General features: G+C 47.9%; 5 protein-coding genes and 1 long non-coding RNA gene across 8 annotated transcripts; 2 read left to right on the top strand and 4 right to left on the bottom strand.

Moving 5' to 3' along the window:
• Nucleotides 1-35,408: 35,408 nt before the first annotated feature.
• Nucleotides 35,409-38,268, bottom strand: LOC120650243. 2 transcript variants are annotated; one of them, XR_005665541.1, is made up of 4 exons: nt 36,832-38,014; nt 36,520-36,633; nt 36,139-36,437; nt 35,409-35,803 (listed from the first exon to the last, which is right to left on the bottom strand). It is a non-coding gene; the product is annotated as an uncharacterized LOC120650243 (long non-coding RNA). The 2 variants fall into 2 exon arrangements; XR_005665540.1 differs by lacking the exon at nt 35,409-35,803 and having other exon boundaries at nt 35,844-36,437; nt 36,832-38,268.
• Nucleotides 38,269-39,201: 933 nt separating this feature from the next.
• Nucleotides 39,202-42,325, top strand: LOC120650242 (putative E3 ubiquitin-protein ligase SINA-like 6). The gene is made up of 3 exons (XM_039927282.1): nt 39,202-39,332; nt 40,520-40,624; nt 41,413-42,325. The coding sequence occupies exons 2-3, from the start codon at nt 40,523-40,525 to the stop codon at nt 42,187-42,189; spliced, it is 879 nt and encodes a 292-aa protein (XP_039783216.1). The 5' UTR covers nt 39,202-39,332; nt 40,520-40,522; the 3' UTR covers nt 42,190-42,325.
• Nucleotides 42,326-46,230: 3,905 nt separating this feature from the next.
• Nucleotides 46,231-47,262, top strand: LOC120650241. The gene has a single exon (XM_039927281.1). The coding sequence runs from the start codon at nt 46,371-46,373 to the stop codon at nt 47,019-47,021; it is 651 nt and encodes a 216-aa protein (XP_039783215.1). The 5' UTR covers nt 46,231-46,370; the 3' UTR covers nt 47,022-47,262.
• Nucleotides 47,263-49,931: 2,669 nt separating this feature from the next.
• Nucleotides 49,932-54,808, bottom strand: LOC120650239 (nuclear transcription factor Y subunit A-10-like). 2 transcript variants are annotated; one of them, XM_039927279.1, is made up of 6 exons: nt 54,583-54,808; nt 53,711-54,097; nt 51,906-52,024; nt 51,688-51,756; nt 50,958-51,101; nt 49,932-50,828 (listed from the first exon to the last, which is right to left on the bottom strand). In XM_039927279.1, the coding sequence occupies exons 2-6, from the start codon at nt 53,973-53,975 to the stop codon at nt 50,385-50,387; spliced, it is 1,041 nt and encodes a 346-aa protein (XP_039783213.1). In that variant the 5' UTR covers nt 53,976-54,097; nt 54,583-54,808; the 3' UTR covers nt 49,932-50,384. The 2 variants fall into 2 exon arrangements, with proteins under 2 accessions (XP_039783213.1, XP_039783214.1); XM_039927280.1 differs by lacking the exon at nt 54,583-54,808 and adding an exon at nt 54,427-54,576.
• A 5,094-nt stretch (nt 54,809-59,902) lies between these two features.
• On the bottom strand, nt 59,903-64,319 carry LOC120650238. Its single transcript, XM_039927278.1, has 3 exons — nt 63,836-64,319; nt 60,602-60,709; nt 59,903-60,514 (listed from the first exon to the last, which is right to left on the bottom strand). The coding sequence occupies exons 1-3, from the start codon at nt 64,145-64,147 to the stop codon at nt 60,206-60,208; spliced, it is 729 nt and encodes a 242-aa protein (XP_039783212.1). The 5' UTR covers nt 64,148-64,319; the 3' UTR covers nt 59,903-60,205.
• A 1,943-nt stretch (nt 64,320-66,262) lies between these two features.
• Nucleotides 66,263-69,128, bottom strand: LOC120650237 (glycosyltransferase BC10-like). Its single transcript, XM_039927277.1, has 2 exons — nt 67,255-69,128; nt 66,263-66,607 (listed from the first exon to the last, which is right to left on the bottom strand). Exon 1 carries the CDS (start codon nt 68,402-68,404, stop codon nt 67,310-67,312), a length of 1,095 nt encoding a protein of 364 aa, XP_039783211.1. The 5' UTR covers nt 68,405-69,128; the 3' UTR covers nt 66,263-66,607; nt 67,255-67,309.
• Nucleotides 69,129-69,793: the final 665 nt, after the last annotated feature.

Raw genomic sequence — 69,793 nt, 5'->3', positions numbered from 1 at the left:
GCCGACGAACTAGCCAAAATAGCCTCGGGGCGGACCACCGTCCCCCCGAATATTTTCGCCCACGACGTCACCAAGCCCTCCGCCGAATTCAAGGACCGGTTGGAGCCGGGCCCCTCGTCCACCGGGTCCCCCGACGGGAACCCCCCGGCGGACGGGGTCGAGCCCATGGACATTGACTTCGGGACCACCTCCGCGGACGAGGCCGAAGCAATGGAAGTCGACGAGGCCCCCACTTCGCGAGACTGGCGCATCCAGTACCTTGACTGGATGATTCGAGGGATCTTACCCTCGAACCGTGCTCAGGCGCGGCGCCTCGCCAGGAGGGCCAAGTCCTTCGTCCTAATCGACAATGAGCTACACAAGCGTGGCCCCTCGGGTGTCCTGCAACGATGCATCCCCATCCTCGAGGGCAAGGAGCTGATCCGCGACATCCATGCTGGCGTCTGCGGCCACCACGCCGCGCCACGCACCCTCGTGGGTAACGCATTTCGGCAAGGCTTTTACTGGCCCACCGCGGTCGCCGACGCCACTGACGTCGTGCGGACTTGCTAGGGTTGCCAGTTCTACGCTCGAAAAACACACCTCCCGGCTCATGCCCTGGAGACGATCCCCATCACATGGCCGTTTACCGTGTGGGGACTGGACCTCGTCGGTCCGCTGAAGAAGGCGCCCGGGGGCTTCACCCACCTGCTGGTGGCGGTCGACAAATTCTCCAAGTGGATCGAGGCTCGACCCATCGGCAAGATTAAATCCGAGCAAGCAGCTCTATTCTTCAACGACATCGTCTTCAGATTCGGGGTCCCGAACTCGATCATCACCGACAACAGCACCCAGTTCACAGGCAAGAAGTTCTTGGCGTTCTGCGACAGCTTCCACATACGTGTGGACTGGTCGGCTATGGCACACCCACAGACGAACGGGCAAGTGGAGCGTGCCAATGGCATGATCCTCCAAGGACTAAAGCCGAGGATCTTCAACAAGCTGAACAAATTCGGCCGGAGGTGGCTCACAGAGCTGCCCTCGGTCATCTGGAGCCTGAGGACGACCCCGAGCAGAGCCACGGGCTTTTCTCCGTTCTTCCTGGTCTACGGTGACGAGGCTATCCTCCCCACTGACTTGGAGTACGGATCGCCGAGGCTTAAGGCATATCAAGAACAACGAAACCAGCGAGCTCGCGAAGACTCGCTGGACCAAGTGGACGAGGCTCGAGACACGGCGCTCCTCCACTCTGTGCGCTACCAGCAGTCCTTGCGAAGGTATCAAGCGCAGAGGGTCCGGCGCCGAGACCTCAACGAAGGGGACTTGGTGCTAAGGCTTCGACAAAACAACAGGGGCCGCCACAAGCTCTCACCTTCATGGGAAGGACCGTACATAATCGCCGAGGTGCTCAAGCCCGGCACGTACAAGCTGGCCAATGAAAAAGGTGAAGTCCTCACCAACGCTTGGAATATACAACAGCTACGTCGTTTCTATCCCTAGAATTTCAAGTTTTTTGTGCATTTGCTCGTACTTGTATCTTCAATTTCCCGAAATAATAAAGTACGCTTTACTGGCTTATTTTTGGGAACCGTCCGGGCCCTCGAAGGCTAGGATGCGCGTTAACACTGAGGTACGCCCGGCTTTACCCTCAGCAAAGCCGAGCCTCCCTCGGGGGCTACTACGGGGGGAACCCCCGAACGTCCCCAAAAAGTCGCCAATGTTTTTCGAAATATTTCCGTCTCGACCCTAAGCTTTTCTCGTATCCTTGAAAAAAACGGACGCGAGGCGTAAGCAACTACGATACGGGGCTGGCCGAGTCGTGGGGCCGCCTACGCCTCCGGGATACGGCACCCCCCTCACCACCCTACGCCTACGCTGCTTACGAACGCGAACTTCCTCGCAGATGTTTATCTAAGTCGCATACGAAGAACACGGAAATAAAGTAAAGAAATATAGGCTCGAACTCACAAGGCCTCGACGGGCCACACATTCAAATTACGAAAAGAAAATCTCTTGTATTCATAGAATGCGATTACAAAGCGCGACTATGACATAAACACTAATCTAGTTACAATGGGCTTCGAGGCCCAGTTTTCCTACAGGCTATTATCCCCCCCCCTTGCAGGCCCTCAGGGGCGTCGAATTCGGCGATGGGAGGGATGTCTGCTTCGAGCTTCTCGGCGAGGACGGTGGCGAACTCCTCCGCGGCTGCATCGGCTTCGTCCATGATGACCGACGCGGCGTCTGCATCCGCATCATCGGGAACGACGTACCCCGACGACACCCTCTGGAGATCCATGAGGTAGTGTGTCGAGGCCACGGCGAGGGCCCGCAGGACACCGAGACGGAAGGTGCTCTTGGCGTGTTCGGCAACCCGGCCGCCTAGCGCACGCAGGCGACTGATCACCGAACTGCCCGAGACAGCACCCTCCCCCTCGAGCTCTTGACACACGCTCACGGCGGTCTGCTCCAACTCAGCAAACTCCATCTGTGCCGCCGTAAGCGCGGTGTGGACCGCTTCCTTCGCCGCGGTCTCGTCCGCCACCCTTTGCCTCAGCTTTGAGCAAAGAAAACCAATGTCAGTTACGAAAGAAAACAAATCGACGAAAAACCAAAGGTACTCACCCGCCATGTTCTTCTGCGCTTCCTCCCTCTGGGTACGGGCGGCCTCTTCGAGCGAGGACAAGGAGGCTTCCTTTTCTCTAAGGGCGGCCCCCATGCTCTGGAGGGCCACCTCCTTCCCCTCGAGGGCCTCGCCCTTTTCCCGGAGGGTCCCGGTGAGCGCAACCACGGCCACCTCTTTATGGAGGAGCTCGGCTCTCTGCTGCTCGAGCGTGGTGCTGAGGCGCTGCAGCTCAGCGCTCTGCACCTCCGCCTCGCGAGCTCTCTCCTCGAGCGCCGTCCGAAGGCGCTGCAGCTCGGCAGCTTGTGCCTCGGCCTCCCGGGCCCTCTGCTCCGCTGCCGTCCTCTGGACGTCTCGCTCGCCAGCAACCCACGCCAGCTCCTCCTCCAGCACCTGCTGACGCGCTCCCAGATCGGCCATTTTTGTATTGGCGTCGATGTTTTTGAGCACCAGCTCGGCGTTGTGTTGCCCGAGCTGGCTCATCTGGGAGTACAGCCGGTTCATCTCGACGCTCTTTTGGCGCGAGATTTCCCTCAGCTGCTGCAAAGGGGGAGGGCGTGGGTGAGGACGCGTAAAGGCTAAAACCGAATCCGAGCAATTTCCGGGGGGAAATATTTACCTGGCTGACCTGGTAATCCGTGTTCTGATGGAGCTGATAAGCGCGGTCGAGGGCCTACAAGATTTCGCGCCCGACGCCCATCTGCTTGTTCCAGGCCTCCTCTTCCTCTTGCTCCTTGCGGAGGAACTCCGAGAGGACCCCGGACGGAACGATCGCCCCGAGATGGCCCCCCTCGGACGTCCCCGCCTCGAGCGTGCCCGCGCCGGCCGACGCGAACTCGGCAATGTGCGCGGCGGCACTTGCCGTAGCAGCGGGGTCGATGTCCATCGAGTCCCCGTACTCCTCGCTGCTGTCTGGCAGCTCCACCACCGCCGTCGCGCCCTCCTGCGCCGTTGGCACGGGTACTACCGCAACGATACCCTCATCCCGGGCCTCGGCGGTCTCCAAGATGGGAGCTCCTCCCACCCCTGGCGCCTCTTGCGCCGTCTCTTCCTCCGCGACACCCTCGCCCTCAGCCCTCGGGGGCTCATGGACGAGGGTATCCTCCTCTGCGCCGCCGGCAGGGCACTCCTGCTCGCCGCCGCCAGCTTCTCCTTTCGTATCCGGTCGGGCGGCGCGGGCTGCGTCGCCCTGACCGGCCTCAATGACGATGGCCGCCTGGGCGGCGCCACCGGCACCGCCCCGGCCGGTCTCCTCGGCATCGTCGGCCTGAGCAGCCGCTTCGGCGCCACTCTGGCCGGCGTCGCCTTCCTCTTGTGCCCGAGCCTGCTGCGCCGCCCAGGCCCCTCGGGCCAGGGCCTCCCGCAGCCTCGCGGCCGTCGCCTCGAGATCCACAGCAGGCTGGGACTGCGGTGCCGTGTGCGGCGTGCTGCGCGTCCCGGTCTTGAGAGCCTTGGCCGGGGCGAGCTGCACCGCATCTTTGGGAACGGCCCCGGGGCTGAAAATCAAGAGACGCGAGTTGAGCAGGATCGAGAAATCCACCAGATACGTAACAAAAACGAAATCCAAAATACTTACCCAGATCGAGCACTCATGCTCCGCTTCCTCGTGGCGCTCCTTCGAGCCCGGGGCATCGAGCTGTCCCTCGAAGACTGCCCCGAAGGCGCCCCCCTCATATCGGCCCGGCGGCTCGAGGCTGCCAGCATGGACGACTCCTCTCCCGCCGCAGCCTCGGCACCACGGATCAACACCTGGGGCGCGGGCGTCTCCTCGGCGGCTGCCGATGGGGATGACTCCCGCGCCGCAGCCTCGAGGGAGGGATTCGCCGATGGCCCCCCTGCGGCCCTCGGCTCCTCTGGCGCCACGGTCGCTCCCTCTTCTTCGTCCCACAGGTAGAACGGTGGGGGGCTCGCGCGTGCACCTTCCCCGTCGCTCCTCAGAGCGTGGTCCTCGGCATCCGAGGCCTCCTCCTCGTCCTCCTCCGAGGACTCAGGTGTGGCGGGCTGTGGCTTCCCCTCCGCGCGAGCGAGCTTGCATGCCTTGTCGTGCCTCGCCTTCCTTTTCCTTTTCGTCTCGGCCTTTGTCTCCGCCGCGTCCTTCCGCCTCTTCATCTTCTCCGCGTGGAGGCGATTGATCAGGCGTTGTTCTGGGACGGGAGGCCTCGAGGTGCCACACCTCAACCCCTGTAAAACACGCCCGAAGAGGGGGTCAGGAAAAGGGGACTATACGATGCATGACGAATTCGAAACTAAAACTTACTAGAGAAATGTACCCCGGCTCGGGGCGCATCTTGATCCTCCAAAGATCCTCGGGATTTTGGGGGAAATCCGCCACCGCATACTTCGCCCTCCGGGCGGCGTTGGTGTGGGAGAGAAGCTTGCTCGACGTCCTCGAGCCTTCAACCTTGCTCCCGGGGGCGAGCTCGAAAATCGGCAGGGCCCTTTCCACGAGAGGGATAACCCTCTGCCGATGGAAGTTCGCTATGACAGCCACTGTCGTCAGCCCCTTCTTCGCCAGACGCACCAGCGCGTCGGTGAGGCCCTCGAGTCTGTCCTGCTGCGCTGGGGGCGACACCCCCCAATCCCACTTCGGCGGTCGCTCACGAAGAACCCTGCCGGTGAACGTCGGGAGCGCGCCATTGAAGTTCCGAAGGTAGAACCACCCTCGACTCCGCCCAGCGTTGTTCGTCGTCATCTTGCTGTGGATGTAGAGGTTCCTTCGGGAGTGGCGCACGTGGAATGTCAGGCCGCCGGCGCGTGCGAACCGCCTCGGTTGGCCCCGCCCGCTCTCAACGAAGAGCTCGCCGCGGAACAGATGGATCCAAAGATCCCAATGCACCTCAATCCCCAGGTACCCCTCGCAGACGGCGACGAAGACCGCCGCCTGCGAGATGGCATTGGGGCTGAAATTGTGCAGCTCCGCTCCGTAATGATCGCACAATGCCCGCATAAACCTGCTGACAGGGACGCCGAAGCCTCGCTCGTGGAGGTGTACGAAGCTCACGACGTATCCTTGCGGGGGCTTCGGCTCGGTCTCGTCCGGGTGCGGGGAGATCCACGCCGGCGCCCCTGAGTTGGTGATCCGTGGCAGCAGTCGGTCGGCAACCAACTGCTCCAGGACCACCACGGTGGCGGAGGATTTCCCCCATGGCAAAGGCTCCTGGATGTCCGACATGTCTTCGGTCCGAGGGGGAATGCGGGAGCAAAGGCTTTGAAATGGCTATGGTGCGCTTTCTCTCCCTCTCCTTCCTCTTCCTCCTTTCGCTCTTGGCTACGGTCTCAGAAAGCAGGGGAGGCGGAGAAGGCGAAGCGGGATGAAGGCAAATTGTCAGGTAAGCCCAAACAACTCATTTCTTTTCATTTTATTTCACCACGATGGGCGCGGCCGCAACCGCGGCCCAAATCTACCGCATTGAATGCGGTAGATTTTGCTATCACCGACGGATGGGCCCCACGACCGCGGAGTCTCCCACGCGCGCACGCGACAATAAATGCGGCACGGTAACCGGCGGGCACGGCGCGACTGTTGCACTATCCCATCCGTCAGCCGCTGCTCACGCCGCTTCGCTTACCCGAGGCGGACGCCTGAAAAGGCGCGCCCACGCCGTGCCGCCCAAATCGGGCCACGTCGCCCGCTACCGGCGGAAGACCCGCGTGCGCGTGGCTCGCGGGTCTGCGACATTTTCAGACCACGACGGAATATTCCTTCATAAGGGTCTCTCTACCCTCGAAGGAATCGCATTTCGAGGCCTTACTGATCATGGGGTCGAAGCCTGGCCCTTCAGGGGGTTCGACAGGCGCCCTAGATCACCAGAGTCAGGGACTGCGGGGATGTGCCATACAAGCTACCCTCGAGCGCGGAGTTCGAGACATCCTACGCAGTGTTCAAGGCCAGTCGAGGGTGCCTAGAAGGGGGATCCCATCGAGGGAGAGCATCGAGCCCTCGAACCCTACCGAATGGGTTCGAGCCCCGCCTAGCGAACCCTCGCGAGCGCTTTATGAGACGTGTCTATGGACCACGAGCCGACCCCTATCGAATGGGGCACGGACGTCCGCTTGAACAACCCGCTAATAGCTCACTGAAGCAGCCATAGCTCGCGGCCCGGGCATGGGTAGCATGGTGCGCTTCACCCCTCCTCCCTGCGGAAGGGCGACGAGGGTCGTAGTCGAAGTCGAAGGTTTCCCCTGAATGCCTTCACACGGGCCTAGGCTCGGGGGCTCCTCGCACACCACGGTTCAAAACCACACCCTCGAAAAAATCGACAACCGTCACTTATGAAGCTCCATGCGTAAACCGAACCCACCGCTATTATTAGCGTACGTTCCCCTAACGGCTAAAGCTGAACGCCAGATCACTGTACCAGCACCGAGAGTGCCGAGGCCGGCTGAAAAAGTGCCGAGGCCGGCTGAAAAAGACGCTGGACGGCTATCCCAGTAAAGCTACCCAGCGAGACAACGTTTATAGCCCTTGGACGAGCACAAACTCTCCTCCAAGACCTCGGGGGCTACACCCGCGGGTGCGCTGACGCGCCCCCGCGAAGGTGACTTCACACATTCGAGGGTCGTAACTCTATGTACACCCCTATACCCTCGGTAATCCTCCCCGCAGAGGGGAAAGGGGACTTTATTGCTCAAATGCAAGTAAAGATTACAAAGGGTCACCGGCGCGAAGCCATCGAAAGATACAAACACGTTGCCACCTACGTGGCAATTTTCCCTGTCTTGGGGAGGAGCGAGCGACGAAGAAAGGCACCGAGCCCCTAGCTGACGCAGCAGCGAGGCTGCTAGGGATGCGAGAAGCGGCCCCCAGACCTCACGGGTCCAGCGGGACGCTCTCCTCGCAGGACTTCTTCTGGCGTCTCCTCCGCCGAAGACCATGCGGGGGGTCGAGCTGGCGGACAGCGCCCTCCGCACCGTCTCACCGAGAGCAACCTTGTCGCCAGGGGGGACGATGCGAAAAACAGCCGCCGGACCTGGCGCCAACGCCCCGGTCAGGCGTCTCCATCCCCCTTCAGGCTAAGGGACATCGCGGAAGCATGACCCCACGGGCCCAATGCTCTTCTGCTGATCCCACTGAACCTGAGGGATGGAGCGCACGCCCACTCCGGTCTTCCCCAACCGCTCGCAAGCATCCTTCTAGCGCCAAAAGCCTAAAAAAGCCAGGCCACCACATCTGGGGGCCGGTCACAAAAGGGCAGAGAAAACATTACAAAATTAGGGTGATACTGGAAGAAAGAGTCGGGAGGCTGGAGAAGAAGGGAAACCCCACGACCCCTATTTATAGCTGCGCCGGGCACAAAGCTTCAAGCTTATCAAAGAGCGGAGGCTTGTATTGCCCGTGACGAAGCGGCGCTCCACGAGCAAAGGATGTCCTCGGTCCCCGCGCCGAGACACGACCAAATGAAATAAAGCGGAGCTGAGCCCCTGAATGCTAAGCGGTGCAGCATCGGCTCTGGCCGGATGCCCTCGAACGGCGCGCCGTAAAGCAACCAGGAACGCCGGGGCCAAGGCCCTACGTACGGGCCAGCGGGCGCTACCATCGCCCTGGCCCCCCTCAGCGCGCGGACACGTCTTGTCCTTCAAACAAACAAACAAAGAGGTGCGCGCCTCGAAGCACTCCCCCCTCGGGCATACTACCCCGACTGGCATGTTGTCACATCTGCTGGGCTGGCGCTTTGGCGCGCCTGGCGGGTGCGCGACATTGACTGATCACGTCGAAAGGGAAATCACCCTTTGGCCGAATCCATTGACTCGACCAAAGCCTCGGGGGCTACTGTCGGGTGCCACAATTAGGGACACCCTAATCGGGGTACTAAGACCGTTTTTAAAAAACACAAACGCCTGTTAAATCAACTAGGCCCACGGCCTCCTTCCAATCCGGAAGAAAGGAAAAGACTCAATAAAGCCCAGCACGCGGCCCATTCACATCCCCCTCGAACCCGCGGAACGATCTCCGCCTCGCTCGAGGGTCCCTCCCGGGCCCGCTGGACAATCTCCACCTCGCTCGAGGGTAGCGAACCTACCCTCGAGCGGGTGATTCATTCTACGCCTCGCTCGAGGGCCCCCCCGGGGACCCTCGACCGCGCAACACACTTCCGCCTCGCTCGAGGGTAGCGGATCTACCCTCGAGCGGGTAACTCATCTCCGCCTCGCTCGAGGCCGTCTCTCGGCACAAGGGACAAACGGCCCCGCCGCCCAACCGCCCGCCATACGAAGGCATTAAAGGCCAGCCACTCCGCCACGGCTCAAAGGACGGGCGGCGTCAGACCGCCATTCCCACAGTAGATGTGACCGGGGTCCCATCCGCTGACCCTGGTCATCACTCCACCATCCCGGACGCTGTAGCAGCACCTTGGTGCCGGTGCAGATCCCAACAAAACCATTACCCACCTTAGTTAGACCTGACTAGCCAACACGGACTCCATCAAGGGGCCATTGACCTATCACTGAGCTTTAGCCGGGGCATAAGTCACCACGACCTTATCCCTTCTCCTTGATCACCCGTTGCTCTCAGCTCTCCTGATGCCTATCTGACTAACTAGTGGGGTTATGCTAAGCCGTTGTCACACACAATGGTCGAGTGGTTTGCACAATAGTTGAGTTAGGCAAGATGACACATCAACTCAATCCTTAGTTGTGACAGAATGGATATCTCCCAACCTTCTTGCTCTCCCACAATGGTATGAGCCTCCAACGTATGACAATCCACCCAGGGAATGCCATTCATCCATCCCATCTTAACATCCTTTTCTTTAGTTTCCAAAAATTTCACATTTTCCTTTCCCACACACTCACTCGTTTTCCTTTTATAAAACAAGTTGTACCATGTTCGTTGTGTTGTAATTGGAGCGGAAGGTCCTAAGCATTTTAGCAGCGATTAGCATCTAAATAGAATAAATCATATTTAGACAATAATCTAGGTGGTCAAGGAACGGTTATAACAAATCAAGGGGTGGCTATCCAACCATGTTTTCAGTAGTAAAAGCATATGCAACTTGTAAAATAGGCCAATGGGTTGTGTTTATAAAACTGGGTCGAAATATGCAATCGAAGGATGAGATTGAACTTGCCTTCTTCAAAGCCTTCCGGGAGTTCCTGCTCGCGGTACGGTTCCTCAGGCTCCGGCTCGCGGTACTACTCGGCGAACTCCTCGACGGGTTCTCTCTCGTTCACACCGGTATCTACGGCGCACACAAACAAACACACAATAAATAAAAGAAATAAAGGTTTTATCGTCGAGCTCGAATCAGAGAAAATTAAGATATGGAGATAGGGATAATATTTTTTGGATGATTTTCTAATGGCACAGCTGAAAATATATTAGAAATGATGTGGTAAAGTTTTGGAGCGATTGGAGGATTTTTTGCGCATGAAATGATAGGTTGAAGAGGGGTTTAGGGGTTCAGGGGCCTACTTGTAAATACTTTTGGAAAGGAAGGGACTTGATTATAATATTTGGAAATATCAGGGTTACTCTCGGAAAGGGTAAGGATCTATTCATAATTATTTCTATATGGTAGAGGGACTAATTCCTAATTAGAGAGAACATGGGGGGTTCATTTAGAAAAATAACATAAAGGGGAAGGGCTCTTTAAAGAATAGAAGGAATGGGAGGGGGCTCTTGGCAAAATTGCCACACATCTTCTTCCTCTCGACAGGAAGCAGAGGAGGGGGCCATGGGGCGCTGGCGGCCATGGGCCCGCGGCCCTGGGGGCATGGCGGCGGCCGGGGAGGAGGTGAAAAGGGGGAGGGGCGCAAGGGGAATCCATCCCCCACCTCGATTTGGGCCGGGGGCGCGGCGAGGCGGCGGCGCCACGGAGGCTAGCGGCGGCGGGTGGGGAAGCTTGGGGCGGCGGCGTTGCAGGGCCAGGGAGGGGGGCGCGGTGGTGGCCGAGGTTGTGGAGCTCGAGGGCGCGGGGAAGGGCCTATTTATAGGCGGGGTAAGGCGGTGGAGGAGGGGGCGCGGTGGCTGGCGAGCTCCGCCGCTAATAATGGCGGTGGGGCAGCTCCGGCCACTTGCCTGTGTCCTGGAGCGCGGTGTTGTGGTGTGGAGGTGGCCGGTGAAGTGACAAGGCGCGCAGAGGTGGGCGGTGGTGCGCAGCACAAGTGGGAGGAGGCGGCCAGTGGCGAGTTGACGCGCAGCGGCTGTGCGAGCTCCACTTTCGGCGAGCGCGAGCACCGAGGCGGGCATAGGAACACAGCCGCGCAAGGGTGCTGTGCCAGACGACGGGCGGCACAGCGAGCATCCGGGGCTCGTGGGGCGCGTGTGTAACACCCCAGGTGTTTAATTAGTTAAACCAGGATCGTTAGCACCAAATCATGTACTCTTAACCAAGAAACGTCGCCATAAATAAATGTGTGTATGTGTGTATGTACTTGTACTTTGGGTGGGATACATCTGGTAGGGTAGTAGTGTAATTTTTCATACTCACCATGAAATGCAAAATAAAATGCATCAATATCTTTTATAGGTGATGTTAGAATTTTGGCATGAAGAATTAAATTCCAATTGAATAAGGTCACATGAAATGTTGAATAAATTCAAATTTTACCAAACGTGATTTGAAAATAATTTTTGATCCATGGCTCAAACGAAATTTTGCCCAAAACCAAATTTGTAGCATTTTCAATGTGAAACAACTTTCATGTTCAAATATTTTCGAGTTTCCATACAACAGTTGAAGAAAATTTGAATTCAAACTCGAATCGACTAATAACGTACTCTCGTCGGGATTTCAAATTAACTTTTGATTTGAGTCTCAAACGATTTGGTGCCTGAAACGAAAAGTGTAGAATTCGAAATCCTCTACAAGTTTCATATTCAAAGTTTCTCATGTTTCAAAAGGAATCTTTGAGAAAAATTCGAATTTTGAATCAATTTAATCTCTCTCTACTCTCTCTCTTTTCCTCTCTCTCCCTCCCCTGTCTGCGCCGGACGCCGAGGCCGATGGCCACGTGCCGCGCCCTCGCCGCGCCCCAGCCCTCTCCGTGCCCCTGGTGCCCTCCTGAAGCATCTCAACTCCGCCACGTGTCGCCGATCCCCCGCGCGCACGCCGAGGATGGCCGCCGAGGCGCCACGGCGACGCCGTGACGACCCGACCGACCATGCCTCGCACCGTCTCGCGTCCTTGACCGCCTAGACCATTCCCGCAAGCTCAGAGCCGTCCTTGACCTTCTCTTCGTCGCTCCCGAGCTTGAGAACCCAGCTCCGCGCCCCCCCCTTTGCCTGGAATGGTCGTCGCCACCGCCATTAGCGCCGCCGCCCCCTAGCTTGCCGCGGAGCCCCCTCCTCCACCCTTCCTCGCGCCAAACGGACCCCGTAGCAAGCTCCCTTGACCTCCGCTGGTGCTCCCCGACCCGCTCGCCGACGCCCAAGCTCGTCGGACCGCCGCCGCCGCTGCTTACCGCCGCCGCCGGAGCCCCTGTCCCGCGGGGAACCCCGAGCCGGCCTCCCCAACCCCGTCCAAGACCATCTACAGGTCCCTCTCGACGTCCTCTTGCACCTCCCCCTGCTCCCCCTCGCCGCCGGCGACCGCAGGCGCCGGATTGCGCCGCCCGCCGCCTCCTCTGTTTCCCAAACCGGCCAGGGACCCAAGTTGAAAAGAAAATAGAAGTCCAGGGGTATTTGCGCAAAAAGAGATTCTTTTTCCTTTTCTTTTCCAAAGCAGTGAACTTTTAAAATCGAGATAAATTCGTAGAAAAATCGGAAAAATGCAAACTCAATTGATCTGAGTTCCCTGTTATGAGATCTACAACTTTCATTACATACACATGTTTATTTTCTGTCTAGATTTTAATCTAGGAAAAAGATTAGATTATTTGGACTATAATTATTCTAGGAGTTCTACTCAGTATCTGTGTGTGAGTTTTGTCTGGTAGGTAATACATGGCATGCTCAGTTTTGTGTAAAAATTTGAGCACCAGTTAACACTTGTAACTAGATGAAACCCTAGTTTGGCTAGATCTAGTAGAGTAGTTTACTTTTTATTTCTGGATGTTCTGTTGTAGATATGTGTATGAACCTTTTTCTGTGTGCTTACAATACTAGATGAACACCATTGTCCAAGTTTCATTAATTTTAGTTTTGTGTAGCTAGCTTTGTGATTTAATCTTTAAAAATGGTGCTAAATTGTTATAAATAGTTGTTATAACTGGAAAAATCTGAAAATTTTAATTTGTGCAAATTCATCTTGATCCTAGCATGTTATCGTTAGTGTTGTTAAAGGAAACAACTTATGGGTGTTTTGGTCTATGATGAAAACTCCACCTTGACTTTCTGAACTAACTAATATTGTTTTCTACTCTATAAACGGTTGCCCAATAAAACAGAGAGTATGGTGTTGCACCACTTAACCTGAGTTGTTGGATTACAACTCTATAATGTCTTAATCTTAACTTGTTATCATCATCCACTCATGCATGTGCATTTCATATAGACACGACTACTCTCGCCGACGGTACGTACGAGCTGGTTCCTGAAGCGGAAGAAGGTTCCGGAGAAGCTCAAGTGAACTTCGCCGACGCCGTTGAGAATCCGATCCCGACTCCAGCAGCCTCTAACTAACACTGACCTAGTGTTATTCTCAGGCAAGCCCCGGAGCATGTCCCTCTATTTTAAATTATACAACTTATTATTGTTCCTATCTACTTATGCATTTAAGTTACAGGAGTTGACTGGAACCTTAGTTGCATGATCCTAGGTACCGATGATTGAACACTAGTATGTGTAGGTCGTTAGTTAGCTATGCTAATGGTTCGGTAGAAGTCGAGTGATTTCCTGTCACTCGCGAGAAATTATAGGAGTTGGTTGTTTACTACTTGCTACAACTATAAGGTCTACGGGCGGGGTCGTGATACTCGGAATGCCCCGTCTGTTTAGTAAAAGTGATAAGGCCGCAGTGTGTGGTAGTGGTGGTTAAGCATTTGAACGTACTAATCACATGCCGAGAATATGGTAATCGGTAAGCTTAAGTACTGGATTGAACCGCAGCCGGAATATACTCCCCACCATCTTGAACTCGTTCACATCTAGCTAATGGCGAGTACAGAGTCGTCGTACTGTTGTACTTGAGGGCGGTGGGCCTGTTCCGTGAAGCGGGAATTGAAGGGAACTGTTGCATGGGTGACTCTATTCCCATGCGTGTGTTTAGGTCTGCCTGGCCAGGTTAACAAATTCGATTCGAATCATCCGCTTCTCACGGTTTGGGACTGCTTAACCCTTCTGCTACATAGAGTAAGAAGTGAAAGATAATGATGATGAATATGGTTGGTTGGATGATAAAAGATAATTATTTTCCACCATGTATGAAATTGGATAGATGCTCACCTAGAATGGTTAATTGAACTAGAATTTGGAAGCTAAAATCTAAAATTAAGGATCTACTCTTTACTGCTTTTGGCAAAATAAACCCCTCAAGCCAAAAGCCTTGCATGTCTAGATAAAGGGCTAAGTATACCCTTAGTCGGGTAAGCCTTGCTGAGTATTAGTATACTCAGCCTTGCTTGTGGCTTTGTTTTTTAGGTGGTACATTTGAGGATGGATGACGTCATGTACGGGCTTCATCATGACGTCTTGTTTCGTCGCTAGACTATCGTTCGTTTTCCGTCACTCTTGAACTCTGTTATACTTTTATAAATTCAAACTCGGTTTGTAATAATAACTCAATTTCATACTCTGTGTTGTAAAATTTGTGGTATGTTGCACGCTCTGAACTGCTTTGTCGATCCTGTTTCAAGTGGTTTAATCGGGATTTTACCCGACAGGACTGCCGGATTACTCCGTTTTAAGTGCGTATTAACCCTAGTTGCCGTTTCGGTGATGGTTAGCGCACTTAAGCCGGATTAATTTAGGCGGGACTGCCACAGCGTGGGCAAGGAACATGGAGCGCGTGTGCAGGGAAGCAGGGGCGCGCGTGAACGGGAGTAGGGAGAAGGAGAGAGAAGAAAGGATAAGGAAAGGAGAAAAAGAAAAGAGGAAAAAGAAAAAGGGAAAAAGGAGAAGAAAAAAAGAGAGGGAGGAAAAGAGAGAGAGCGGCGGTCGGCGGGATTCGTGGCGATGGTCGACCACGCGCGGCGGTTGGGCGACACGCAGCGCAACACGCGGGGCGAGGAAAAGAAAGAGAAGGGACGGCGAATGATTTTGGTGTCGGACGGCGAAACGCCGGGAAGAATTTTGGGAGATTAGGAGCTCGGACGGAAAAAGATTCTGAAACGATTCGAGCTCAGTGACGAAAAAGATTTTGAAACACATTTTCTGCGAGTGATTTACTTGGGTGAATTTTCGGGATGTTACAAAACCTACCCCACTTAAAATGAATCTCGTCCTCGAGGTTTGACTGGTCCCTAAAGAGACAGGGAAACTCTTTTTTCAGAGCATCTTCGCGTTTCCATGTAGCTTCTTCTACTCTATGTCTGCTCCATTGCACTCTGCAAATCCGTACTTCTGAGTTCCTTGTTCTTTTTGTGACAGTGTCCAGAATTTTGACCGGTACTTCCTGGTATCGCAGGTCTGGCTGCAAATCTATTGTCTCTACTGGCACGTGTTCTGCCTCGGGTACCCTTAAACATTTTCTTAGTTGTGAGACATGGAACACTAGGTGTATGTCTGACATTCCTTCAGGTAATTGAAGTCGGTAGGCCACTTTTCCGACTTTCTTCAGTACTTGATACGGTCCAATGTACCGAGGGGCTAATTTTCCATGTACCTGAAACCTTCGGGTCTCTCGAATAGGTAAAACCTTAAGATAGACGAAGTCTCCCGGATTGAAACTTATCTCTCTTCTCTTCTTGTCCGCGTAGCTCTTCTGTCTAGACTGGGCTGCTTTCAGCTTCTCGCGGATTTCTGCTACTCTTTCTTCTGCTTCTTTTATGAAGACTGGTCCAACTAATGAACGCTCTCCAACTTCTGACCACATCAGAGGAGTTCTACACTTTATCCCATAGAGAGCCTCAAATGGCGACATGCCTAGACTTGGCTGATAACTGTTGTTGTATGAGAACTCTGCATAGGATAAGCTTTGTTCCCAGTCTTTACCATAGGTAAGGACACATGCCCTTAACATATCCTCCATAATTTGGTTTATCCTTTCAGTTTGTCCATCAGTGATAAGGACACGCCGACGCTGTCCAAGAATTTAGCCCAAATCTTTCACGGTACAAGATAATTATAGAACAGCCTCTCTTAATTCACTCTTTTTGTTTACACTAAAGATAAGTAGCTGTTCAATACTGAGATGAATATATCGCCCGATAGATCACACACCAGGCAGCCGCAACGATGGATTTCCCTATCTGATCTCAATTATGTAATAATTTTCAATGTAGAGCCTCTGATTGGTTTATCACGTACTGAATAGGCAATACTCGATGGGAGCCACGAGACAAAACAGTAACCACAAATAAAATACTCAATAGCCAAGTAATTTCTCTCGCTAATACTTGTAGCACGCAATATATGAGTATTCCAATTCCGACAATTTAACGGGAAAACAACACGGAATAAACAGATCCGTTGGCCAATCAGATAATAGCAGTAGCAATGATAAAGGGAATTGGCTTACAGAGCGGATGCAAACCAAACCCTAGATAGATCTTCCACCAGCGGCCACGACGAACCACGATCAGAAGATGGGGATCCACTGAAGAATCTGGAGCAGCGCACCCAGGAAACAATCCTGATCACGCTCCCAATCACGATCCAGAAGAATCGGCAAGGTAGATGAGATCGGACGGCGTCTCGCTGTTCGTAGGAGAAACTCTAGACAAGAGACACAAATAAAATCTAATCTAATCTTACAAGGAGCAACAGCCCCTGATATATATGCACGCAGGCATGGACTCTACTTTGGACTGGGCCACAAGGCCACAGCCTGGTTCGGCAAAACTTGTGCACGCAGGCACATAACCTGACTCCCTAGACGCGTTACTAAAAATACCAGATCAACGCCACGTACGGGTCTAGGAAACTAATATGGAAATAATATAATACTCCGGCAAGAATACAAGTCAATAATATAAATCGGTAGCATTACCAAATATTTATTAAGTAGCACCACCAGGTCCTTCACGTCAAGCCCTCTTAACCTGGTGTCTCTGCATGTTTGATCTCGACTTGCGTGGAACCAATCTGTAGAAATTTCTTCTCTTGCTTGCATAGATTAATTTCTTTGAAGATTAACATGTGCGGCTGGACACTACTTACAGCAGCTAGAAATTTCTCCTCCTCGTCATGCTTGACATGAAAGCATAATTCACCATAATTAACAAAGGATTTGTTGGACTATTACTGTCCAAAATAATTGAGTCCTTCCCATTATTAACAATGACATTGGCTGCAATATTTTGAAGAGCCATGAGCTCATCATCCTCTCCCCCTTGAAACAAAGCCGTCCTCGGCTTTGGCATATATTGAACAACTCCAATCATGTACTCCCTCATAGGAACAATATTAGAATCTGGATTCATATAATCAATTTTAGAAACAACACATGTTGTTGGAACATCCTTAATGACATCATCTTTATTCACCAGAGCATCACTGATGCTAGTAGTTATTATTGGAGCCGGAACGGTCACATTATTTGAAATATCATCAAAAGTTCTAGCAGATGCAACCATGGAGTTCAGACCCTTGCTTGAGCTCTCGCATGCAATAATTTCAAAACTTAATGCCACATCATTCCCTTCCCCTTGAATCAAAGTCGTCCTCGACTTTGAGGTAGTGTATACACCAAATTTCTTCCTTGTTGCACCAGCAAAAACATGGGCCTTAATATCACTTTCCTTCATTGGCTTTAGAATATGATGCACATCTTTATGAATGAATGAATAAGTATTGGAACGACCTCCATGAGTAGCATCAAGATCAAACTGCCATGGTCTCCCAAGCAATAAATGGCATGCACTCATTGGTGCCACATCACAGTCCACAGAGTCAACATAATTTTCCACTGAAAATTTTACTCGTGCCTTGTGAGTAATTTTCAGTGTACCACTTTGGTTCATCCACTGCACATAACGCGGTTTTGGAAGCCTCCGCGTAGATAAGGACAATGCGTGCACTAAATCTGAACTAACAACATTTGTAAAGCTACCACCATCGATAATGAGCTTGCATACCTTATCTTGAATTTTGCATTCAGACTGAAATATATTAGAACGCTGCCCCTTCACCATAATTGCAGCACCATCAATATGTGCTTCCTGTGCCATCATAGAGAGCCCATCGGAGACATCATTAGTATCATCAATTTTTAGTTTCAGATTTAGTATCACAAGGAGAAGCACTAGAATCCAGCCCAGATGCTATGGAATAATCATCACTCTCATGTATAACTGGTGCTTGAACAACAGGCACATCAACCTGCTGGAACAACTGAGAATCTTCTTTTTGTATTGCTTTTGAGCTAACAAGTGACATGGTAGCAAAAGCTTTTTGGGTAGCAGCTGCAGCAATCTTTTTAATGGCATCAGAAGAATAAACAAATCGTTGTCGGAGCAAAAACTTCATATCTTCCCATGTCCGACAAGGGTCATCCACATCAAGCCACCAATGCAAAACATCTTTAACAAATGTCTCTTCGGCATAATACATCTTGACAACTGAGCTAAATCCACGGCCCGCAAAGAAATTCTCCATGGCATCTTGCCAAGCAAAGTATTCACTAGGACTTGTTGCGAGAGACAGTTGTGGCATAAATTTCATCTCATCGAGCAAATAAAGTTGATCCATCAAAGATCAATAGCAATAATGTCAAAAGTACCGTGAACAACCTGTCTCCTTATCAGTTGGTATCAGAGACAGGTTGCTCACGGTACTCTGCTAATTTTTGGTGATGGATTACTCTTTTGACGTATACCTTGAGTTTGTACCGATGTTGTGTGCAACAACATCTTCATCAGAATACTATGAGTGGGAGGATGCTATAATAAATTGTTATTCTATTGGTGAATTGCCGTTAAACCAGCTGGCTAATTTGGCAAAACGAAGCTTCTCTATTTCTGTGTCATTATGGTTCCGAAGAATGCAGCTGGAACATGGTGATGACTATTGCACTTCTTGGTATGCAATGAAGGAGGCGTTGCGCCGACGCTTTGCTCCTCCTTTTGAGCCAGAGAAGAATATATTATCAAGTAGTGGGAGTTCTGATTTGGTTGCTTCTGAATTTTCTTCTGCTACACCATTTGAGAAGAATAATTCTACTAACCAGCCAGCTATCATGGGATTGCCTAGTGATATTCCTACAGCCACATCCATTGTTGGAGAAGATGTCCCACAGAATACTAGTATTTCAGATATTTCTTCTCCACTTGAGCAGCAGGCTGGAGTGCCTGAGCAAATCTCTATTGATGAGAGGGTGGATCTTTCTTTAGCATCAGGGCTGCATGCTACTGATTCTTCTTGTGATACTCAGCCTGACATTAAAATTGATGATAATGATGTTGCATCAAATGGGTTATCTATGATGGCACGGGAAGTTAACAGTGATGGTACTACTATTGATGTGAGAGGGCAGCGATCTAATATATTTCACTCGGAATGCAAAGTTCATGATAAGGTATGCAAGCTAATTATTGATGGTGGTAGCTTCACTAATGTTATTAGCTCAGATTTAGTACATGCCTTGTCCTTATCTACATGGAGGCTTCCTAGTCCTTGTTACATGCAATGGATGAATCAAAGTGGCACACTCAAAATTACTCATAAGGTGCGAGTAAAATTTTCTATTGGAAGTTATAGGGATACAGTAGACTGTGATGTTGCGCCGATGAGTGCGTGTCATTTATTGTTGGGTAGACCATGGCAGTTTGATCTTGATGCTACTCATGCTGGTCGTTCCAATAATTATTCATTTGTGCACAAGGGAGTTCATCATGTGCTCAAACCGATGCCGGTTAGTGCTATTAAGGCTGACATTTTTCCTTCTGTGAAAGTAAAGAAAAAGGTTGCTGCAATTACCTCAAAGCCGAGGACGGCTTTGCTTCAAGAGGGAGAGAATGATGTGAATATTCCTACTTTTGCTGCTGCTAGTGAGTCCGTGATTCGTTGCAAGGAGCCAATTAAATCATCAATCCAATTTGGTTCTATCTCTAATAATATTTTTGAGAACAATGTGGTGATGACAAGAGGCACTCTTGCTGCAAAGATCCCCGACATCAATGCTCAACTGAATGAGCCATCAGAACATGATCAAACCATCAAAGGGAATTCTTCTGTTATTATTCATTGTTTGGGTGAATCATGTGATGCTAGTAAATCTCCTATACAGTTTGGCTCTCTTTCCAATTTTGTGGGACACCATAGCAAGAAAGATGAAAAATATAATATGTACAGAGATGAAGAAGCCAGTTGAGCTTATGCCAAAGCCGAGGACGGCTTTGTTTCAAGGGGGAGAGGATGATGAGCCCATGGCTCGTCAAATTAGTTCTGTTGGAAATTCTTCTTCAATTTCAAATATGGAAATTGGCCTTAAATTTGGAGCTATTTTATTTGATGAGAAATATGGCAAAAATATGGAGAAATTTACTAGCGCTGGTCTATCATCAAATATACTTTTTAGAGGAGTTAATTGTCACAAGAAAGAGGAAGAAAAGAAGCAAGAAATACATTGGCCGCTGGCCGGATATTTTTATTGATCCAGAGAAACCATGCACGTGGAGATAAAAGGCAGCCCAATCAGAATGCGTCAACTTTATTTGGCAATTGATTATTAGCATGGTTATTAATGTTGCCGTAATATTATATTATTATTCATGTATGTGTCATGGTGCCTGCGTGCACTAATTTTGGTCCAGGCCTATTTCAGCGTCATGTACATGTAGGCTAAGTCAGACTTCGTGCAAAGTCTGGTTCGGTGGTGTGCGTCCGACCTGGAGTCGAAGGGGGCCTGCGTGCTATATATCGTGTGGGGTTAGAGTCCTTGCGGGGAGATTAGATTGGATTTTATTTGTGTCTCTTGTTTAGGGTTTCTTCTACGAACAGCGAGACGCCGTCCGATCTCATCTACCTTGCCGATTCTTCTGGATCGTGATTGGGAGCGTGATCAGGATTGTTTTCTGGGTGCGCTGCTCCGGATTCTTCAGTGGATCCCCATCTTCTGATCGTGGTTCGTCGTGGCCGCGTGTGGAAGAACTATCTAGGGTTTGGTTTGCATCATCTACTGTAAGCCGATTCCTTTCTATCTTTACTATTCCCTGTGTTGGTGATCTGACAGACTATCCTTGTACTGGATTATACTGCTACATCTTGTTAGACTCTGTGGTTGTTCGTGAGAATTATTGACGCAAGTCTTGATCTGTCCTGCTTTTGGCTGCGTGCTGTGGTGATTAGAGAGGCAAATTAAATAATATTCATACTATCTTCGTGAGATATTAGTGACGTATTTGGCCACTTGCTAGTTGCATCTGTTCAACACGTATGGAGTGAATCTTGATTATTATTTCTGCTGCGCCTGCATATATCTATATAATCTGACAAGGGCGTGTGTTGCTATATCAAGGGCAAGGATAATTATTGATCATTTGCTATACTAGGGAGAAAAAATCAGAGAAGTTTTAGCTCGTAATTTTGTACCGTGAAAGATTTGGGCACATCTTTGGACAGCGTCGGCGTGTCCTTATCAATCAGTCTGCGGGTGATAGGCCGAACTAAAATCCAATTTGGTCCTCATGGCCTTATGCAGACTTTTCCAGAACTTGGAGGTGAACTGGGTCCCTCGATCTGAAACGATTCTGCTAGGCACACCATGCAGCTTTACTATATTATCCACATAAAGCCGGGCTAGCTTTTCTCCTCCATAGTTAGTCCGTACGGGTAGGAAGTGAGCGACCTTGGTGAGCCGATCCACTACTACCCAAATGGAGTCATAACCCTTCTGGGTCTTGGGCAGTCCTACCACAAAATCCATTTCTATCTCGTCCCATTTCTAAACTGGGATAGGTAGAGGTTGTAGTAGTCCTGCTGGCTTCTGATGCTCAGCTTTGATCATTTGATATGTATCGCAATGGGCAATGAACTGGGCAATGTCTGACTTTATCTCATTCCACCAATACTTTTGTTTTAAATCCAAATACATTTTGGTGGACCCTGGGTGAATGGAATATGCTGAGTTATGAGCCTCGTCCATGATCACTTGCCGGAAGTCCCCTTCTTTGGGCACACAAATTCTATTCTTGTACCACAAGGTTCCCTTTTCATCTAGTCGAAAATCTGATGTTTTGTTTTCTCCGGTATGTTTGCGGATTCTCATTAAATCCTTGTCCGACCCTTGGGCCTTTCTGATTCTGTCCTCCAGGGTAGGTTGGACACTCAGCTTGTGACTGGAGCCTCGAGGGACAATGTGCACATTCAATCGTGCCATTTCCTCTCGCAGATGATCATCCTTGGGTCCATAAGATTTTCGGCGTAAGGCATCGGCTACCACGTTAGCTCTTCCGGGGTGGTAATGGATTTCCAAGTTATAATCCTTAACCAATTCCAGCCATCTCCTTTGCCTTAAGTTCAAATCCGGCTGGGTGAAGATATACTTCAAACTCTTATGGTCAGTGTAAATCTCACACTTATTTACAATCAAGTAATGTCTCCAAATCTTAAGGGCATGCACTACGGCTGCAAACTCTATATCATGTGTTCGATAATTCTGCTCATGAGGCCTGAGCTATCGGGAGGCATAAGCTACTACCTTCCCGTCTTGCATGAGGACACATCCTAGTCCTTGGCGGGATGCGTCACAATAGATGGCAAAGTCCTGGTGGATATCTGGTAGGGTTAGTACTGGAGCGGCTGTCAATCTTCTCTTCAATTCCTGAAAACTCCTTTCGCAGGATTCTGTCCAAACAAACTTCTTTTCCTTCTTAAGTAGCTCAGTTATGGGCCGGGCTATCTTGGAGAATCCTTCAATAAATCTCCGATAATACCCAGCTAATCCAAGAAAGCTTCTGATTTCACTAACATTAGTTGGTTGCTGCCAGTTGGAAACCGCTTCGACTTTTTCAGGGTCGACTGCTACTCCTTCTGCGGTTAGAATATGACCAAGGAAAGCCACTTTCTCTAGCCAAAATTCACATTTGCTGAATTTGGCATAGAGTCTATGCGCTCTCAACTTTTTCAGAACTACCCGCAGATGTTGCTCGTGTTCCTGGACACTATTGGAGTAAATCAGTATGTTGTCAATAAAGACTACGACAAACTTATCTAACTCATCCATAAACACCTTGTTCATGAGATTCATGAAATAAGCAGGTGCATTCGTGAGTCCAAAAGACATCACGATAAACTCAAACTGCCCATAACGGGGGACAAAAGCTGTCTTTGGGATGTCACTTTCCTTAATCTTGAGCTAGTGATATCCTGATCTCAGATCAATCTTGGAGAAATACTTGGCTCCTTTTAGCTGATCAAAAAGATCATCAATCCTGGGGAGAGGATACTTATTTTGATGGCATTCCCGGAAGTTCGTCGGGGAGAACATCAAGGTATTCATTTATAACGGGAACTCCTTCTAAGGATCTCACTTCCATACTGAAAACCATTGGGTCTAGTCCACTTCCCCGAGTATGGCAGGTCACTTGCATCCCATCTGAGTTGGTTAGGTGTACTACCTTGTCAGCACAACCTATAAGACCATTGTGCAGGCTTAACCAGTCCATTCCAAGGATCACATCTATTCCTTTAGACTTAAGTACTACCAGATCGGCTAGAAATTCTACCCCACTTAAATTGATCCTTACCCGGGAGCGACCTAGTTGACACTTGATGTCACCTCCAGGCGTCCGGGTTAATAGGGGAGTTTTTAGTAGTAAGGTAGATATTTTATGCTTATCCACAAAGCTTGACGATATGAATGAGTGTGATGCTCCAGAATCAAATAATAATGTTGCTAGAGTTGAGCTGACTAGGAACTCACCAAGTACCACTCCTTGCGCACCCTGAGCCTCCTGCGCGTAGATGTGGTTGACGCGGGCTCGTCCGTAAGACTGCTGGTTGTTGCTGTTGCCCTTGTTGTTGCTGCCGATGGGAACACGGTTGGCTCTGGATACAGGTGGCCTAGGCCCATTCACCGAGTTGGAGAAGGCCGATGCTGCAGGCTTGTTTTTGGCATTTGGGCAATTGGCAATGTAATGCCCTATCTCATGGCAGTTGAAACAGGCCCTACCATTGTTGTTGTTGGTGGTGACTTTGCTGGCTTTGCTCTGCGGGGCCTTCATGGTGTTCTGGCTCCTGAACTGTGTGTTAGGGGCCTGGGGGCCTGTCACTTGGGACTGGGTCCTATACTGTATTGGGGTCTGAGATCTTGGTGCAGTATAGCTGAAGCTCCTTGGTTTCAGGAAGCGGTCCTGCTGGCGGGCCTTACTTTCCAGGAACTTGCGCTTGTTATCCTTTCTTTCTTCCGCTTTGGCCCTTTTTGTGAGGATGGACATGTTCATCAGAGTATTAAAGTCCGGGTATATCTGAGGGGTAAGCAAGGCCCGAAGTTCTGGGTTCAATCCCTTCTTGAACATGTCTTGCTTCTTCTCATCCTTGTCCACTTCCTCTGGTGTATAGTGGGCAAGCTCTATGAACTGGTAGGTGTATTCCTCCACTGACTTGTTTTCTTGGTGTAGTTTGCGGAACTCATCCGTAAGGCTGGACATATTACCCGAAACCCGAACCTCGAACCCGAAAAACCAGAGCCTGAACCCGAAAAATCCGAGCCCGAAAAACCCGATCACTATTTCGGGTAGCAAGTCCCGATGCCCGAAATTATTACGGGTAATTCGGGTTTAGAAGCCCGGTACCCGAACTTCAAAAAAAAAACCCGAATTCCAGGCAGGCCCAATAGTGCAGCACAGCAGCCGAACTATTTCCAACCCAGCCCACCGCCCAAGTAACCCTAGCACCCCACGCAGCATCAGTTGCAGACTCGCAGCCCCAGTTAGGCAGGGAGCCAGCCGCAACTCCCGTCCTCCCGTGAGTCCGTGACGGCGCATCTGGGACGGCAAAGCCAGCGCCCACCGGCCACCGACGGAGCAAGTGTGCGACGGCCGACGGCGTTGCTGTGCGTACTCCCAGCCTCCTCGTCAAGCTGCAGGCCAGGAGCGCTCATCTTCCCCATCACCATCAGCATCGATCCGGTGCCCAATGTCTGTGCGCAGCAGCGCATCGCCATTGGTGGCCTTCCAGGGAACCAGGGAAGCTAGCTTCTTCCTCCTATTCATTCTTGGCGTGGCATGGATTGATGATTAGCTTGTTTTTTATTCCAATTATTGATGTTGTGGTGTCAATCGGAGATCTGCCATTCTTTTGTCAGTATTGTCAAGTATTGAGATGTGTTGGATGACAAAAAATTTTATGCATTCAAATATGTTCAAGCTTTCTTGCTGTATTTCTTCTTGCTAATATAGTTCTTCCCCTATTCTTATGCAACATGTGTTCTCTTCTTACTGTTATCTCGGGTAAATCGGGTTTACCCGAACCCGAACCCGAAATGTCGGGTACCCGAACCGTCGGGTTTTATTTTTCTTTTATGTTTTTCGGGTTTTAATTTCTAAAACCTGAATTTTGAAATACCCGAAGAACCCGACCCGAAATTTTCGGGTTACCCGAACGCCCACTCATACTCATCCGCCTTGCGCTTCATGGTGACCGCGGGGATATGATAGCGGCGGAACTCCTTCACAAATTCATTCCAAGTGATGGTGGAGGCATCTTTGGCAGCGGCACAGTAATTCTCCCACCAAGCTAAGGCAGTTCTGGTGAGTTTATGGGCTGCCAGAAGAACCTTGTCTCGAACTCTCAATCTTGGCATTCGAACGGTTCGAGCTTACTCTGGATCACACGCAGCCAGTCATCTGCCTCCAAGGGGTTGCTGGATCCGGCAAAAGTTGGTGGCTTGGTTCTCAGGAAAGCTGTCAGCTTGTCATTCATGGTCTGCTCTCTTGGCCGCTTATTGACGAGGGCATTAGCCAGGGTTTCCAGTATGAGGGTCTGATTGTGTATTATCTGTGCCAGATCCCCGATAGGTGGTGGTGGTGGCAGTGGCACTTCTCCTTGGCTCCCTTTTCCTTGCTGGTCTACCTCCTGCTCCTCCTGATTTGGGTCTCGTCCGTGCTCATCTTGCGGTCCTCCTGCGCCAGGGGCTACAGGGGTCCGACTGTGGGAGGCTTTTGAACCGCGTCGGGAAGACATCTGTAGATTGGGTAGAGTCTTTATGAGACTGGGATTAGGATTAAGTGATGTTTAAATTATTTAGTTCATATTTTTGAAAAGGGCAGAATCCACCTTCTGCCGAAAAGCATACAGACTAACAACAAGCACACAGACTAGCAACACAACAAGCACAAACAATTTCATTACTGCAAGGGGGGTACAACATTGGCGCAAGGCCGAAATGCGTACTACACGACCGGGTACAAAGGTTACCAGTACGGGTACAACTTAAGCCCTATGGCTGCAGGGCTTTTTCTAGGGTGGCTTCGGGGCATGCTACTCGCGGGGCGAGCCTTCTTCTGGGACGGAGTGTGCCTCCAGGGGAATGAGCAGTCCTTGCTCGCCGTCCTCTAGGTTTCTGTTTTCTCGGGGTTGCGCAACAGCTTCTCCCTCAATGGCGGAAGTAGGCCCTTCAGGGTTCTCGAGTGGGACTTGTGGGGTTCCCAAGAGTGGTCCCCATCCTATGACGGGCATCCAAAGTAGGACATGGTTTTCCCCAATTACCGAGAATGGCGTTCCACTTCTTGTCCATTCTTGCATACGTCAGTCCGGGCCTGCCTGAGGCTCTCCTGGGCAACTGCTTCGCTACTGACCGCGGCTGCGGCTCTTGCCTCAGCTTGAGCCACCCGGATCTGATGCATCCTTACCACGAGCTCTGCTTGCTCGGCCCGGTGTGTCTGCTCCCTTAGGATGCTGGCTTGCTCGTCAAAGAGCTGATCCAAGGAGGCTAGGTAAGTAGCCACTTGATATAGGGGGTCTTCTTTATGGCGCCGCCGTTCCAGGCTCCTCATGCGAGCCTTCCAAACTGGGGTTCTGATGGCTGGGGGAAAGAACCTCATTGGTGTGGGGGCAAGGTGTCCTTCAAAAATCCGGCATAGATAACGGAGTACCTTCCTGACGACCAAGGGATAGGTGTCTGGGTACCTAAACCCTATGGCGGTCACTCGCCATGGCTGGATGTCGGGGTAGCGGTCACTTTTAGCGATGATCAGGATCACCCTGCAGCGGAGGGTACCATGGTGCTCGTACTCCCTGCTGTAGTACCTTGGGCATTCCGTAACGCCAAGGTTCTCTAGGGCATTGATCAAAAGGCTGGGGAAGCCAGGTGCAGCTTGGCAAATGCCTTGGGTCCATCCTTCCTCGGCCATTTGAAAATAAAGATACGGTGAACAAGCTTTGCATAAGTACTTGGGTACAAAAGGGAGTAGACGATTCTTATTTCATCACAAGGTTGGGTACATGGTTCATGGGTACATTATTAGGATTGCGGTTCTAGCCTAGACATACTATTCTCTACTCATGGGGATGCTTCCTCAACCCAGGTGCGGCGCTTCTTCGGTGGAAGACAGTGCTCTTCATCCTCGGTCTGAGTACCCTTATCCCAATGGGTTTCTTCGGGTTCTTCTTCTAACATCCCGGCTTCTGTCCTGGGCGCCTCATGGTTTTGCCATTGGGCTTGGTGAGCGGCTAGGGAGTTCTCGGCTCGTATGGCTCTTATCCGTTGTACTTCCATATCTTGGATTACCTTTTCTGCCCTGCTGATTTGGTGCTTTAGTTGTGCCGCCTGTTCTTTGTAGAGTTGGTCCAAGCCGGTGAGGTAGATGGATAGGTGGGAGACCGTATCTTCTAGTTCTTCTTCTCTCCTAAGTCCTCTCATTCGGGCAATCCATGAGCGTCCTCTCCCTCTAGTAGGCGGGAAAAATCCCATAGGAGTCCGCTGAAGATGATGCTTGTAAACCACATGCAGACGTCGCAGGGCTTTTCGGGCGGCCTTTCGGTAGGTGTCTGGGAAGCAAAAGCCAGTGGTGGAGATGAACCAGGGGTCCACGTCAGGATAGCGGGTGCTTTTTCCCACGAAGATCATCATGTCGCACCGAAGGGTGCTCCTGGAGTTGTACTCCCAGTAAACATACTCCGGTGGGTTCATGACTCCGACGCGTTGCAGCCTGAGTAGCAACAACTTAGGGATACCAGGCTCTGGGGGCAGATTCCGCCACTCCACTCGTCGTCAGCCATTTGTAACCAGGCAAAGGCCAAAGATAAGTGATGGGTGTAAAGATGGGCTAAGCATGGAAAGCTCTAGGGAAAAAGGCTTAGAAAAAGGTCCTCGGTCCTAAGGGTTACGTCCTACGGCCAACCTACAGCTCTGATACCACCTAAAGTGTCCCCACATAAGTAGAGACTAAATGTGATACAAATATCAGTCCCAGGAGGCTGATAACATATTTATTCAACATATGGTTCAGTCGCCGTACAAACCTCCGAGGAGGCGGACACTCGATGCAAACGATAATAAGTAGCAAAACAGCTATGGTGATACACCAAAGCACAACCCAGACAGTTTCTAGCTCGGGCTCAGAGTAATGCATTAGCAGAAGCATCTTGCAAAGGGCCGACACAACAGGCAAGGTTGGATGCGGACACAACCTCTACTCAACGTCTTCAACAGCGAAGTCCGGATCTTCTTCTGAAGAAAAACCACAAAATATATATCGGGTGAGTATAAAAGTACTCAACAAGTCTAACCCCATCCACGGAGGGGGATAACACAGATATGCACAGGATAATTCAAGGATAAGGCTGAGGTTCATTTGCAGTAAAGCTAGATTTTACACATGCAAGGGTTTATTTTTTAAAAGGGTTTTCTCAAAGCGTTTCTGTATTAACTGAGTAATAAGCGGGGTTGATCCTACACAAAAGATCTAAGTTTTAATGCTACCGGACTCCTCATCCGCAGTAGCTCACGGCATAACTGCCGGACACTCTTCACAAAACACTCACGCCAACCCAACCAATCCCAGAAAGAGTGCTAGTTGTGTGACCAAACTGTAACTCGCTCAATACTGTGAGCACGGCTATTCGAATAGGTTTTAAACTCTGCAGAGGTGTGCAACTTTACCCACAAGTGTGGTACCACAGCACGAACACCTTAGTGCCGGTGTAGATCCCAACAAAGCCATTACCCACCTTAGTTAGACCTGACTAGCCAACACGGACTCCATCAAGGGGCCATTGACCTATCACTGAGGTTTAGCCGGGGCATAAGTCACCACGACCTTATCCCTTCTCCTTGATCACCTGTTGCTCTCAGCTCTCCTGATGGCTATCTGACTAACTAGTGGGGTTTATGCTAAGCCGTTGCCACACACAACGGTCGAGTGGTTTGCACGATAGTTGAGTTAGGCAAGATGACACATCAACTCGGTCCTTAGTTGTCAAAGGATGGATATCTCCCAACCTTCTTGCTCTCCCATAATGGTACGAGCCTCCAACGTATGACAATCCACCCAGGGAATGCCATTCATCCATCCCATCTCAACATACTTTTTCATTAGTTTCCAAAAAATTCACATTTTCCTTTCCCACACACTCACTCGTTTTCCTTTTATAAAACAAGTTGTACCATGTTCATTGTGTTGTAATTGGAGCGCAAGATCCTAAGCATTTTAGCAGCGATTAGCATCCAAATAGAATAAATCATATTTAGACAATAATTTAGGTGGTCAAGGAACGGTTATAACAAATCAAGGGGTGGCTATCCAACCATGTTTTCAGCAGTAAAAGCATATGCAACTTATAAAACAGGTGTAACACCTCTGGGGGTTAGCACTGTTTTAAACATGCAATTAACATTTAATGACCAAGTTAATTAAATCAGGCTTTTCATATACGTATATGTATATGAGATTATGTGTAAGAGTACACGTGTAGTGACCTATAAATCACTGTAAATTTCAAATCAATCCATTTCTGCCTGTGAAATTGAGTAGGCACCTTTTCCTTGTCTTAATAAACAAATGACTAGTTGGAGTCTAGGGGAGAAAACAAAATTTTTCACATGAAATGATATGTCATTCGAATCACGGTTTTTGGAAATTCAAAATAATTTTTAAACCATAACTCGAATGAAATTTTGCCCAACACGAAAGTTGTAAATCTTTGAGTTTCCTACAACTTTGATGTTCACCGTTTTCGAGTTTCAATACAAAAATTTGAATCAAGTTGAGTCAAACCTCGGTTGACTCTCTCTCCTCTCTCTCTTTCTTCCTTCTCTCTCCCTCTGTTTCACTGCCATGACAGGCAGGGCAGCGCCACCTGAGCCCTGGGCAGGCAAGCTGCTGCTGCCGCCATCACCGAGTGCCTGCTGATGCCGCACGCTTGGCTGCTGCGCCCCGAAGGCCACGCCCCGACGGACGCTCGACGACAACCGCGCGCAGCCGAGCTCCCGCACGCACACCGTTGACAAAGGGGTGGAGCAGAGTAGCCTGCCGCCGCCGCTCGTCAACGCCGCCAACTCTCCTCGCTGCGCTTCCACTCATGGCTTCCTGCCGGGCACGCCAACTCGCCCCATCTTGTTGCCTCTGCGGCGCCCCGGCCCTCCTCGTTGCGCCCCTGAACCGGCCATTACTGCCGCTCGGCAACGCGACGTGCCCAACGCCGACGCCGCACGCGCCTGCCCCTGCCGCCCCCTGCCCGAGCGCCGCACACCTGCCCAAGCTCCTAGTGCCGCGCCCCGCACTCCCTCCCCTCTCCCTGGCCGCTATAAAAGCCAAGCCGAGCCCCTGCTCATGCACCCAGGGAGCCGCCGCCCCACCATTGCCGTCGCTGCCCGAGCTCCACCGTGGAGCCCTGCTTTCCGCCCTTCCTTGGTCCCAACAGAACCCCAGAACGGGTCCTCCTCGCCACGGTGAAGCTCTGCGGCCAGACCTCGCCCTCTCTCCCTCGCTGGAGCGGCACTGCCGCTATCCGCCACCGCCGCCTCCACTACTGCACGCCGGCGAGCCCCTTCCGGCCGCCCCCAGCCCCAATCGAGCCCACCTAGAGGTAGAGCGTGGCCTCCTCGTGCTGTTCCCCCTCTCCTCCCTCGCCGCCGCCGGCCAGACTCACCGGAATTCGGCCGGGCGCCGCCTCCTCTGTTCCTGGCTCCGGCCAGGGGCATATTTGCAAGCCCCCAAATCATTCCAGGGGCCTAGATGCAAGATTTCGTTATGTTTTTCTTTTGTTTTAAAAAACAGCAAATTTGTAAAATCGATATAAATTCGTAGAAAAATTAGAAAAATGCAAACTCAATTGATATGAGTTCCTTGTTACTAGATCTACAACTTTCATTACATGCACATTTTCATTTGCTCACTGGTTTTTGTTCTTGATTAAATACAAATTTATTAGTCCTTTATTTAGACAGATTGTTATATCCATGATCTGTAGGTGATTTTTGGACATATTGTTGTAGACTGCAATTTTAGGACTCTGTAAAAATTTGAGGTCCATTTGACACTCCTAGGTATAGGTTTTATTTAGGACTTGATGTATGCCTAGGATAAATATTTTTATTTATCCAAGTTTTTATGATACGATTCACGGGTTCAAACTTTTACAGTAACTTTAGTTTGGTTCCCAGATTCGACAGAAAAAGTTTGAGAATGTTTAGTTAAACCCAACTGGACCAAATGATTTTTGGTAGGGATAAATACATTAAATCAAGGAAAATAGTTCCTATGCCTGGAAAAACATGATAATTTGACCATAGGTCTATTATATTCACCTAATTACTCTGTAAAAATTTTATGCACAGTATCTCAGTATAATGGTCTGTATAAATTAATCTTGATCTATGCCACTATATATTGCTTTATTTTTCATGCCTTGTATGTTGCTCTTTTAGAGCTGAAAAATTTATAGTAGGTTCATCATCAGATCCTCAACACTTAGTTAAATTTTCGTTACTAGTACTTGCACAGTTTGACCTGTACAATTTATTTTTGTTTCTAGCAGTAGCTGCTTACTTTATTTTTCCATGGTTATTATGCTAAATGAAATTAGCTCAAAATTTCACAGTAGGAAAGTTACTCTGATATGTACCTTACATAAAAATTTCAGTACCATAAAGTATGTGTAACCCTAGTTATGGCTTTTTAATGTTGTTATAGTGTTAATTAAGGAAAATACCAGTTGTACGTGTCAAGAAAATGAAAAACAGCAACTCCTAGTCCTTTTATGAATAAAATCATGTTAGATAGTACTCTATAAATGATTGCTCAATAAATAGAAAATATTCTCTAACTTAACTTGAGTTGTGTTGGATTACAACTCTATTGTGAATTAAATTAAGTTTGTTGCCATCACCACAACTCATGCATGTGCATTTCATATAGATTTGACTACTCTCGCTGACGGTACATACGAGCTGGTGCCGGAGTCCGAGAGTGAGCAGAGTGAAGCTCAAGTTAATCTAACTGAAATTACTGAAGACTTGAACCAAAGTTCAGAAGAGCCCAAGGCTAGCTCCGCTCAGGAAGGCAAGCCCCGGAGCATGTCCTATCTATTTTAAATTTATGCAACTGCTTATATTCCTATCTACTTGTGCATTTAAGTTTGTAGGAATTGTTTGGAACCTTAGTTGCATAATCTTAAGTACTTATGTTTGAATACTAGCATGTATAGGTCGCTAGTTGGCTATGCTAATGGTTCGGTAGAAGTCGAGTGATTTCCTGTCACTCGCGAGCTCATAGGAGTTGAATGTCTACTACATGCTGCAATCATAAGGTTTACGGGCGGGGTTGTTGTACTTGTGATACCCCGTCTGTTTAGTGAAAATGGATAAGGCAGCGGTGTGTGGTAGTGGTGGTTAAGCGTTTGAACGTACTAACCACATGCCGAGAAATATGGTAATCGGTAAGCTTAAGTACCTGATCAGCCCGGGGAGTGGACTTTTCCCACACCCTCTTTGAACGTTGTTTCTCATGCGGCCACATGCGGGTGCAAGCGTGATCACGACCCGGCGTCGACCGTGGCGTGGGGCGCTTGTAGTCGAAGGGGGTGACCCTGATCCACGAGCTGGAAAGAAAGGGGAAATGTTGCGTGGGGACTCAGTTCCCATGCGTGTGTTTAGGTCTGCCTGGCCAGGTTAACAAATTCGATTCGAATCGTCCGCCTCTCACGGATATTGGGACTGCTTAACCCTTTTGCCACATAGAGTAAGAAGTGGAACAATGAGGATGATGAATATGGTTGAATGATGAAAAATAATTGTTTTTCACCATGTATGCTATTGGATAGATGCTCACTTAGAATGGTCAATTGAACTAGAATTTTGAAGCTAAAATTTGAAATGAAGGATTTACTCTTAGTTGCTTTTCGGCAAAACAAACCTCTCCAGCCAAAAGCCTTACATGTCTAGGTAGTGGGTTAAGTATACCCATAGTCGGGTAAGCCTTGCTGAGTATTAGTATACTCAGCCTTGCTTGTGGCTCAACTTTGTTTTCAGGTGATACGTTTGAAGATCAGATAGCTAGCTTGACTTGGTCGTGTACTTTACCTCCTGATTCGGTGGAGTGGGATACGACTCTAGCCAACGATGACAATGCCAAGTAATGTCATGTACGGGCTTCATCATGACATCTTGTATCGTCGTTTAGAACTCGTTTTATTTCCGCTGCAGTTAAACTCTGAGCTACTTTCAATTTGAATTTCAAGTACCTTTTTGAGATTTCGAACTTGGTTTGCAATAATTAAGTTAAGACTCGGTAATGTAATATACTTGTGAAATGTTGTACTCTCTGGACTCACCTTCGTGTGAGTTGCATGTAAGCTTTGGGTTCGATCGACGCTCAGGTGGATTCTTCGGGACTTTACCCGACAGCACGACCAGATTACTCCGTTTGAAGTGCGTGTTAGCCGGGATTACCTTTAGGGTGATGGTTAGCGCACTTGAGCCGAATTAATTTGGGCAGTTCTGCCACAACAGGCCAATAGGTTGTGTTTATAAAACTGGGTCGAAATATGCAATCAAAGGATGAGATTGAACTTGCCGTCTTCAAAGCCTTCCGGGAGTTCCCGCTCACGGTACGGTTCTTCAGGCTCCGGCTCGCGGTACTGCTCGGCGAACTCCTAGACGGGTTCTCCCTCGTTCACACCGGTATCTACGGCGCACACAAACAAACACACAATAAATAAAAGAAATAAAGGTTTTATCGCCGAGCTCGAATCAGAGAAAATTAAGATATGGAGACAGGGATAATATTTTTTGGATGATTTTCTAATGGCACGGCTAAAAATATATTAGGAATGACGTGGTAACGTTTCAGGGCGATTGGAGGATTTTTCGCGCATGAAATGATAGGTCGAAGAGAGGTTTAAGGGCTAAACTGGGGTTCAGGGGCCTACTTGTAAATACTTTTGGAAAGGAAGAGACTTGATTATAATATTTGGAAATATCAGGGTTACTCTCGGAAAGGGTAAGGATATATTCATAATTATTTCTATATGGCAGAGGGACTAATTCTTAATTAGGGAGAACATGGGGGGTTCATTTGGAAAATAACATAAAGGGGAAGGGCTCTTTAAAGAATAGAAGGAAGGGGAGGGGACTCTTGGCAAAGTTGCCACTCATCTTCCTCCTCTCGACAGGAAGCAGAGGAGGGGGCCATAGGGCGCCGGCGGCCATGGGCCCGCGGCCCTGGGGGCATTGCGGCGGCCGGGGAGGAGGGGCACAAGGGAATCCATCCCCCACCTCGATTTGGGCCGGGGCGCGGCGAGGCGGCGGCGCCACGGAGGCCAGCGGCGACTGGTGGGGAAGCTCGGGGCGGCGGTGCTGCAGGGCCAGGGAGGGGGCGCGTGGTTGTGGAGCTCGAGGGCGCGGGGAAGGGCCTATTTATAAACAGGGTAAGGTGGTGGAGGAGGGGGCGCGGTGGCTGGCGAGCTCCGCGGCCATTAATGGCGGTGGGGCAGCTCCGGCCACTTGCCGGTGTCCTGGAGCGCGGTGTTATGGCGTGGAGGTGGCCGGTGAAGTGACAAGGCCCGCAGAGGTGGGCGGTGGTGCGCAGCACAAGTGGGAGGAGGCGGCCAGTGGAGAGTTGACGCGCGGCGGCTGTGCGAGCTCCGCTTTCGGCGAGCGCGAGCGCCGAGGCAGGCACAAGAACACGGCCGCGCAGGGGTGCTGTGCCAGACGACGGGCGACGCGGCGAGCATCCGGGGCTCGTGGGGCGCGTGGGCAAGGAACAGGGCGCGTGTGGGCAGGGAAGCAGGGGCGCGCGTGGCGTGTGAACGGGAGCAGGGAGAAGGAGAGAGAAGAAAGGAGAAGGAAAGGAGAAAAAGAAAAGAGGAAAAAGAAAAAGGGAAAAAGGAGAAGAAAAGAAAAAGAAGAGTGGGAGGAAAAGATAGAGAGAGAGCGGCCGTCGGCGGGATTCGCGGCGACGGTCGACCACGCGCGGCGGTCGAGCGACACGCAGCGCAACACACGGGACGAGGAAAAGAAAGAGAAGGGACGGCGATTGATTTTGGTGTCGGACGGCGAAACGCCTGGAAGGATTTTGGGAGATTAGGAGCTCGGACGGAAAAAGATTCTGAAATGATTCGAACTCAACGACGAAAAAGATTTTGAAACACATTTTCAGCGAGTGATTTACTTGGGTGAATTTTCGGGATGTTACAGAAAGATGCATTATGATATTGATCAAAGCCCATCACAATATAATTATCTTTTAATTGGGTTTGCCTGTGATCACTTTTATTACCCGTGCGTTGGCATGGACAAAATAAAATTTCTACATGATCACATACTTCGCCATATGAAACATTTGCTACGGACAGCAAAAGAATTTAAGTACACAGAGCCCACAAAAATAGTTAATTGAAGTATGTAATTTTTTAAAATTAAACAAAGCAAGGTGCATATCCTGATAATTTGCAAATTTGTGTCCTCGCGTTTCCCAAACCTACAAAACAAAGAAGCTACTCCACGGAACCAACATTTCCATAACTGAAGTATTTTTTTCATCCATGGGACAACAGAGGAGGAGATAGTCCTTGGAGCGCAAAAAATTTAATTGACTCTTGGTCTCATCTTCATGCTGGAATAGATTGGAATTTCTGCATTTCCACAGATCCAATATCATACTACACATGAAACAGAGGTGTCTTGATCCTTTTCTGGGTTAGCAGTATTCAGAAACTCAACATCATCTTAGCACAATAATCACAGAATGCTTAGGAAGGCACTGCATTTCTGATATACGATCCTATTGTAGGAAAAAAAATACGTAAGTAGACATTAGTTTGTAAAAACACTTGTATTGAAAATATACAGATCATGTTCTTCTTTAATATAAGCTCAGATAATAAAACTAACCAAAAATACTTTCAGGCAAATGTCCTTTGTACCTAAAAAATTGAATTTTGTAACACACATAAAGAAACTTCACACAAAGGAATTTGTTCTTGGTTAAGTTTACACTGCATATTAACTCTGAGAGCAAACCTAGCTCTATGATAGAATTGCTTCATCTAATAACTGACTAATTGAGCACAAATATGACAGATGACTAAGCAGCAATAGCTCGCGGCACGGACTCACCATAGCAACCACGAATGCTAGGTAGTGATCAGGTTTGAGGTACCCGATAGCCTTGGAGATGTGTACCAGGGCAAGCTTGGCAAACCAGACTTGGAGGGTGGCGGCCTGGGCATGCACGTCATACCCCTCATGTACATGGAGACCGCCAGCACAGTGAAGTACAAAAGTGGAGTAGAATTGGGGGCGCCGATCATCTTTGCAACGAGCAGTCCAAGACATGCATGTCTTTTCAAAACAAGGCTGGTATGCATTTTCAAAACAAGGCTGGTTAACCTGACCACCGCCATCCTCTGCGGTACCTATAGCCGTTTGTCATTAACTGATGAGCAGAGTCTATTGGGACCTGCATTCAGGATATAAATAGAGGAGAACATAGATTACCTGTTGGAGCTTGGAGCTCAATTCCATTCCTAGCCTACTTTCTTCCACCAATGCAACCCAGGTAGCACCCCTGATCCTTCGCCAATGATGGCCAGGAGTGTGCCTATTTCTTGCCTGCTTGATTGATATGAGAGGTTGGAAAGTGAAAACACTGGCATGTCATGCTATGAAACCAAACGGAGGTGAGCTACTATTGAGCATGTGTAAAACAACAGGCACAGACGCACAGTGTAATGTAAATACACATGTCATCTAATATTCAGGAACTGCATTCTCATAAGAATGAACAAGATCAGTAGATAATGACATCACCTTGGTGCTGGTAATAGGACCTCGCAGTGTGCGCGAGAAAGCATGCCGCAGTACCTCATAGCAAAGAAGTAACCATTAATAAATCACAGTGCCCAATCAATTACACTATTACAGTTCTATATCTCCAAATTGAATCTAAAAACTACTCCCTCCGTCCCTAAATAACTGTCGCTTTCGCTTTTCGAGAAACAACTTTGCTTAATTTTATATAAAAAAATATTAGTATTTATGATACATAATTGATATTGTTAGATAGATCTTTTAATCTAGTTTTTTAATAAATTTATTTGAAGATACAAACGTTGCTCGTATTTTCTACAAATCGAGCCAAACTTGTGGCACGCATATCGAAGACGACACTTAAAAAGGGACAGAGGGAGTATTTGTTTGCCTCAAACATTGTTACTATAGCATCATTTCACAAATTCAGCCAAAAAATGGGGAACACGTGAAGATTTCAAGCGAAGGTTAGAGGAAATAGATGTAATTCCATAGTTTTTAGATGAAGCAGAAACTATAACATAGCAAGCAATTATTTTTTGTGCCAATCAACCAGCTAAACCCAATGCCGAAAACCAACGTTTGACACAAGTGAGATGTGCAAGCAAGAAGCTCAGAATTGTGTGAGGCAAACCTTCGAACATGCCTTGTGCATAGGTTACCGGGGCGCTGACGTCGTCTAGAGGACATGACTCCACGAGATCAGCTGCTGCACGACGTACCGGATGAGCACGTCCACCGCCTCCTTCCTGCCTTCCACGCAGAGATGCAACTGGGCTACAAGGCGGAGAAGCTATTGCGAAGTCTGCGATTCCAAGGGGCCGCGGGCGGTCGTTGGCGCACTGCTCCGGTGGGCGAGCAGCAGCGTCGGCGTGTTGCGGTGGACACCAGAACTGCTGGGCGCGGTTGAGGCCGGAGGTTGCCGACGCGCTCGGGGCTCCTGCCGACTCGTCGCGCAGGGCGCGAGCCGGGATCTTCGGGCGGAGTGAACTGCGACGGCAGCGCGCGGTGGGGACTGCGGAGAGGAGAGCGGAGGCGACGGCAGGGGGCGGTGGGGACTGGGGAGAGGAGAGCGGAGGCAATGGCACCCGCAACCGCAGCCCCTGCGCCTGCGGCAGCGCAGGCTTGCCTTCTCACTCTCAGGAGAGGCTGGCAGCGGTGAGGGCGGGCGCGCGGTGGGGGTGCGGGAGGAGCCGGCGCGGAGGCACGGCGGGGTCGCCGGAGAGGGGCGAGGCGGCGCGCTCGCGGGAGAGAGCGGAGGCGGTGAGGGCGGGCGCGATAGCGGCGCGCGTTCGGGGTGGGAGAGCGGAGGCAACGGCGGCGGCGAGCGCGGGCGGAGGGACCAGGGACGGCGTGCGGACGCGAAGGGAAAGAGAGAGGGACGATGCGAGAGGAGAAAGGCGAGCTGAAACTGCTCGTGGGAAGTGGGGGAGGCCCGGGGAGGCGAGGGAGGTGCCGCCAGCGGTTTCGTTACCAGAGGTGGTGGGTAGGGGAAGGGCTGGAGGCACGAGATGCACAGGATGACGATCAGACGGCTGACATGCGATGCTGGCAGACTCATGGAGAGACAGACCCACGAGAGCGGTAAACAGAACTTCGTGCTTTTTAGATAGTAGTAGATAGTAGATTTATTTGATTGATTTTTTTGACTCCAAATTTGATCACTAGTCGTATTCAATAAATTTATACAAATATAGTTAAATTTAAATCATTCTTGAAGAAATTTTATCAGTAAAGCAAGTCACAATAAAAGAAGTAATATTTTGTACAAATTTTTAAATAAAATGAGTGGTCAAATATGAGGTAAAAAAGGTCAACCAAATTTATTTGAAACGGAGGAAGTAGTAGGCAATACATTACTCTCTCCATTTTTATTTACATCCGTATTAGATTTATCCTAAGTTAAACTCAACTAATTTTGGCCAAATTTATAGAAAAATATAGCAATAACTATACTATCCAGCATATGCACTATTAATGTATACTTCATGGTGGATTCAATGAAACAAATTTATTATTGTAAATGTTATTATTTCTTTCTACAAATTTGGTCAAAATTTGCTAAATTTTACTTTGGACAAACATAATACATAAATAAAAACAGACGAAGTATCAGAATCAGCCAAGCAGGTAGTACTACACTTGAATGAAGCAGTGCGTCTGCAGGTGTAGTTTCAGACTTTCAGGTGCTGCACTCGATGTCACTGTAGCAACTCCTCACATCCTCTCTCCCGTGAAGGCGCAAACCGCAATGCGGAGGCCCATCAAAAGCAACGGGCATAGGCCTTCGGAATTCAAGCCCATTTCCTCTGCCCCACTCCTCCACTCCGTTGCTTACTCTGCTTCCCGTCCGTTCCCCTCCCTCCCCCACGTTATCGACGGGCTCCGATCAACGCGAGGGAGGAGGGCGCCGCCCGGTGGAGCAGTCGAGAGAGAAGGGTTCGCCAGCGACGGAGCACTCCCAGCAGCGCCTCATCGTTCGAGGCGGCCAGGTGTTTCAGGTGAGGCTACACACCTCCCTGTTCGCCACAATTTGGCTCCAACGGTTAGTCATTAGGGTTTATGCTGCGCGGAACTAGAGTTTAACAGTATTCGTATGCTTCCGTGTCGAATCTCTAGCATACCCATCGCTTAAACCATGGTACTGATACCGCATACGTGCACTGCGAAGGATTTTCTCTGTTGGTGTAAGGCGCATTGTGTAGGAACCGAGGACATGGGGGCAAAACAGCCCAAATATTCCTGTTCCTATCAGGAGAAAATTGAACTGGGAGTAGTAGTCACTGCCAAGTTCGAAATTATGCCAAGGTACCATATGCTTGCAGCTTGCCACAGAAAGTCTAATGCAAACCACTCCTATATATGTAATACTCATATGAACATGGCACGATTATCTCTGCATCAGAAGAACATGATCACTTCCAATGCTTATCTGGCTTTGATAAAATCCCTGCGTCCAACTTACTTTACCGGTTTACCTTGACAGATTTTTTTGTCTTGATTTGTCTGGAGCCTGGATCCCATGAGGAGTATAGACAAAAACTTACTGACTTCACTTAACAAAGGGATCGAATTTGTTTAATGAAAACATGCTGCACACCTTCTTGTTGAATAGATGACCACTTATGCCATTGTGTATGTTCCTTCACTATTACTAGTCCGGGTCGCCTCCTGGGTGCAGGAGGAGTCCTTGCACACATACTGCAGCTAGGCTCACAGGTGTTCGCTATGCGTGATTCAAAGGAAGAACTTGGTCATGGGATTTGTGGTGATCTATCATTTCTAAAGCTGACTGTGGTGATCTATCATTGTTTGAACAAAAATTGACCGTTGTCCTGTGGGTATTCTGAACTCACGATACAGTAGTGCAAACTGTCTAAGCGCAATGATGAGTTGATGGCTAGGCTTGGCTGTTAAGCTAGTGAGATTTGGGTCGATATATAGGAAGGCTTAATCAGTAAGAAAAATGTATGTTACCATTTTCTGTTATTTTGTTTACTTTTCATAAGATTCTATTGCTTGGAAATCATGTTCAGAATTCTGATTCCTGGCCCTTCCTGCAAATGGCCACATTAATAAATTAAGGATATATGTTAACACTAAGAATGCATGGAACTATTCTGGTCAGTACAGTATGTTGACCTCTTTGTTGCACTTGCAATATCAAGCAAGCTAGTGGTTTTTGCAGGTGATGGAGCCGAAAGGGGAAACTAAGGTGGACGGAGTGAGAATGGCAATGGGTGCCTTGGACTGCCCCGTCTGCTATGAGCCCCTTAAGCCTCCGATTTTGCAGGTACATACACTAGATATATATGAATTGTGAATAGGATCAAGATAATCTCTAAGAACATCAGGCTAACAAAGTCTTTTTATCGATTCCCTCTGAAAAATGAAATCTTCTATCGATCTACCAAAAGCAATTTATTAATTTCTGAAGAACATCAGATCTGTTTGTTGTATTTATATACCAAAAACAGAATAACTAAGGTTACACATCATAGTCACAGGATTCGGGGTCGATGCCTCGTCCCTCGACCCGGGAACACCGTTCCGATTCGAGGGTCGGGGTCGAAGAGGGTCAGTGTCCCATTCAAGGTTGGATCGTGTCCCGGTTTGAAAGGGGTCGCAGCCCCATTACTAGCAGATTTAGTTGGGATAAGGAGGTTAAGGACAGTGGATTGGTGTGGTTTTTGTTAGACAATGAGCTGAGTACGTGTAGCATGGTCTAAATGTACTCTTTTATACGTTTCTTATATGCTTGTGCAGATTAGTTTCTTCATTAGTAGCACATATATAGTTTTTGTCTTTATCGACCCGAAGATATCGACCCCGATGAATCAGGGTCGCGTTCCACATAATAATTTATCGTTCCATAGATGTATACCCTCTTCGTACCACAATTTTATAAAGTGACGACCCTCGACCATCGACCCCGTTCCTCGACCCGGTCGACCCAGGAACTTTGTGACTATGTTACACATTACAGAAGATGTATACTATCTATGCTTTTGTCAAATTTCATGTTGCTTCAGTCAAAGAGATTCTCTCATGAGGGTTTATTTAATGATTCCAATATTGCAGTGTGGTGTGGGGCATTTGATCTGCAACTCATGCTGCGCCAGGCTCAAGAAGTGCCCCCTATGCCCAAGAACTGCTTTTGAGCGCTGCTACGGCATGGAGCGTGTTGTCGAATCCATTGAGGTTCCTTGTTGCTTTGCCAACAACGGATGCACCAAGAAGATCACTTACTTCAACAAGAAAATGCACGAGAAGGCGTGCCGGCATGGGCCGTGCTTCTGCCCGGAACCTGGATGCGGGTTCATTGGGCCAGCGGTGGCGCTGGCGAACCATGTTGCCAACCACCACAAGTGGCCGTCCATGAAATTCAAGTACTTTGAGCAGTTCAACCTCACTCTTCAGCCAGGCCCGCTCGTGCTCCATGCCCCGGACGGCAACGTTTTCCTCATGAACATGACGCCCGTGGAGCCCCTGGGGCACACCATCTCCCTCGTCTGCATCCAGCCGGAGGCCACGGACTCGAGGTTTGGGTGCTCCATGGTCTTCTCGTGCTTCACGGGCCACCACCAGATCTCAACACTGGATGCCGTGAGAAGCTCGTCCTTGTCTGATGGGATGCCAAAGGACTTCTTCTGCATCGTGCCCAAGTCTAGAGGCATTGATATATTTCTCCGAACCACCATAGATAACGAGTTGGTGTATGAAGACGAGGACGAGCTGGAGGATGAGGATGATGATGACGAGAGCTACGACGAGGACGAAGATGAGGAAGAAGATTTCCTACGATGCTTAATTCGATCCATCGGATCTAGGCAGTGCTCTTCTAGTCTAGATTTATAATTATTTAAGGTTGGGATCTTCGTCTTGACTCTGGACACGTCGATGTCTAAGCAAACTATGGTTTACTTGATGAGTACTTGAATTTCTGTAGAGTGTTTTTATTCATGTTCTCGTAGAATAATCTGATACCGTGCTAGATCTCTGTAGCGTTCTGTATCCGGTTCTGTATGGTACTGAAGAAAGTCAGAAACCATGCTGCCGCCCAGGTAATTTGGTGCCAAATCTTGTGTAGGTAGCTTCAAGAGTCCAATTCCGATCAACGGTTCCAGAAGTTTTTGGCTTCACATCTCTCAAATGTCAAAACCGGCACACGAATGTACCAGCACAAAAGTTGGTTACAGTCGAATTCGGCCCATTATTAAATTCTAATTGGTTGTCGTACATTTTTTTTCTTATTTTATTTATCGCAGCTCACTGTGAGTCGGAACCCCAAGTTTTCATGTGCTGCTGCTATTTGATGTGCTAAATTACCAGGTCTCTATGTTTGTGCGCTGTAAAGCTGCTGGAGGTGCTACTGCCACTAGGTGCTGCAGTTAGGCTAGAGCTATTTCATTTTCATTTTTACTTTTCTCTTCCTACGTTACTAGTTTTATTATTACTGGTGCTACTATTTCTTATTTCGTTTTCTGTCCCATCCGTTTTTTCTTTCATTGCACTTTCACTTTTATCCACTCTATGAATTTTTTGTCTTATTTCTTTTCCTCTTATTTACTTATTTATTCTTTTCTTCTATTTCTAATTAGATGTTTCCTCTATTTATAAACCATTTCATTCTTCTTTATTTTATGTATCTACATAAATTCATAATTGATTCTTTAGAAAATGAGTGTGCCTGACATGTTTGTTATTTTTTATTCTTTTTCCCTTTCATATGTTTCTTTCATTTTTCCTTCCATTATTTGTTTTTCTCTCATTTAACATACTTTTTCTTCTATTGTCCTTTTTCCTTTTTTAAAATTTTTTCTCTATATTTTAGTTGGTGTTTTTAGATTAATTTGTTAGCATGAAGATTTATGAAATTATATATTTTATCACTACAATACTTAGTGTATTTGTTATTACTTACTTAATATATTTCTTTTCATATGAAGATTCTTTTCTTTATATTGTAGATTCATAAATTGGTGTGTGATTCTATTTCCTTTGTATGCTAACTTGTTTTAGCATGTGTATATATACTTGTAAAAATAATTGTTTACATGTGAATTTTCATGAATTGAATATTATATATATATATGATTGTAATGTAGACCTATTTATTTTAATGTAAAATTATATGTCTGCTTGTAACTAATTTGTTCGCAACGTCAAATTATTTGTTCCACGCGTAGATTCTATTTGTCCGTGATATTAATTTTTCATTAGTTATCCTGTACAATCAAATGTTCGTGATGTTTAATATTTTTGTTCAATATACATTATTATTTGTTCGTTATATTTAATTTTTTGTTCGTAAAAATAATTATTTGTTTGTGTTGTTAAATTATTTGTTCCGAAGATCCGAAATTGATTATTTAATATTAAATAAAATATTTTAAAAAAATATTATCCAAACATAGGCAAGTGTGGTCTTGTTTTGAAGATCTTGTCATAAGAAAACTAATGGTGTAATTAAAATTTAATTTGGATGCTCGATTTAGTAGTTATAGCTTATTTAATTTTAAATTTTCTATGTATGTGAGTGATGTCATGTCATTGTTCTCTTCTGCATGTGGACCTCTCTCTCCTCTAACAACGCACACATGCCATATTAGTGGGCTAACGGCCCACATGATACCACGTGTTGAGGTGATGGTTTGGTAATCTATTGCCTCAAGCGATGAATAATCGCGCCCCTAAAGAAGCCATCTGCACGAGATGGTGGCTGCTACAACTAGAACTAGACAAGGGCTAGCAGTTTGCTGCGACCTCTCTCTCTAGTTGCTGGCAGGCACGGGCGGCAGTGTCTTCTCGAATCCTCTTTCCCCCTCTCTACAGTAAAAAGGGCGAACCGAGGGTGATTGTCGTTCCGGCGCCAAATCCGACGGGCTCTCCCCGCCTCCGATGGCCTAGACGCCGTTGGAGGTGGTGGGGATCCGCGGATTCGGACGCCGTTGTGCATACCCTTATCTATTAGGGAAAATTCCTTGTAAGGCCCTCCAGCAAACTGCACTTCCTTCTATGGCCCTGGAAAGTTGAAATCCCCTTCTATGACCATCTTTTTATTTTCAGTCCCTTCTATAGCCCTGATGTTACATCCGTTAGCTTGCAACCGTTAGGGTTCCCGGTGTCAAGTATTTAGTAGCAATTTTGGACCAAATTGCCCCTGCCTCACTTGCCCTTCCAGAAGGGAACCCCCATGCGATCCCGCACGTCGCCCCCCACGCCCGAGCCTGCCCCCCGCGGTGGCGGCGGCTACCCCCGCCTGCGGATCCGGCGCCCGCCCCCATCCCGCCGCGCGTGGAGGAGTCGTCCGGGGCCCAGGACGCGGGCGCGGCAGCGGCCTGGTCCACGCGGGCGCAGCGGCGACCGAGGCGCGCGCCAGCGGAGTGGCCAGGGAGGATGCCCAGGACACGCGCGTGCGGCGGCGGCCAGGGACGTGGCGGCCCGCCCGCCGCCGTCCCCCCGACACAGCCTCCGCGCGCCGGCTGACCGCCGCCATCCACGACCGTCCTCTCCTCCATCCTGGGACGCGTGCCCCTGGACTCCGCGGGCGGCGGCAGACGGCGGGGGCCACACGGCGGTGGTGACCACGAGCTGCGCCCCGAGGAGGAACACGATGGCGGCGACGGGGCTTCTCCGGTCGGCCGGAATCGAGGCTCGGCGACGGCGCCATCAGCGTGCCCGAGTTCGCCTCGGCTTCCGCGTGGTGTACGGAGGGGAAGGGTGCGCTGCGCGGCGGGGGACACGCCGCGCGCAACCAACGGCTGACGGCCGGAGCCTGCCTAGCTGCCCCTGCTGCTGCGGGCCTGCCTGCCGCCCTGCCTGCCGCCCTACGCGAGCCGCGAGCGCGGCGCCGGCCTGCGCACACGGGTCACGAGCCCCTGGGGCGACGAGTGCGGCGGCCGGCGGCAAGGCACAAGGCGGCGGCAGGGAGCACCGGAGCGGGGACTCGACGCCGAGACCGAAGATGAGGAGCGGGGACTCGGCGGCAGGGATCTCAATTCCTTGTTGTTTGACCCAAGGGCATTTTCGTCTTTTCACAGCCACTTAACTGGGAGTTAACTGGAGATCCCACGGTAGGGCCATAGAAGGGATGTAAAATGAAAACATGGTCAAGGAAGGGAGGCCGAACTTTTCAGGGCCATAGAAGGAAGCGTCATTTCTTCTAGGGCCACACAGGGAATTTTCTCTATCTATTACGCTTGTATTAGATAGATAAGGGTTAGGTTTGACCACACCAACGAGTTGTGGGTTGGTCTCCCTGCACTGCTGCTGCTCCAGTGTGCGACGCTGGAGGTGCAGAGGGGACGATGCCATGGGTTTCGGCGTGGACTTCTCCAACATCTCCGGCGGCTTCCCCGACACAGTGAGCGGCGGCATCGTCAGGTTCTGTCCATTCCTCGTCTCCGTCATCCCGGGCGGAAGATGTGGAAGGTATGCCTACCAACTCGATGAGAAACCAGGTTGCATTGGGTTGTGATTCCCACCTTCTTTGGTGGTTTTGTTCCCCTCTTGGTTGTGATGTCGGCCGACGAGCTATAGTTCTTGGTGATTCTCGCAACGTCAGACCTCTGGTCTTCCGCCGATGCGATGGTTGGTGGCCATCTCGTTCTACCATGGCGTTCAATGTGTTCACGGCATGCGACTACGTTCGACATGCTATTCATGGTGGCAATCAAAAACTATTGTGTTCTATCGTCGGAAAGGAGATCGGTTTCAAGATCCAGTTGGATGCCCCGATCGCCGGTGACGAGAACGACCGGGAGGTTCTTACAAGGACAGGATTGTAATTTTCTTTATTTCCATGGTCGTCTTTATAAGGGTTGGAATGTAAACTTTGAATTTTACATGTAATAAAAGCCCGGTTTCTCAAAAAACTAGACATGGGCTGGGCTTTCTTTCTCCAGATGCCCATCCGGGTATCTTGTTGTGCTCGTTTCGGCCCACCCCAGACCGACGCGCACTCGGTTTCTCGAAGGCAGGGTTTAAGCTTTCTTCCTCGAACAGCCGCCGGGATCTGACCCCAAAACCCTAGCGCCATGGGAGCCGCCGCCTCTTCCTCTCCCCCGCCTCCCCTAGAGGCAGCAGCCGCCGCCGCCTCTGATCCTCCTACTCCTCCCCCGGTTTCCGCCGCGCCACCAAGCAAAGACGATCCCCAGCACTCCGCCACCGGCCCCCCGGCCGGCGGCGCTGCGGGCGGCACGTCGGCCGACGCCGGTGGAGGCGGCGCGGCCGATGCCGCGGATACGGTGGTCTTGGACGCATCCGCGACCGCCGGCGTGGCGGGGGAGGGGGAGGAGGAGCAAGGGGAGTGCGGGTTCTGCCTCTTCATGAAAGGCGGCGGGTGCAAGGAGGAGTTCGTCGCGTGGGAGAAGTGCGTGGAGGAGGCGGAGGCCGAGACGGGCGGCGTCGACGTCGTGGAGCGGTGCCATGACGTGACGGCCGCGCTGCGGAGGTGCATGGACGCGCACGCCGACTACTATGAGCCCATCCTCCGAGCCGAGCGCGCCATGGCCGCGGGCCTCGAGGCCTCTCAGGCCCAAGAAGCCGCCGCCTCCGACTCCGCGGCGCCGGCGTCGGAGGAAGGCCAGAAGAAGCAGGCGGCCGGCGCAGCGGGGCCGCAGTCGGAGAAAGACCAGGTGGCCGAGGTGGCGGTTTCGGAGAAAGAGAGCGGAGATCCTGCAGCCTGATTGGGTAAAAAGGCGGTAGCATCTTCAATTTTTTGGTGAGGGTTTTGAGCATGTGCATTTGATTTCTTCTTTCGAGTATCAATTCAACTGTCATGATTGGTGTGATTGGTGGCTACATGAAGATGTTATTCTTTTTGGTGAAATCAAATTATACGTGTTGCTAGACGAATTCTAACTGGCAAATTATACAGACATCTCATGCTTGAATAACCTGATGATTTGATGGCATCAAATTACTTGATGTTGAAATCGATCTTCGATCTTCTGCTACTAGCAAAAAAAAAGAAGAAATTGAGCTGCTTAGATAAAGTTTAACTATAGCCAGTGCATCCTGGTCAGCTATTAGTGCTTGACAATCACTCCATCCAATTGTTATAAGTTCCTATGATCTTGTTTGTGCATCTACATTTCAGGTGCTATCCTTTTGCAACTTTGCCCGCTTTGTCTCAATTTTGTGACCTGTCTGATTCGTTTTTGATTTGGATCTGTTTGTGGACTTTTCTTTACTTCTTGATATGACAATCAGCTTTTCCGCCGGTTTGGTAAAAAAAATTATGGTTAATGCTCTGCGCATGCAAATCAATCATATTGAATTTTATTATCTTTTCTTGAGAAAGAAGATACTGTACTGTAAGCTTTTATTGTACCTTCTATGTGCATTTTGTTCTTGACTAAGGTAAAACAATTTCTTGTTATACTAATTGTGAATTCATAGACTTTGAATAGGAGTTTAGTTTACATAACCCTCTATGGCAAGGAAATATGGGATGTTTGACCAAATATGGTGGACAGCTACAATAAAATGGAGTCAAGCAACTATTTGTTCTGGAATCTGAATCTGACTGCAGACCAAGTATCTATGCTGCATAGTACAGAGATACCTGTTATCCCAAGATATCACCTTCCAATTTCTGTTTTTCTTTGTTAGTTTGAGATTTGTGAAGGACGCTTTATCCTGAATAACAGATGTTCGTTGGCCAGATTCAATCTCACCGCTCACCCATGCAGCCATGCTCTTATGGCTTCTGAAATACAGTAAGATTGTTTAACAATCATATCCCAATTCAGTGAAATTAGGTTGGATTAAATCGTGAAAAGGAACTAAGGACAGTAAACTGCAACAAAAGGTTGGGTTGGGAATTTGGGATTCTTCTCAAGTACCATGTTTCAAATCAGTGGAATTCGGTCGGCTCTCAAAAGAACCGAAGGGCAGAGTCACGTTTCAGATTTGAGTTCAGAGCAAGGGCAAACCAGAACTCAGACAGTGGCGGGCCAAGGGCCCGGCGACCCTGGGCCATGGCCCCGGGCTCGTCTACTTTGTTTCCATTAGGTTCATATAATTAGCAGCCTATATACTATAAATATTAGATATAATTTATAGCTTACTCTACTAAATGACCCAGGCTCGTGTAATCTTCTGGGTCCACCACTGGCTCATAGTATGGACGAATACCTGGTGGTGGAAATGTGCTGATTTGGATATAGTTCGGTTCCCTCTCGCCCGTCATAGGCCCGTCCACCCTGGACGGAAGCTGCAAACTAAACTGAAGGCTCCACCAGCTTCATCGCCCTGCCCAGGCCGCAGCACCACTCCTACGCAGCTCTAACGCGGGTTTTTCATTTTTATATTTTTTAAAAAAACAAAATTTCAAAAATATATGTCGAATAGAGAAATTTTCAAAAAATGGGTGCATGTCGACGGGTGTCTGTTGCCCATCCAGTGGGCGACAGGACCTAAATGTAAAAAAAATTACATTTAGGTTCTGGCGCCCAGGACGCATTAAACAGTGAACTTGTAAAATCGATATAAAATCGTAGAAAAATCAGAAAAATACAAACTCAATTGTTCTGGATTCTATGCAACAAGATCTACAACTTTTGTTACATAAAGTTTTTCATTTGATCAATGTATCTAAATCAAGAAAAATAGTTCTTGTACCTAGAAAAATCTGAAATAATTCATTTGGTCTAGTTGTGCTTATCTAAAATTTACCAAACTTTTTTTTATAGTCCTTAGGAAATAAAATAATGGTATTGTAAAAGTTATGGCTTCTAATACTCAGTATAGCAGCATGGATAAATAACCTTTTTTAAACTAGACATATTGCAAGATCTAATTTAAAAAATTATTCTAGAAATGTTTTCTGGGCCTACCAATTTTGTACAAGCCTATGCTCACCATATGCAACACTCTGGCCAAAGATGACATGCATCCAAAGGATGGATCTTGAGATTTAAATAAAAGTGCATTAAACTGGTATTTAAAATAGAGCAAGATAAATTGATCAAATGAAAAACTTTATGTAACAAAAGTTGTAGATCTTATTTCATAGAATCCAGAACAGTTGAGTTTGTATTTTTCCTATTTTTTATGATTTTATACCGATTTTACAAGTTCACTGTTTAATACGCCCTGGGTGCCAGGACCTAAATATAATTTTTTTTATATTTAGATCCTGTCGCCCTCTGGACGGGCAACAGGCACCCCGCCCCCACCCATTTTTGAAAATTACCCTATTCGACATATATTTTTGAAATTTTGTGTTTTTTTAAATATAAAAATGAAAAAAGCGCCAGCTCTAACCGCCACGACCACGAGAACAAGAAATGGAACTTGGGCTTTCTTTTGGGCCTCCAGTGATCGCATTCGCCAAGGCCAGAAGCCCACTACGGAGGCAGTCGTTGTCTCTGTGATCGGACGGCGACCTCTCTTTCCTCGTGGACGCATGGGCCTGCTGCCTGGATATAGATTTTGAACGGCTGAAATATGCAGAACGGAACACCATGGACCAGGCCATCAAAGCACAGGCAGACATGCTACCTAAACTACAAGCCATTAGCCATGCATCAACTGCAACAACCGACATCTGACCCTAAAAAAAACACAGCAACAACCGACATCTGACCCTAAAACAAACAGCAACAACCGACATGATAACAGAACGTAGGTCCCAGACTTACATATTAGCACAGTATCTTCACCGAGCACAAAGTTTCAGACCTCAAAGCTTCAAACAGACCCAGACACACCTCCAAGAACTGGAGCAACTGTGAAGTCTGACACCTCAATTATTCAGACACTGATCGACCTGACACCACAGAATTCCGTACTGAGACACTGCTATCAACAAGCAGTACCAAGCAGCAGTGCTTTTGGGTACACTATGTTACAGGCATATGGGGGTGCTCCAGCATCACAGGACCCCTGAAACCCAGCACCGTATGAGTTTCAGGGACATGGGTAGGTAGCTAGGTGATGAGGAGGATCGCACCCCATTGCAGAACAGCCAAGAATGATTTGCCTACAGACAGCCAGCCAACGGGGAGAAGGCCGGCCGTCTGAGTAGTCATCCCCTCCTCGGTTCACGCCTTGAGGAGCTCGCAGCAGCCGTCGCTGGCTGCCCACTTGAAGGAGGGGATGGCAGCAGCCCCGCCGTGGTCGCCGTCCATGATGGCCGGCAGCGGGGTGAAGAAGGACGGCGCCCGGAGGTGCGGCTCCATGCCGCCGTACTGGTGGCGGCTCGCATGGTCGTCGTAGATGCTCGACACCTCGGAGCCGGACAGGCTGGAGACGCTGCTCCGGGACTGGCAGCGCGGGTTGCTGCCGTCACTGCCCTTGCCGAGCCCCGGCACCCGTCGAGGCTCGGTGCTGGGAGACGTGGCGAGGCGCGCAGCCGGCGCCGCTGACACCGTCTTGCTGGCGCCGTTCGCACTCGCGCCCCCTTCTTTCTTCGTGTTGACGAAGCGCCCGCCGGAGCCTCTTGCCCGGCGCATTGCGTGGAGGTGGCGAGACTCGTGAAGATACGGCTGCAGGTTGACAGGTAGAGAGATGGTGACCGTGAAAATATGGGTGGATTGGGGAGTGTTGCTTCCCATGGCGGGTGGCAACTGCCATGGACGTAGACGAGGGCTAGTTGAGAGAAGAGGGCTCCTCACCTTTCTGCCTTTCGCCAGCCTGTTCTCCCTCTCGGCCTTGGCGCGCGCGCGGCGGCGACGGAGGATACCTTCGTACTGCTTTGGATTCACGTAGATGGGTGCATCGGCTGGGGCATTCAGTGGCAAGAGCATTCTCCCACCAGACTGCATTACGAGGAAAGAAAAGGCGCATCAGAGGAAGTCAATTGGTTGCATAAATCCATGGAACACGATTAAGCATGCTCCATTATTGCACTGGCAACCGAAAAAAAAATGGGTCATGGCCCTTCTTTCAATTTTTGCAATCAGTTTCAGGCTTTCTAATTTTTTTTACATGCTCTTTTTACTCGTTGGGTTATGTTGAATTCATTTTTACTGTCAACGAGGTAAAATACAAGTTCTGAGTTCCATGGGTTAAGTCAAATATCTTTTGCCAATACAAGTTACCACCCATGTATGAGATCACACAAAAAAAGAGTTTGAGCATAGGTGAACTTTGTGTTGACTTGTTTGAGCAGCAGAACCTATCATGTAAATTCAGTGGTGGTACTAGCTACCAGGAACATGTGCGGTTTGCATAATTTGATAAACAAAAATCTTTGTGTGAGATTGGTAGATCTAAACTTCATGGGAATATTTCAATATTTACATATATCAGTCCTTCTTCATAGTCCTAGTGCAATTAGGGAGTCAATCAAATAGAAGTTTTGGAATACTCTCTTTTTTTTTAAAAAAAACAAATAAAACATACCATTGATCTCATTCCATAAGTGGTAAGCACACCATAGCACTGGTCATCACAAGAATAATTGGAAGGGACCTGAAAGAAATCAAGTCAGTTGGATATTTGTCCATTTTTGCGAAGAAGCCAGTCGACAAATTACTAAGGAAGAAATCCCAAAAATGGATTTTGGGTTTTAAAATTGGTTAATTTCAAAATAGAAAAGATGAATGAAAGGATAAACATACCATGGATTGACCAAGACCGATCTCGAAACGGCCATTGTATTCTGGAAATGGTGACTGCAGCGCAATAGTGGTAGAGTGTTCTGGGTTTTTATCTCCTTTACCACCTGACTCCAGATTCCCTGAACATCATAGGATCAGAAATCTGTTAGCAGTCCTGAGATTTCCAAAATAATAGATAGTAAAACTTCTTCTTGAGTGCTTGAAAATCCACTCAACCACAAAATAAAGAAAATATTAAAATTTCTCATCATAGATATTCCAAGTTCAGACAAGGTGGACAAATACCATTTTGTTGACTCCTATTTTCAAGTCTGGTGGTCAGTCACCCAACCTTCAAAAGTTGGCATTCATGCAGTGTCATTTTCCTAACCACCAAAAACTGGACATATGTTCCAAATGATGCAGTTCAAGAAGTCACAACAGATCTAGGCACCGTTCTAGACTATTAGACAACAATACTATACAATATTATGATACTGATGCATCCTAATCTCTAATAGTAATACCTAAGGAAAATCAGATGGCAAGCTAGATATTATACAATGAACTCCTATGGTCGGAAGGACGTGTACTTTTACTCATAGAATCTGAGGAGGCTACTGAATTCCATCACGGTGTGCCCCTCTAGTCTATCGTACGTTAATACGCACAGAGAAAGCCATTTCACAGTTTAAAATTGGATAGTTGTTGACTAACCATCAAACATGTGCCATAGGCCATATGTCTGTCTTGAACAATTTAGTTTTTGCTCCATGAATTAAATAGAAATAGACCATCTTAATATGATTGTGCCTAGCAGTAGCAGTACAGCCCACAGAACAAGAGGCAGCATATTCTGCCCACAGATTTTGATAATCCATTACAATGCCAAATTCATCAAAGAAAGCTTATCATGGATGGAGAGAGTTTGAGAGATCTAATTGTTAACTCTCTAATTCATCAAAGCTAAGAAATATTTTTTTAAAAAAAAATCTCACAGATAAGCTTGTTAGCCATGAGTTGTAATCAAATTGGTCGGCAAGTGTTGCAATATATATTTCTAAAAAAGGTACTGTAATATTGAGGCTGTTAGTCAAATTTATCATTCCGTTTTTACCAACAAAAACCAGCCAGAAAAAGTGTTGCAGTAGTGAGAGGGACACACCAGAGATCATAATGGAGGCGCCAATTATAGAACAGTCGGCAGCGGCATCAAAGTAGAGGAGCCACTCTTTTTTTTTTTGACTTAGTAGAGGAGCCACTCAGAGAATGGTACTATGGACGCATGGGCCCAAAACAACGGACAATCCTACTAATTGCATCCTCTGGCATGACAGGTGACATATATATAGCAATGTCTTTCTTTATGCAAATACATGCAGTTCATGTTACATTGCGACAACCTAAGATTATGCGAAAAATTCTTCTGTATATTTGGTGGCTTCGAAAGGATCACAGAAAATGTTAAACTTTTCCTTCTGCCCTCTTGACGAAGTAATGGGTAGTCCTCGTTTCGTATTCGTAGGAAAAAAACCCAGCATTTCTAGAGGGGCCTTTAAGAAGCAAAATCAACAAATATATATGGATTCTTAAGCTTATTGTTCAGGCATATCATCTACCAACCTTTTTGAGGTAAATCATCTTGCAATTAGACAGTATATGCTGATTAAACCTTTAGACATTCGGTTAAGTTCGTTGGCGTAGTACTAGCATGCACAGATCCAACAGCAACATGCCAAAATCTTGCATTTCATCCTTTTCTTAAAGAAAAAGAGAAATTCCCCAACTAATCCATAAACTTAGCCAACTACAAAAAAAGAACTCACCTTGGAACACAGAGAATTTCAGGACCTCAGGGTTCCCTCTCTTGGTGGCAGCCGGCGGCGCCGGATCCGGTGTGCCGCCCTGAGCCCCCGGCACGACCTGGAAATGGCCGTCCCGGCGCGTCTCCTCCGGCGACAGGGGTGCCGGCTCGCCGTAAATCAGCTGGGGGCCCGCCCACCACGGCAGTGGGGCTCCGGCCGCAACATGGGAGGCCTGGCTCCCGGCGGCCACCTGCCCAAGCCCCTCGTGGCCCTTGAAGCTCATCATCGCCGCCTTGCCTCGTCAAAGGAAATTGAAGCCTCGCCCAAGACGGAGGCAGCAACCCTCTGGCTCCAAAGCTCTTGCAGGATTCTTGGCCTGATGGGATACTAAAGAATCCAGCAAACAACCTGTGGGCGAATAATTAAACAACATATTAGAGAGCTTGATGTGGAAATGCTATTATTAAAATGATTGCTAGGTGCGGTGGGAACAAGCAAGCAAATGTAAGGGGAAAATAAAAACAGGTGGGGATTCCGCAAACGGAATCTCAAAGGGGAAGCTCCTGGGCACAAGAAAACAAGAACTGCAGAGCATCAATCCGATGAGAAAGAAAAACACCCTGAAAGGCAGGGGTAAGCTACAGAAACATGCACCAAGAATGATGAAGCCAAGAGTGTCAACCCAAGAAAAGAAAGCAAACAAATTGATTGGACAGGAGGAGCAAGCCAGCAGGTACCAAAGGAAATTAGTTTTCAGCTAGGCCTTCCTCTGGGGAGGACGAAGCAGCACACCAATAGGAGCATGGAAAGGAGGGAGGGTTGGCGAGAGCGAGATCGATCAGAGGGCAGAAGGATTTGCAAGGGGAGGAGCACTGAAAGGCAGCGGCGGTTACCTGATGAGCTTGTATGCGTCCAAGGATTCAGGACAGGCCGAGGCAGGCGAAGCACCAACACATGAGCGCAACGGAGGAGAGGCAGCGAGCGAACAAGCAAGCCCACTCAATCCAGCGCCAGGAGGCCGCCTAATAATGGACGCTAGAGGACAACAGTAGCACACAGCGAGGAGAGAGAAAGAGAGCTGTAGAGAGAGAGAGAGGTGTACTATATGAATGCAAAATGGTAGTGTGGGGACAGAGCGGAAGGGTTGATTTAAAGACAGTAGAAGCTTGGAAAAGTCGCCCTCACCCTTCTCTCTTCCCTGATTCTCTCTCCTCCCAATTTGAGAGAAAAAAAAGAAAGATGAAGGTTGCCGCTATCCATCCTGATTCTCTACTTTGGGTTGGGTGTGTGTGCCTCTCTTTCTGTTTCTAAGAGCAAAGGTGTACTACCAATCTACCATGGGTCCATGACTTCTTCTTGTTCTTTTTTTTTTTAGAATTTACGCTATGGTGCCCCGTCCCTTGTACATGCTTTATCATTGGTAATTTTTTACAGGGCAACATGTTCTTGGAGAGGAACAGATGACCATAGTTGATGCGTGCGAGCATGTTCGATCATGTTATCAATCATTATCAATGTAGAAATGGAAGGCTACTGCTCAAGGTCCAAGCACAGACCACAGAGGCTGTTCCTGTGTTGGAAGTTTATTTCTGTTTCTCCTGCGTGCATGAATTGGCCGGGAGTTGTACTTCGGCACGGTAAGTGTACAGGGCATTGCTCGTTTCATCGTGGGGATCGTTGGGCCAGACATTCTGGTTCTAGGAGCTCAATTATTGGTAGTGTAGGTTGATGAGCAGATCTAAGCCATCCCCAGCTCAGTGCCCACTAAAATCAAAGCTGCATCACCGATATTTTCAAGGGGCTTTTTTTTGGCAAGGGGCTGGATGGTCCCTCCCTCCCCTGATTCTGATTCACCCAGCTAACCTTCTCGACAAATTATTGCATCACCGTCCTCATCATTGTATTTTCAAGGATTTTTTGTTTTGCAAGTGTAATGTAGATAAAAAGGGCAGTTATGAACGTAGGATTAGTTAATGGTAGTGGACAACTAAACCAAAGTGCTAAGTGCTCAGGGAGTTGGATCAGGAGTCAAGTCAGTGCACCATGAGTAGATGACGATCAAGTCCCTTACTCGAGCAAGGGTCATAGTCCCAGTGTCATTTTTTACGGTAAAGGCAGTTAACGGGTCAAATGTACACTGATCTAGTTCTGTAGCTGAAATGCAAATGACAGTACAAATAATGATATGTGGACCTATATGATATAAGATAAATTTTACGATGATTGAAAAAAATAGAAACCGTCCATCTGATAAAATTGAAGTTAGGAAGTACCCGATGGTACTTCCAAAATGTGGGATCAAGTACCAAAAAGTAGAACCGAATACTAATTTACTTAATTTTTATAAATAATTTCCATAGATCTACGGCTAGAAAAAAATTCAAGGACCCATTGGTACTTTAAAATCATCGTAAAAGAGCTCATGATATAAATACTAGTATAATATAATTAGGCATCGCAACCAAAATTATCATGTTTGAATATATATCAAACTAAAGTTCTGTTTGGAAGAGCTCCGAGAGTGATTCCCTTGATGATTCATGAGTTGATTATGTGGCTCGTATACTGAGATCTGGAATAATAGGTTGGTTTAGGCCTGTTGCATTATTAGTTCCTAGAGCACAAGCCAAATGTGGTAAGAAGCCACCTTCGAGATTTTGCTCTCAAACAAAATTTCAATGTGGTAAAAAAAGGACACCCTAAATCATCTCTGACATCAAGCTGCACCATTCAAATGGATAAGACCACATTAAAAACTTCCGTCAGATAATACAAACTCGCCATGTCACAAAACCATTAGTAACCACAAGCACCTAAAATTCTAAGTGAAAATAGAAGTGCCCACATCTGATACTTGTGCGCGGAGCACCTGCCACTACAGGAAGCTGAAAAAAAAAAGCCGCCGCCACTACATGCAAGTATGCAACCTGGGCCATGTATCTTGCCAAGCCCTATCCACAAAATAAACTCAAACAAAACACACAGACAATGTGATCCAATAGCAATTGCATTAGTGGAGAAGCAGCCATAATCTTTTTAACTGCAGAGATACAGTATCAAAAACCTTTTCAGCATGTTCCTGTTCCTGTGAGTTTTGAGAGCAAGTACTGTATGACCGACATGTTTGATGGAACACCTTTAGTGGAGGTCATTTCCTGCATTGCAAGTTGCAAGCTGTCTTTTCATTTCTATAGATCTCTTGTTAGGTAGCGGTAGGTTAAGATCTAATGAAGCGCTAACGTCATTGCTGCCAAATTCCTTTTTTTGTATTGTAAATAGATGCAAGCTGAAGGAAAAAACGGTTGAGACGTTGAGGTGCATCCACTTTTAGCCTTAGGCCATCTATAAATAATCCAGTATCGGTATGCTTAGAGTAGCTTAACGATAATCGATGAGGACATGCCAGTGAATTTATTTTGTCTTTGCTGCTTGCTATTCTGTACAAATATTATAGGTTTTGGAGTGATGCTTGTTTAAGCCTTTCCACGGATAGAGTTGATTATATAGATATTTTGTGGTAGCAAAAAAGGTTGCAAGTTGCATTCCCTCGCGAGAAAGAAAAAGTTGCGTTCGTTTGCATTATTGTAGTCGATCGACAATTTGGGCGTTGTTAATAGTAGCATTCTAACGCTGAGAATCAGAGTAAAAAAAATGCAAACTGTTGGCCTTTAGTTTGTTGAGATTCTTGTAGGCCCTTCAATTGGGACTTGAAGATGAATTTATAATGCTGAGGGATATCATTCATGGATCCCGTGCTTCAACTTTACACATGCTGTCCACATACGTAAATGGAAAAATATATGACTTAGTTGGTAAATGGAATTGTTCTTTTTATCTAGGTATATGGACATTTTCCGACAGATCTTCCCCATAAAATATCACCCAATAGATGACCTGCAATCCTTGTATGCAAATTCATCTCGTTCAAATAGTCGAATTTGTAAGAACATTCTACGCGTCAAAACATATTTCTTCATTTTTCAAATAATACACAAATTTATCCAATAGACTAACTTGTCACAAGATATCAGTGTGAGACTTAATGACGTGAACTTAGGCCCTATTTAGTTCGCGAAAAAGTTTGGGTTTTGGTAATGTAGCACATTTCGTTATTACTTTACAAATAATGTCCAATTATGGATTAATTAAGCTTAAAAGATTCATCTCGTACTAATCAGTTAGACTGTGTAATTAGTTATTTTTTTAACTGCATTTAATGTTCCATGCATGTATCCGAATATTCGATGTGATGGGTACTGTAGAAATTTTTTTGGGAACTAAACAGGGCCTTATTGTTGTCTTAGCTTATTATTCATTTATTCTTTTGCTCTGTCCACCAAATAAGCACGATTAACATGCCTATATATAGCCTGTGAGACATGCTCTTTGCTAGTGTCTTACAATTAAAAGAAGAATGGAGTGGGAGTGGTAGTCAAGTTCCGTTTGTGCATCCATATACTAAGAATCACTAAGTGAAAATACATAAAAATCAGTTGTCGCTAACTTTTCTTCGAAAGAATAAAAGTGTCACTTCAATACGCGTAGCACGAATACAGGAAAGAAAAGAAAAATACTAGTATACGTTGGGACTCCAGGTCTCCAGCTCAGGTGTGGGCCTGACGCGGCACTGAGATCCTTTCCAGTGCTGCGCTGCACTGAAATCTTTTTACAGTACGTGGTGCTGGCTTGATGGGTGGCCACCACGGCACCACTCTTCCCCACTTTTTCCAAGCTCACGTCATCATCTTATCCTCTCACTATTTTTTAAACACCCTCAGCGTCCTCCCTCCTGCAACTTCCCCTGTTAATGCTGCTGCTAAAATAACACTGCTTGCTTTGCCCTTGCTGCGAACTCAGATTCAGATTCTAACTTCCATGGAGCTGGCTTCACACACCTTTTCGCTTATATAAATAATATCGTCCCAGAATGCGTCCAGCTAACCTTTTCATCCCTGATCAACTCTACATACCAAATTAATTTGGTTTGTCATCTGCAACTTGTTTGCGGTGGCCATTAGCTTGAGTGCTCCTTCATGCAAAAGTGTGTGTGGCTTTTAGTGCTGCTTCGGACCCCTCGTCTTGTCCTCTCATAGTGCAGATTTTGCATCTTTTAACCTCTTTTTGGATGACACAAAGTCCGATTCCCTTTGGCTTCAGGCGCAAGAGCCTTGTTGAGCTGTACACATGTGCACAGTATCTCTTTTCTTTTTCATGCCATTCTGCGCCAGGTGGTTTTCTTTAGTGTGGTATCATGCAATGGCCCATCAACAGTTGGCAAGGAGGCCGAGAAACCAGGATGCAAATGCAGGCCCCTCCAAGGTTTCCTTTCACCACTGTTGTGTGTGTGCCAAGGTGCTTGTCCTTTGTGAATTGTTATGATGCTTGCATTGTGGTCCTCATCCAGCATTTTTTTGTGTGTCCTCATCCAGCATTTGCTGCTGTTCCAGCAGTCCAGCTTGTGCAGGACAAGCCTGAGCAGTAAAAATGTGGTGAAACAAATTACTACTACTGTAAGGGTTTGGGAATGCTAAACAACCCTGAAAAAAACTTGACAGATCTATGTGTTCTAATAGTAATTTTTTTCTAGGACAAGTTCTAATAGTAATTCACAAATGCCCATCCTAGTCTGATGGTAGTTGTGAGCATATAATAGCGTGCAATTGGGACAGCAAGGCATTGTATATTACGGCAAGAATATTCAGTTTCACCAGCCCAGATTCTCCATCCTTTTCTCTCTGTCATTCCATCGCCATTCTTTGTTGCTTCCACGATCTGTTGCCAAAGAGGAGACGGCTCGTTTTCGATCCTTTGGGGAACTATCTTGGCATATTTTGCAAGAAACTCTGGAGTAGTTCCTACCCTACAGAAAAAAGGTTTTAGTTCCAAACGGGGCAGCGTAATTGTATTTAGATCCGTTCTTAGAACCAAGAACGTGAAATCCTAGTTAAATCATATCGATACCAAAGTGTTTCGTGAACTTACAGACAAACCCAATAATGACATTAGTGTCGCTAACAATCACGATAGTTTATGAAAAAAAAACACAAATTACCAACCAAAAACGGCAGAAATTTTAAAAAGGATAGGCTGCAAATCCAAGACCCTGAATTCTGAACCAGTTCAATTGCCGGACGATCTATGAATATGATGGGCTATGGGGAACTGGGGACAAGCTGTCGACATCACCGAGGACCAAGCAACTCTGCACAGCTATGCAAACTGAACGATATGAATCTTCCTTTGGTTGCAAACATCGTCAGCAAAAGCTAGCTCATCACAAAATGAAAGTTAAAGCGCAAATGGCAATAAAAAAAGGGCACTCCCAGAAAATGACACCGATGGTACATACGGACATGCGGTAGAGCTTTCAGACAGGGCTAAAGTCGGTTTGGGTACAAGCAACCTGGACGGGCAAACCTAAAGGACGTTAAGCACAATATAGGGATTCAAGGCGATCGACAGAATGAGAAGGAGCAGGAGAGAATAAACAACGGGTCAACAGCCGTGCCAAACAGCCTAGAAGAACTTGTTGAACTGGCCGGTCAGGGTGTCCTTGAGGTTGGAGTAGAGCCCGTAAAGGGAGTATTGCCGCAGGTTGGACACCTCGTACCATGAGTTCAGAACCGACTCGTGCTTGTCAGTGCCTGAGAAAGCCAGCTGGATGCCGATGCTGCAGTCGACAGGCCCTTGGGTCTTGCAGCTTTGTGTTCTGATAGCACAAGTTTGTTTCCCGAGGCAAACAAAGTTCGACTTGCCTGTACAAGCACCACAACCATCCTTCTTCCAGTGCAAGTTTTGAAGTCTTCCTTTCTTGAACTCAAGTACCTAGATAAGAGTCATCAGTTTAAGATTCAGAATTTCTCGATCCCAAGTTCATACATGCTAAATAATATTAAATTTGCAAGTCCATACCAGGGTGAAGCTGGACACCGTAACCGAGGTGTTGGAGACAAATATTGGAGCAGATCTGGCTGCATACTTCCTACCAGCAAATGCTACCATGAATCCACCAGCCGAAGCCTACAAAAATATTCACAAATTTTTTGTCACATATTGACAATGCCAGCATTGGGAGCATTCAACCATGAATACAGACATGAAAACAAAGATTACTTAAGAGCTCACAAGTGGCAACCAAAGTGTCATTACAATGTAAATTTGACGAGTAATAACACAAAAGAACTTCTAGTAGGTCATGCTGTTAACAAGCACAGATTCATAGGTGTAAAGTTCCTCCTTTTCACTACATTTTTTGATACAGTAGCGAATAAAACAGTCAACATTCTGAAGTATAGTGTTAAGCAAAGCACAAGATCAGGTACAACTAAGGGACAATCCTGAAAATTTATTGGTGGCTTGGCTAGTGGTGCCTGTACACAGGTATAATCCAGTCCTAAGTCGTATCCGAAAATATACTTTGATGTTGTGGAGGTCAGGTTAGCAAAACAAATCCCCATGACAAATGCAAGATAACTATGACCAGAAATAAACAAAGTACCAGGATCTTAACAAAGTTAGTGGACTGGCTTTTTACATAAAAGCTCTGAGCTGGCATAAAGGCACTTTCGAGATTATATATGATCTGACAATTGCACAGAAAATTTAAAAATTAAAATATGAACCCAAGCTGATCAGAACTATTAACAACTAGGATTTCTTAACAAGGGCAGGAGTGGTCTTGAACTCTAACCTTAGACCCCTAGTTTGGCATTGCATGGTTCCATCGTTCGTATAAGTTAAAAAGGTAGCAAGCATATATAAAAAGCCCAGTAAATGTAGTGCTTTAACATTCTCAAAACTTGGATTTATTCTTGGCAAATTATAGCACAGAAAAAAAAGAATTCCTAGGACCAATTTATCTAAGGGTGTATGCATGATCAAAAATTGAAGAGCATTTAAAAATTCACACGTTGGCCCGTATAATACTACCTCTCTTTGAAACAAAGCTGACTAGGAAAAATTCTTGCAAAATTTATTAATTCAAAGTAATACATATGTCCAGACTCCTGCAGAAGGCCATAACCTGAGATAGGGGATAACAACAAACCAAATGCCATCACCTTCTCTTGTGTAGCCAGTTATTACTTAATGAGCAAAGTAAACTTATGGTTAGTCTAACAACTGTAGATCTGTGAAGTAGGATCTTGCAATGAATCAAAATAAACTGAGCAGCAATTCTGTTACTCCAAGCACAAGCAGATCAACAAAGGATAAAGAAGCACTAGGATCATGCTAACTCATTCTATCTCCTGCCTGCGACAACCAAGAAATGCTAAGCACGTTATCAGCACCGAACAAACCAATATCCACGTACTCTCGCATTTCCACAAGCATTAGTGCGAGCTCCTTCTGGATCCACCCAACTTACTTACGCTATTAAAAACAACAACTTTGCCCAGTAATGTAGTGTGCCCTCTTGTGATTCTGGCCGTTCCAGTCAGAACGAAACAGAATGAAAAAGTATGATTCTTCATGATAAACACAAGGTGAACCCTAAACACAAAGAAAGCAACAGGATCTTGACGAACTTAGTGGACCAACTTTTTGCACCAAAGTTTTGAGCTGGCACAAACCACAAAGGCACTTTCGAACTTGTGAACTCCAAATTGCACAAATGATTTAAGATAGAACTTAGACCCTAGAAGATTAGATGCATTATCAGCCACAATTTTTTATTTCTAGATATGAAGCAAACTGGCTTGAAGTTTGAACCCACAATTATATGGTCCCAATTTGGCATTTCAAAATGTAGTCCTTTTGCACTCTTAGAATTTGGACATATCCTTGGAAAAAAAAAAGAAACAATGATATTTTATAGGATCAATTTCTTGAAATAATTATGCATGCTGAACGTGAACCACAGCATTACAACTACGACATCCACAATAGTGTGCCTCATCATAATAAATCTCAGTAGGGAAATGTTATGGGCCTAATAAGGCCCAACCAGTCAACACCCAAGGAGAGGCAGTGCACAGCGCTAGAGCTGCTACACTGCCTCCATCACGCTGCCAGCCTCCCCAGGCACCTTGCCCAAAATTCAAGTTACATCTTAATTAGGAATGTCTCATGGGGGTTATCATAGTTTACAAGTCACCGACATATAAAGAGAGGGGCTTATCATGGTTCCATATAGAGATGATTCCATATAGAGAGAGGGGATGTCTCATGGTTGATTAAGCCAAGTAAAGGGCCAAGCCCCTTCTGTTCTTTGCCTTCCCCTGCACCATGCACCTGAGGGCAGGCATAACCCTAGTCACCAGCCTGGCAGCCTTCCTCCCTAATCCCCTATATGGGATCTAGGTCCATAACAGACAAACTCTTGAAGAATCCAAAGTAATAGAGGTGTCTGATGTCTCTTGAGTTAAGCTGTGTTTTTCTTCTAAGCAATTGGGTAACGCGAAATCTTGGCAAACTAGGAGCAATGTAGTTTTCCACCAAATAGAAGAAGATATCCACAAGGAGAGGCTTGATTTTGGTTTAATATCCCAGGATTCTCCGTTGTTTCAGTCTTTTCCATTTTTAGCTAGGTGTCTGTTGTTTCCTAGTTCGGTTGCTTCTTTTGAACCTTGTCGTCTGGGACTATTTCTTATCTTCTCTGTGAACACTGAATGGCAGATTGGAAGTGCACCTGCCTTTTTGTGCTAAAAAGAATCTTAGACAAACTCAAATTACAATTTCCTGAAGTTACTTATGATATTGAGATGGTGCACTCCAGTCTCCATGGAACAGTTATATGATCAGGATCTCATGGAGTGTACTCAAAGTTACATCACAATGCACATTCACACAGCAACAAGAAATTAGTCTGGTTGTTCCGAATTTCTAATGTTACTGGATCCGTTGATCAAGATCTTGCATTGAATCAAACCGGCTGAGCAACAACTCTGTCACTCCTAACTCTAAGCAGGTGAAGAAGTGCTACAGTAAGCACTAGGATCAAGCTAACCCACCCTAACTCCAGCTGGGAACAAGTATGAAATGCTATCCACCCACCTCCAGCGTGGCAACCGATCTCCACCTACTCCGACATTTCCACGAGCACGTACAATGCAAGCTCCTCCAGAATCCGGATCCAGCCCATCTTATTTACTCCAAGCGAGAATTCAGAAACTTAAACCAAGCAAGGAGGACAGGATCGCTCACCGGGTTGAATCCTGTGGTGGTGTTGATGGTGAGGAGGGAGATCTCGTCGACCTTGGGGCGGAAGACAGCGAGCTGCCCGGACGAGGCGAGGTTGAGGCGGCGGTCGCAGGGGGAGAGCTGCGTGTTTCCGGAGAAGAAGGCGTTGTAGCCCGCGAAGACGATCCCGAAGGTGAAGCCGTCCCCGCGCTGGATCCAGGCGTCGCTGCACGGCTCGTAGACGCCGTTCGTGTCCCCCGCCGCCAGCTGCGCGAGGCTGGTGACGGCCAGCGCTAGGACGAGAAGCGCCCGGCAAGGCGAAGGGGTGGCGGCCATGGCGGCGGCGAGATTGGCAGGGCTCGTGGTGGCAACCACCCAAGCTGGCTTGCTCGGTTTTTTTCCCCCCTCCTTTTTTCAAGAGGGGAGGAAAGGGGGTGGAGCTCGTGGGGGACAGCGGTGAGGTCGCCGGTGGGTGAGGGGAGAGAAGGTGAGAATGGTGGGCCCATCCCTTTCTGTTGGCTTGATGGAGCGATGGGCCGCCTTTCAAGGTCTTTGTGGGCCAAAATGAACAATTTGAGAAGCCAGAACTCAGAAGCCTGTAATTTTTTTCTTTTTTCAAATTTTCTGTGGTACCTGCACACTTCACCTTCGTTTTCGGTACTTCGTCTTTTACCTGTACTGGTGGATGAGTTTATTTTAAATTTTTCCTGTACGATTTCATCTCCGTTTTGAAACATCCTAATTACATTAAATGAAATCCGTAATGCTATTTTGTCTTTTTATACCTTTTTTAGTTGGTGAGCAACTGTGGTAGCAAATGGCGACCGACGACAGTGAGTCCTCAACCTATCCGTTGTTTGCAACAGAAGAAAAAACGACCGATCCGCCGAGTTCAAAACCCGATCTTTTCCTGTTTCAGCAAGAGACACGACGAAGCTCAAAACATTTTTGACGTGACAGGTTGACAGCGTACATGGACAGGCACCGAGCTTGATTCATGTGTTTCCGCTTTAGGCCGTGTTTAGTTGGTGAGGCCTGTAAAGGCAAAAAAAAATTGCGTCGGAATCTTCCCAATTTGAAGTAGTAAATGAAGTCTATTTATAAAACTTTTTGCATGGATGGGTTGTAAATCGCGAGACGAATCTAATGATGCTAATTAATTCATGATTAATTAATAATTAGCGGTTGGTTACTGTAGTATCACTGCTGCAAATCATGGATTAAGTAGGCTCATTAGATTCGTCTCGCGATTTACAACCCAACTATGCAAAAAGTTTTGTAAATAGACTTCATTTAGTACTTCAAATTAGCAAGATTCTTTTTCACTTTAATGTGTTTACGGCTTTTTTGTGTTTACGGGGTGGGAACTAAACAGACCATCTCTTGCAATAGCTGTCTGCTTACATTCAGTACATGTTCCTTTCAAGTACTAATTTTTACGTTAAAAACGCTGAAGAACGTACTAGGGAATCAGGGAAGGTGCAGGAAATTAGAAAAAAGAGTTAAGAATCTCAATGCTCAAATAGTCAACTTTTGTCTTTTGGAAATTTCGGCAAAGAATGACCAAAGGTTTACGAAGCATCTTGTTCTTGCCTAAAAAAGTAACAAAATTAACCAAATTTAAATAAAATGATCCCCTTAGAAGTTTGGACTAGCAACTTCCTGAGAATACTACTGCTAATATGGCAACTACATAAATAGAAAGAGCCGCGAATAGAGATCAGAACAAGGAAATTCTGACAAGCCGCCACCTTTCCCTCAGCTCATCATTCATATCACAGATTTCCTCATAGTTCGACAAATAAATGTAGCAGAAGTTGCCAGGTGCTAAGAGGCAATCAAATACTATCTGTGCTGGATCCGTGACAGAAATCTTACCTGCTATCCTGGTATAGACAGCTACTAGAAGCCCTCCGTAGTAGTATAACCAACAGAACATGTCCTTACTGTCCTATACAGGTTCCAAACCCTAACACGACATGTCAATCACTGGTACAATTCTGGGAGTGGGGCAGAGAGAAAACAGTTCCTATGTGTTTCATGATTCAAACCTAAGCACTATAATCTGGGGAGTGGGGCAGGTTCATGGCACAAAAATACCAGGACATAAAAAATATCTAACAAAGTTTGAACGAGGGATACAAAATGCGAAGAATAATATTAAGGTATTACAATATTAGAACCCAATTTTTGGCATATTAGGGTTTAAGGTTTGCTTGCATAAATTGTTCTGTTCAGTACAGTTTTGCCCTCCCCATTCTCATTACACAGTTGTATTTATGCAAAAGCATCCTACACCCAAAGTCCATTATGTTATCTCATGATACATATAGTTTTTTTTATCACTATTAAGTGCCACAGTGACTTAAAAGAGCAAGACAGCAGCAGCGTGGCACAGGCTAACCATCAAAAGAAACTTGCAAACTTATAATAAAATATATAATTAGTATATATTCAACAATCTACAAATCATCACTGCCTGTATTCACAAGAGTGCCTCAATGTAATACATAGGATGATCACACTAACTACTGCTGTCACTTCACAAGAAACTGTTGCATTCGAAGTACCATACTCAAGTCTCACAAAGGGACTATCCGTGGCCATACATACTCCTCTCCGAGCAGGAGCATCTCTTCCCAGGTAAAGAACAATGAAGAAAGCAATTGCAAGAAGCGCTATGTTGTTCCTCGAGAATGTTTTAGAGCGCAGAGATGGACAGCTATGTGCCTGTGTCAGTCCATCTAATCACAGTGGAGGTGAAAACAGCATAGCGCTCAAGCATTTCTTCAATGCCTGAAACATGAAGAACGAGTTTTGCAGAACCAAGAAGCATCAGTGCAGCAGAAAAATATAACTAAACTTTTAAAAGATCATCAAGAAAACAACACTACGAGTTTACATTGAGATGTACAGTTTACAATACAGTACTATGTATTATCTTCAATGAGATCGCAGTACAAGGCATTGCAGGTTTGGCAGAATTAAGAAACCGACAGCACGTATTATACATTGAACATAGCATTGCGTATCATAATGCAATGTTGTGGGGGTTCTTTCCACTACAAACAGAAAGAATTACCAAATGAAGTTTATTTTGGCATTTCAAGATGACCTGATCACTGTTCAGCAGTACTTGACGAAGCATAGAGCCCAATAGTCCTGCCAGCATTTCCCAGTTGATCTAACAGAAACAGGATGCTTGCAATGCCTGACACAACATCCTAATGCTACAAACCATACCAAGTGATGACACAAAACCGGTCTAATGTAGTATGCCGCTTTATTATGAAATTGTTAAGCATACAGATTACTGGACAACCTAATACTCTTGCAGTCCGTACTATGTACACTCCATGTGGAGATATTTCTCTCAACACAACACCTAAATAGAAGAAGATTGATTCTTTTGCCAAGGCCGCAGCAAGTGCACGTTTCCGTACCTCATTCATTTCAGTGTACAAACTCTGACACCGTGAAATGGCGGTTGCTTCAGGCCTAATCCCGTAGGATGACTGAATCAGCAATCTCCATCAGCGGCTCAAGGCACTCCGGAGAAAACTTGCGGGCAAACATGTAAGAATGTGTGTTGTTCGACTTCCTCAGCTCCCTGATCAGGCTCGGCGATACCTCTCCAGGCCCGTACATGTGTGGGTGGCCTGCCACTGAATCTGTCCAATTTACCCTCGTCAAGGTATACTTGGTGCAACCCTCAGGATCCTGCATATCCAGCAAAGTGGGGAAGTAGTGCTCCTCCGGATAGCATGAATCCCTGCGCTTGATTAGACAGGGTTGCTTGAACTTCTTCCAAAGCCGCATATCCCTCACCACCATGATGGCATGCCTTCTTGTGAGCACAAAAAACTGCGATCCAGCACGGAACTGGTCATATGGAACCTCCGGGAGCATCACGTCATCACCTCGCGCGTAGTACCTGTCGTGCAGCAGCGTGGTGTCATTGTCCATGTTGTCCATTATCTCTATGAAGCTACGGTGGCGGCTATGAGGGCCAGCAGTTTCAGAGAGGAGGGCATTGTACAGGGTGGGGAAAGGGTGGAGCGGGATGCAGGACTGCGAGAGGAGCGAGAAGAACTGGTTATTGGGGTCATCGAGGAGTGCTGTGGCGAGGAGGCGGCGTGCCGCGGAGATGAGAGTGGGGGAGGCGCGCTGCGTGGCCTTGGCAGGGACAAAGCGGCCGCGGAAGGAAGGCGTCGGCGGCAGCTCAAGGACGGAGTAGGGGTCAGCGTGGACGTAGAGATTGAAGAGGTTCTTGTGGCCGCGGAAGAACTTCTCCCAGAGCGGAGAGAAGACGAGGTCGGAGTTGGTGAGGAAGAGGAAGGCGATCTTGGGTGCCGGGCGGCGGCGGAAGAAGTAGGAGGCGGCGGAGGTGGGTGGCGCTGGGGTTGCCGAAGAGGAGAGGATGGCGCGGCGGAAGAGGGCGAGGTCGTCGGACTCGTCGACGTCCGGGATGGCCGGGAGCGTCTTGGGCGGGAGCAGCCGCGGCGCGAGGAGGAAGACGACGGGGATGGATATGAGCAGGAGCAAAGAGAGCACGAACGGCGAGGTGTATGGCGTCGTCGCCGGCGACGTCATCTCCGGCCAGCGGCTGCCGCGCCTGCGGTCCCTCGGATCAAGATTCGCGGAATGCGAGCAGGCCGCGGCCAATGCAGCGGCGGATCTCGTGGTTTGGTGGTGGTGGTGAGCGGGGATCAGATTTTTCTCGGAGGGAAAAAGGGAGCGCGGATTTGAGAGTGATTGATGTGGACAGTCCGCCTCAAATTGGGTGCAGGGAAAAGGCCCCGCGAGCTGGATCTCGCGATTTGGGGGCTAGCAGCTAGCAGCGCGATTGGAACACGACAAAGGAACAATCGGGAGATTTGCGCACAAGGGGATGAACCGGAGGAAATGGCTCCCTCTCCTCGAATGGCGCCGCGCGCCCCCTAGGCTCCCACAAGCCGATCGAGCCCCATGCGCGCGGCCGGACCTGGCTCCCGAGATCCGGTCACGGCGAGCCAGCGAGGCGAGCCAACAATAACGGGGGCAGGACAGCGCTGGCCCGGCCGGGAACAGCGCAGCCGGACCAGGAAAACCCGTCGCGGAACCGGGAATGGCGGATCCAGGCCCGCGCGGAGGAGACGGGCGGGGCGGCGGCGGGCGACGGATCCCCCCCTGGAGGCCGGCTGGCGGTGGTGGGAAGCTACCTGGCGGGGGATCTCGCGGGCGGGTACCTCTCGCGCCCTGGGCGGAGGCGGCCGGCGAGACGAAGGTGGGGGCGGGGCGGAATGGAACGGAACGGAGGGGGGATCGAGGGAGAGTGGGAGGCGGAGGGCGGAGGAGGGGGCGCGCGCTTTGGCCGCTGCTCGTCGCTCTCACGGGGCGGTGGGTCCCCCTCGCGATTAGGGGGCGCGCTGTAATTAATTAACCGAGGGCGACGCACGCCATTAACAGGGGGTGGTTAGCTAGTGGTTCGCCCCACTGTTGCTTTCGGCCCGGCGCGGCCTATTATCGGATCCCCGCGGTTGGATTTGGATCCCTCCCGCCGGCGCGAATCTCGACGCGGCGCGTCGAGACCTGGCCCCGCTGGCTGGCTCCGCGTCTAGAAGCGTCGTCGGGCACTCGGGCGGGGGAGGAGGCCGCCAGCCAGTCCAGTGCAGTCACGTCACGTCAAGGCGGCGCGGGATCCGGCCCGGACGGTGGGGAGGAGGCCAGGCGGGTGGAGGCTGACGGGTGGGCCCACGTGTCGGTGGCCGTGGGAGGCTTGCGCTCTCCTTGCCGTCCGATTTTTTTAGGCCGTGTTTAGTTCTTTTTGCAAAAAATTTTTAAAAAAAATCTTACTAATTTGAAGTATTAAATGAAGTCTATTTATAATTTTTTTTTGCATAGATGGATTGCAAATTATGGATTAAGTAGGCTCATTAGATTCGTCTCGCGATTTACAGCTCATCCATGCAAAAAGTTTTGTAAATAGACTTCATTTAGTAC

Source organism: Panicum virgatum, chromosome 9K (assembly GCF_016808335.1).
Source record: "Panicum virgatum strain AP13 chromosome 9K, P.virgatum_v5, whole genome shotgun sequence".
Taxonomy (NCBI): Eukaryota; Viridiplantae; Streptophyta; class Magnoliopsida; order Poales; family Poaceae; genus Panicum; species Panicum virgatum.
Note: the sequence above shows the minus strand (reverse complement) of the source record. Positions and strands in the feature narration are given on the sequence as shown.

What these genes read in the sequence shown, in the direction of transcription:
- LOC120650242 (XM_039927282.1), top strand. Translation starts at nt 40,523, where the DNA reads ATGGAGCCGAAAGGGGAAACTAAGGTGGACGGAGTGAGAATGGCAATG. An exon ending in TTAAGCCTCCGATTTTGCAG is followed by an intron (nt 40,625 to 41,412) that starts GTACATACACTA and finishes CCAATATTGCAG; the next exon opens with TGTGGTGTGGGGCATTTGAT.
- LOC120650241 (XM_039927281.1), top strand. Translation starts at nt 46,371, where the DNA reads ATGGGAGCCGCCGCCTCTTCCTCTCCCCCGCCTCCCCTAGAGGCAGCA.
- LOC120650239 (XM_039927279.1), bottom strand. Translation starts at nt 53,975, where the DNA reads ATGATGAGCTTCAAGGGCCACGAGGGGCTTGGGCAGGTGGCCGCCGGG. An exon ending in GAAATTCTCTGTGTTCCAAG is followed by an intron (nt 52,025 to 53,710) that starts GTGAGTTCTTTT and finishes TATGATGTTCAG; the next exon opens with GGAATCTGGAGTCAGGTGGT. An exon ending in CTTATGGAATGAGATCAATG is followed by an intron (nt 51,102 to 51,687) that starts GTATGTTTTATT and finishes CTCGTAATGCAG; the next exon opens with TCTGGTGGGAGAATGCTCTT.
- LOC120650238 (XM_039927278.1), bottom strand. Translation starts at nt 64,147, where the DNA reads ATGGCCGCCACCCCTTCGCCTTGCCGGGCGCTTCTCGTCCTAGCGCTG. An exon ending in CCACCACAGGATTCAACCCG is followed by an intron (nt 60,710 to 63,835) that starts GTGAGCGATCCT and finishes ATATTTTTGTAG; the next exon opens with GCTTCGGCTGGTGGATTCAT. An exon ending in CGGTGTCCAGCTTCACCCTG is followed by an intron (nt 60,515 to 60,601) that starts GTATGGACTTGC and finishes ACTCTTATCTAG; the next exon opens with GTACTTGAGTTCAAGAAAGG.
- LOC120650237 (XM_039927277.1), bottom strand. Translation starts at nt 68,404, where the DNA reads ATGACGTCGCCGGCGACGACGCCATACACCTCGCCGTTCGTGCTCTCT.